We start from the raw sequence: 63,324 nt of genomic DNA, 5'->3' as shown, positions 1-63,324 counted from the left end.
ATGCACTCGATGCTGGCAGTACACGCATTGTAGTGGTTCTTATGTTTTTATTGAGCCATTCAATAGTACACAAATGTTTATAAGCTCCTTTTTGTATGCAACTTGCATGTCTTTCTTAATTAATTGTTTGTTTATATCATGTTTTTCAGGAAAAAGAAGAAGTTAAAGTCAAGTGGAAGCCTTGCTCAACATGGTATGTAGTAACAACTTTGTTGGACAGGAACAGACATTCATATTGTTGATAAATAGTTATCACCTCAATTTGAATTCATGTATTTGGACTAAAGTAAATTGAGAGCTTTTAGCTATCGAGCTCCTCTTCTGTGAGGAGCTTGATAGCTGTCCACCTCCAAAGTCCATTATGAGATTTGGAGGTGGACATGGTCAACACTTTTAAGAGTAGGCATAAGACTTTACTTCTTTATAGAGCTTATAGTTAGGGCTGGTTCAGCTCAGCCCTTAGTTATGCTGTAATGGGACCAGACTGCTGGGGGTTAGTGTCGTCCCCCCCCCCCCCCCCCCCCCTCTCTGTCTGTCTCTTTCAGGGTTATGCAGGCTCAGTATTGGTTGAAGATGCAGTCGCGTCTCGTTTTACTGAAAACTCTCCCCCTCTCCCTCACCATCTGTAAACATACATGTCTCAGTAATGCAGTTCATGCATGTTACTAACTAAACTTCTTCCCTGGAGTTTCTGTGCTCTCTCATCCAGCAGGTTCCGATGGATCGTGGCTGCTGCTGTGGTCCTGCTTGACATCTACTACATATATTATTACTGTCTGACTTGATTTGATTCATTTATATTACAATGAAGGTGTATAAAGCATGACATGAATATAGAAGATATTTCATCCTAAAAAATTGTCATATGTCACAACCTAAATTGTCCTATTTTGTGTGTGGTTGTTCTTTGTTATGTTTTTCTCCTGACAGTGGCAAAGTGTGGGATGACACATGGGAACCTGCACAGTTTTACACACAGTAAACCAGGCACCACAGGTCGCAGAGATCGCACAGTTCACAGCTTGTAGTTCAGCATAAAAGTTCAAAATAAAATATTTACTATACATTTCAACCAGTGTCAGTCTCTGTTTCACTCTCTAATTGTGGCTTAAGTACCTAACACATTCATGAATCTGATCCATCAATAATATCTTCCCTGCACTCGACATCTCATAGTTTTACATATCAGCCAACATTATTGTCTACATCCTCATAAATATAGAAGTGACTTGCTTATTATAACATATTACAAGGTAAAGTAATACTGCACTGCACGTAAGGTAAGTAACACCTACTGTGTATGGGAGCCTAAAGCAAAGTTAACTGCACCAGTACCAGCTTCAGAACATATTGTATATTATATGTTTCTACCTTTTTGTAATATGTCATGTTTAGATGCAGTGACAATTGCACATTTGGAGTTGTGGTCATATGTGGTTTTTATATACAGGGTATTAGAAAAAAATTGACATTTTTTGCTATTTTTCTTGTTTGTTTGCACATTATTATTGTGTACATATTACATATGTAACATTATTGTTAATATTATTATTAGATATCAAAGATACAATTTGATTAAGGGTTTTCCTGTCATAATTTCAATAAAAATGCAATTACACACGTAAACAATAGGATCAAAATAAACTTTTAAAAAGTCTGTTGATCAAATGCTGATTTTCAAAACATTCTAGAGGAAAACAGAGATAAAATAATCTGAACAGTAACAGTGATCGTGGATGATGATGGAGGCTTCAATGGATTATTCTGTTTCAATCAATAGGTTCGTATCTATGACAATAATTTGATAAGTTTAACAGGTTGGTTTAGGCCTGGCAATACAGCAAATATTCACAAACTTTTGTTTTTGAAGAATGTTTATCTTTTTTGGGATGAAGCTATCTGGCAAAATGATACAACCCCTTTAACCTCATCTTTATGTCTATGATACTGGATTTTGGTTTGATGCATATGCAGGTTACAGCTGGGGAATGGCAGTATGTTGTGGATTGATTTGGCATGTTCAACCACTGTTACACCAAACTCTCTCACTTATAACATGATAAAGGCCTCTTACTCAGTGTCATGGATTTTCTATACTTTTGGGGACACAGGGCCAAAGTCTGAGGCAATAAGTCAGATCAAAGAAGGCAATGATTGTAAAATGGGACTTTACTTATGTCATCATATATATCCAGGAATATGTGCCTGAGGATAGTTGTCATGAAATCAATATTAAATCAAAGTATTCCTTAATTACCACAGCTGACACGAGTTCTCCATAGCTGCCTGCTGTCTCAGGATCTGTCTCCAAAAAGGACCAGGGAGCGCTAACATGTTATGTTCAAAACTGATGAAGAAAATGCACATTAAACATAGTATAAACTTACTGAGTGAAGTAATGTCAAGAGGATTCCTTTAGCTCCTATTGGGTTGGTTCCTTGATCAATGCAATACAGAATCATTAATTTGGTTTTATGTGTTTTATGTAATGTTCTTAAAACATGTCAAAATGAGGCTCACTAGTCTGTGTGGCCTCGACATGCCTGTATGACCTCCCTACAACACCTGGACATGCTCCTGATGAAGTGGCAGATGCTCTCCTGATGGATCTCCTCCCAGACTCCAGGACTAAAGCATCTGCCCACTCCTGGACATTTTGTGGTGCAGTTGGTGGATGGAGCGAGACATGATGTCCCAGATGTCCTCAATTGGATTCAGGTCTGGGGAATGGGCGGGCCAGTCCACAGCATCATTGCCTTCATCTTGCAGGAACTGCTGACACACTCCAGCCACATGAGGTCTAGGATTGTCTTGCATTAGGAGGAACCCGGGGCCAACCGCACCAGCATATGGTCTCACAAGGGGTCTGAGGATCTCATCTCAGTACCTAATGGCAGTCAGGCTACCTCTGCCGAACACATGGAGGGCTGTGCAGCTCCCCAAAGAAATGCCACCCCACACCAAAACTGACCCACTGCCAAACTCATGCTGGAGGATGTTGCAGGCAGCAGAAGGTTCTCCACGGCGTCCCCAGACTCTGTCACAAGTGCTCAGTGTGAACCTGCTTTCATCTGTGAGGAGCACAGGGCGCCAGTGGCAAAGTTGCCAATCTTTGTGTTGTCTGGCAAATGCCAAACATCCGGCACGGTGTTGGGCTGTAAGCACAACCCCACCTGTGGACGTCGGGCCCTCATACCACCCTCATGGAGTCGGTTTCTGACCGTTTGAGCAGACGTGCACATTTGTAGCCTGCTGGAGGTCATTTTGCACAGCTCTGGCCTTTCTTTCCTACCCCACAGTACCTTCCCTTACCATTTGTTTCCTACTCTTTTACTTCTTCTTTGATGACGGTTGTCTTTCTAGATAAGCAATTTCATTTGCTCTGGGGCGAGTCACTGGCTCGGGTGCATTCTGGGACTGTCACTTCACCGGTGTGCTGGCATGCTTCTTAACAAACACACCACTACAGCAAACATCTCAATTGTACTTGTTGATTTCTTCGACAAAACACTGAACAAAAAATGTACTTGTGAGTGTGCTGCCTGGTGCTTTTAAATTTTGTGATCATTTGAGCAGCCCAGAAAGCATCCCATAAATTAAATTATGTTATCGTATCTGAACATGTACACTAGTCATTAAATTAGATGGGAAATAATGATTCAGGGTAAACAACTGCACCAAGGAAATTCCATTTTTCTTCTCAAAATGTAAAATGTCTGTTGAAAAATCACATTAAACAGAGATGTGATTAACTTTTTATTTTACCAAACATAACATCAATGATGACACAATCAGTCTTCAGCAGAAGTGCTCAAATCACTCTCAGTGGCATCGTCTGGAATGTCCTCCTCCGAGTCCATTTCCAGGAGTGGTTGGTGGCTGAGGATTCTCTTGTACACGTCCTTTACTTTGAGCATTTCAGCTTTCAGTTCACTTTGTTTTCTAAAACCAGGCTACAGAGTCCCTTCTGTGCATCCTCCGACATGCCAACAAAGGAGGCTGTAAAAAGAACAAAACAAATAAATATGAGAAAAGTTAAAAAACAAACAAACAAACAAAAAAAAAACCTCACCTCATAAACACAAGGAATTAGGATGCTGTAATTAAACATTTTTTTAAAAGGGAGAAGGCAGTGTTAGCTAGCAATCTAGATATAGGTAAAAGATCCAGTAAGACTTTAGCATCTGCTCTTATTTTCAATCGATTCATCAAAAAATTAATAAATAAATAAAGTGCTTACAGTCTGAGGAGATTGTTCCCAACACCACAGATGGCATTCGCAACACTGTCCAGTGATGCCGCATCTCCCTGCAAAGGATCATCTCCTCCTCTCTCAGGCGCCTCACAGCCATCACCTTCTCAAAGACTTTTCTCTTTGTCCGGAGGTCAGCAGCAGCTACAGTTTAACAACATCAGATGGGAAAACATAGTAGCATATTATGATTCAAGAACAAAACATTCAACTACTGCTCAGATACTGGGAGTTTGTTTAAAAAGGATATTTATATATCAAGAGCTTACGTTCACTTGTGCTCTGCCAGGGCCAAATATCGGTCTGCATGAGGGCATCACTGGATACGTGTATGTGTATATGGTTATGGCATTAACGTCATTTTAACAAGATTAACGCTAACAGCACTAATATATATATATATATGTGTATCTTACATGATTTGTGTGTCTCTGGATGTATTTCACAAACTCAGCAACTTCCTCATCTTTTTCAATGAAGACACCTTCAAAGTCCCCCTGCTCTGAAGTGCTGAACGAACACAGTGACAGTTGTTTGAAAAGAAACATTAAAATACATTTTTCTACAAATCCATATTTGACTTATGTACACAATGCATAACGTACCTTGCATTTGACTGAAAGCGATAAAGCTTGCGGTTTCCATCAACTGAGACGGCAAGCATGTCTGGAGTGCAGGCAGGGCAGCTAAAGCATGGCTCCTTGCACATCCTGTCCACCTCAAACTTTACAGCACTCCACTCCACTCCAATAAATATACAATAACAGCACCCACTCATACTCATACAAAGCAAGAAATGCATAAGACTTAAAAACCGTACCTATTGGCTTGTGAAACTCTGATGAAGGCTGCAAAAACCCTCCTGTTACTGCCTCTCTGTTGTGCAGGACAAAGCGTGTGTGAACTGCAATATCACAGTCAGCACAAAGGAATGGAAGAGGCAGGCAGTCCAGACACCTCACAACTACTTGTTTGCCACACTGACACACACGGTGTGACTGTGGATCCAGAGTAGCTAACATATTGTCTATAAGACAAGGCCTGGCCTCTTTCCACTTTTGCAAGGACACCATATTTCTGATCGCCCAGTGAGTAGCAGCTGACTCAGACGACGTCTCACAAGTCATGGCTGCATCCTCTTCTCCATCCTCCAACAACTGAAGGAGCTCCTGATGAAGCACCATACACTAACAGAAAAAAAAGAAAGAAAGGAAGAAACTCTTCCACAAAGTGAAAAACACTCTAGGCAGTATGTTTCTTAGGACTGCACAAAAGCCCTGCATAACTCAACTATAACAACAAATATAAAAGTAAACAGAAATCACAATAAATACAAGAAGGTAAAGTACCTTTTGTTGGGTTGACACTGGCAACATAACTAGGTTCTTCACGTGGACATTGATGCTGCTCTCTGGACACTGGAGGGGGAAAAAAATTGAAGAATATTTACTTACTGAAATTCTTTGGTGAAAACAAGTTGTGAGATAAAATCAATGGTTGTGTGAACACTGAGCACGTGGCATGCAACTAGTACTTCGAGTGGTTGATGATCTTTGAGGAATAAAAGCTCCCTGTCTGTCACGTTTTTTCCAGCGCACTGGTCTTGGCTGAGGTTCACTCTGCATCATTCTACGCAATTAACAAGGAAAAAAGGGAACGCCTAAAATACAGTCTATGATTAAAGCAAAGATTATCAAACAGCTTAAGTTAACCAACTTAATGTGACATAAACTTTAAAAAAAAATTTAAAATAATATAACGTTTACTCCGTACAAAATATTAGACAAGCGTGTTCCCTCTTTAACAACTGATTCCACTAAAAATGTTACCTGCATATCTTGAAGGAGTTCGTCAGCAGCCTGAAGCTCAAACTAACAGGAGTGGTGAATGAATCTATAAATGTTTTACGTGTGAAATGAAAATAATAAACCTAACAAAGGATTATGTACGTTAGATCTGCACACTTTCAGATCGTGAATCAGTTTGGAAAACACTGTGTGGTGGCCAAAACATGAAGCGATTTTAATTCAATTCAATTCAATTTGATTTATATAGCGCCAAATCACAACAAAAGTCGCCTCAAGGCGCTTCATAGATACAGAGAAAAACCCAACAATCATATGACCCCCTATGAGCAAGCGACAGTGGGAAGGAAAAACTCCCTTTTAACAGGAAGAAACCTCCGGCAGAACCAGGCTCAGGGAGGGGCGGCCATCTGCTGCGACCGGTTGGGGTGAGAGAAGGAAGACAGGATAAAGACATGCTGTGGAAGAGAGACAGAGGTTAATAACAGATATGATTCAATGCAGAGAGGTCTGTTAATACATAGTGAGTGAGAAAGGTGACTGGAAAGGAAAAACTCAATGCATCATGGGAATCCCCCGGCAGCCTACGTCTATTGCAGCATAACTAAGGGAGGATTCAGGGTCACCTGGTCCAGCCCTAACTATATGCTTTAGCAAAAAGGAAAGTTTTAAGCCTAATCTTAAAAGTAGAGATAGTGTCTGTCTCCCGAATCCAAACTGGAAGCTGGTTCCACAGAAGTGGGGCCTGAAAACTGAAGGCTCTCCCTCCCATTCTACTTTTAAATACTCCAGGAACAACAAGTAGGCCTGCAGAGCGAGAGCAAAGTGCTCTAATAGGGTGATATGGTACTACAAGGTCATTAAGATAAGATGGGGCCTGATTATTTAAGACCTTGTATGTGAGGAGCAGGATTTTGAATTCAATTCTGGACTTAACAGGAAGCCAATGAAGGGAAGCCAAAACAGGAGAAATCTGCTCTCTCTTTCTAGTCCCTGTCAGGACTCTTGCTGCAGCATTTTGGATTAGCTGGAGGCTTTTCAGTGAGTTTTTTGGACATCCTGATAATAATGAATTGCAGTAGTCCAGCCTGGAAGTAATAAATGCATGAACTAGTTTTTCAGCATCACTCTGAGACAGGATATTTCTAATTTTAGAGATGTTGCGCAAATGGAAGAAAGCAGTCTTACATATTTGTTTAATATGTGCGTTGAAGGACATGTCCTGGTCAAAAATGACTCCAAGCTTTTACTGTTGAATTATCAGTGATACTTTCATGTGTTTTTGTTGAGAAATGTTAACGATGTCATTAAAAGAAAGCATTAAATTAGGAAGAAAAACCCGTTCGCGGAGAGGGTCCCCGGTTCTCCAGTTAGATTGTGCTTCACGGTGTCATGTTTCGCCGTGACGGGGTTATTATTATTATTTTTTTTTTTTTGCCTGTCCCATTTGGTTCTTTAGCCATCAGAATTGTTGTCTGAAGACCAACAAGGATACCCAATGGATTTACTTTGCCAAATGGATCATCGTGGCATTGCCGTATTGGTCCATTTGGTCGATCTTTGTTTTTATTATTTATTATATTTTATTTTCAGATGTTACAGACGGGACAGACATGAGTGAGGGATAGGAAAGGGAGAAAGAAAGAGGAAGGAAAGGAAAAACAGAAGGGGAGAGGGACAGTGAGAAAGGGGGGGAGAAAAAAAAATAAAAATCTCCTGGATCACCTGTTGAGAGAAAAATAGAAAACAAGCAAAAAAAACCAAAGCAACATACTAAACACAACACCATCGCATTAATCTAGCTAAGTGTAAACAGCAGTAAATACTAAATATTCAATGTTGTTGTGCAGCACGCAGGACAGATGTGCTTCGAAGTAGCGGCCAAGAAAGGTGTAATTTGGGTCTACGAGCAGTGAACACCCGTGTGCATACCTGTGTGGATCAGCGCGCTTGTATTCCAAAGGTTTCTCCATGTAACGATCTGCTAGGGAGTGTGGGGGGGCCACAGCCCCGTCCTCCAGGGTGTGAAGCGGGTATGGAGGAGATCAAAACTCCAGACATCCAGAGGCCCCCAGAACACAAGAGACCATGGAAGACCAACAGAGGGGCAGCCGCGCCAAATGACTCCAAGCTTTTATTGTTGAATTATCAGTGATACTTTCATGTGTTTTTGTTGAGAAATGTTAACGATGTCATTAAAAGAAAGCATTAAATTAGGGAGAAAAACCCGTTCGCGGAGAGGGTCCCCGGTTCTCCAGTTAGATTGTGCTTCACGGTGTCATGTTTCGCCGTGACGGGGTTATTATTGGAGTAAAAGGATGGCTGGAGCCTCTGCTCGAAGCGTCTCCGATCGCCGCGAGCGGGTTCATATTGGAATGAATTGACAACCCACAGCGTCACATAAAAATGTGGAAGGGTACCTTAGGTGTCAGCATGAGAAGTTAAGGGACGTGACAAATCGTCATTATTTTACGCGTCCGGAGTGAGAACGAGCTGTCTCAGCATAAGCTGCTGTAAAGAAGAGAGACGCTTTACACACGTGTGTGGAAAGTGTCCATGTGGATAAATTAAGAATGTGAATGAAGAGAAGCTGTGTAGTTGAATAAAACTCACACATCAGCCTGCTGAGTTCATCCTGCGGCAGTGCATTGAAGGCATCGTCGTTGGGAGCGAAGAAGGTAAACACCTTCTCCTGGTTCAAAAGCTCAGTCATACCTGCTGTCTGGATGGCACTGACCAGCATGCAGAAACAGCATTAAATGATGTCAGCTTCAATAGAAACTACACAACAACACACTAACACCTCTGTTTGCTTTCAGTCCATATGCTACACCTGTGGGAAGCAGAAAGCTTGATGTGGTCTGCAGAGTTCATTACTAAGCAGACAACCACCCACAAACCAGACCTGGGACATGCTTCCTTTAGTTAGTTTGCCAAGTTCACACAACACAATACACAGCAAACTACCACTGACAATAAAAAAAACCCAACTATTTAAAATATTTTAAATGAACTAACTGAAGCAAAATTGACTCCAAAACAACTATAAAACTATAAAAACAGACGATTCTGTCCACGGGTGCAAGAAGAACAACCTCAGGCCTTGAAATTAAAACAGGAGTACCAGAATTAAAAGCCAAACATCTAAAATCTTCAACGTAAAAACCAAAAAAAACAACAGGAAGTATAACTGAAGAAATCGACTTTCTCCCTGGAAGGGCAGGAAAAGTCTCCTGTATCGGTTACCTGTGTCCTCTGGGCTTTGCTGCATGTATTTAGTGATTTCATGCGAACACGAGGATCAATTATTGTCCTGTGAAGGTCTCTGTAGCTTACAAAGAAAAATGAATTAAAGAGACACACACACACACACAGAGGCAGCTAGACGAGGTAAAAACACTCCTGACTTCCTCTGTGATTTGTGGACAGCTGCAGTGAAGAGCAGCGCTGTGTCTGATCAGACCACCTCAGTCGAGTTCAACACAAGTCCAGATCTGGAGTCGAGTATGAAGACCGAATGTATGAATCTCTACATGGCACCTCTCAGCGGTGCCTTGTAGAGATTTCTCAGTGGGGCTATTTTCCTGCTTTTTGATTGGACTGAACATGCTGAATGTTCACAAACTGTTTGTTTAGTCTGCTGCACAAATATCAGTAGCAGCTTCCACCCTAATAAAGACATGCAGAGACTCTGCTCTGATTCCAGTCATCTACAAACATGGGGCAAAGCAAGTTGTGGCTTATAGCAGAGCTTAGCATGAAGAAGGAAATGTGATCAGACCTGTTTGTGTTTCTGTGTCCAGGTGACCCTCAGCAGCTGTCAGGTATGCTCAAGTATCACCTGGGTGAGAGCATGCTGTTGAGCGGTGGCGTCTCTTCTCACACCAGATTCCAAACTCTGCAGGGGGAGAAGCAAGATGATCAGCCGGAGGCAGTAATGCTGCCAAGTGGGGGGACGAGAAGAAGAAAAGCAGAGGTTCTCTAGAGAGGGTCAAAGGTCATGTGTTAAATCCTCTGCTGCATTGCCATGAGAGGATCTGAAAGTGATTTTCTGGTGTCATTCATGTCTGGAGAAAAAGAAATGTGTGTGAAAACTTTTTAAATTGTTCCTTTTTTTGTTTAATCAAACCAATGTTGGTGTGTGTGTGTGTGTGTGTGTGTGTGAACAGGTCACATGACAGCACAGCATTTTCTACCCACAGTTTGAACTGAGTAAGAAATAACAAATGTATTTATTCAACTTATAGACAATAAAAAAACAGAAATCAGTGTAAAATTTAATAACTTTTATTGATGTTAACTTTTTTAAAAGTTATTAAAAAGAAAACCCCAACAGAAAAACCCCTCTGAGCAAGCACTTGGCGACAGTGGGGAAGAAAAACTCCCTTTTAAGAGGAAGAAACTTCCGGCAGAACCAGGCTCAGTGAGGGGACAGCCATCTGCCGCGACCGTTCCAAGGGGTTATCACAATTTTTTCTACAGTGCATCAGGGGCGATCGTGGCTCAAGACACTTCACCCTACGCCTACTGGTGGTGGTCAGAGGGCCCGGCGGCGCCAGTGTCCGGCAGCCTCGCCTCTGTCAGTGCGCCCCAGGGCGGCTGTGGCTACAACGTAGCTTGCCATCACCAGTGTGTGAATGTGTGTGTGAATGGGTGGATGACTGGACGCGTGAAGCGCTTTGGGGTTCTTAGGGACTAGGAAAGCGCTACACAAATACAGGCCATTTACCATTTTACAGTGCATCAACCTTGTTTTGTCTCCTGGTGAAACAAAACAGTCGGCCTATAGATGAGAAAAACCGACGTATGCAACTTGGCTTCTTCGAGAGTTTGGCTGCCTCTTCTGTGAAAATTTTAACAATCGTATTGTCGACTGTTGGTTCATTTAATTCCATGTTTCGCAGAACTACTTCTGCCTCTTGCCACTGTTTACACAGGGCTTTGAAAATCACCTTCTCAAAGTTTTTGAACTTCCTTAAGGGGATTTGATCAATTTCATCCCCGATCTTAGCCCAGATCTTTTTGCTAAGCCTCTTGTAGATGGCTAAAACTCTTTCTGGACTTGTGACTTTACCTGATTTTTTTATAACCCGCTTAACTAGTTCTTCCATACATATTTCCACAAAAAATCTGTATTTTTCTTTGTTTTGAGGCAATTCATCCTTTGCTGCCAAAGGGTGTTTTTTGAATTGATTTTGCATGCTGGCTTCATGTTGAGCAGAGGAATTCTTTGGGGTTACATTATTTTCCAAAGAGGTTCCTGCTTTATCTACAGCCTGCGTGGTGTCACGGTTTTTCTTGTCTATTAGAGTTCTGGGCTCGTCAGTTGTATCAATGATATTTGTGGCAACATTTTCTGCTGTGTTGTTCATGTTGTCTGTTGTTTTCTGTTGTTCAGGAGCTGTCTGTGTCTCCTTTGAGGCCACTGTTGTTGTGCTATTTTCCCTGATGTTGAACAAATCCCTTGTTTTCTGTAGAATCACAGCCTGAATTTGATCTGCCAGCGATGCATTATCCTCTGAGTTTTCAGGTCTTTCCGTGGTATTTTGGACATTAGTGATAAGTGTGGCACCAGCGGAATTTTCTGCTGTGCTGTTCACGTTGACTGTTGCTTTCTGTACAATAACAACTGGCACACAGATTAGATTTTCCATGATGCGGTCAACTGTGTTAGAGGTCTGTGCACGTTCAGGAGCTGTTTCTGTCTCCTTTGAGGCCACTGTTGTTGTGCTATTTTCTGGGATGTTTAACAAATCCATTTCTTTCTGTAGAATCACAGCCTGAATTTGATCTGCCAGCGATGCATAATCCTCTGAGTTGTCAGGTGTTTCCGTGGTATTATGGATATTAGTGATATATGTCATATACAAACACGCCACACACTTCGAGCGCATTCTTTTTTTTTCTCGAAATGGGCGGGGCTTAGAGCAAAGGCTTCAGTGACGTCATACACTTCAAAGGATTTAAGTCTATAAATAGCCCTCTGCAGGAACACCCCGGCCTAGGCAACCGGAGTGCAACACGAAAAAAGTAAAAATAAAGGAAAAAAAAAACACACACAAAAAACCCCCACTAAAGCTCACCACCAAAATCCCGAAACGAAAGTATCGACAAATCTATTTACAACAAACTATTTATTTACAACAAAACACCAAACTATTTACAACACGGGGGAGATCGCGACCATGACACACTGAAACACAGGGTTTAAATACCTAGAGGGAGCAATCAGGAAAATGGACAACAAGAGGGAAACACAGCTGGGGCAACTCAGAACTGACGAGACAGGGAAACGTAAACAAAAAAGACTAAGATAACACAGACTTTCAAAGTAACACAGGAAACACATAACAGTCACGCCAAAAACAACACACTGACAACACCGAAACGTAACAGTTCCCCCCACCCAAAAATCAAACATTTAACACCAAGTGAAAAGTTTGATCCAGACAGACGAAGCCGACGAAGGCTGGAGCGGTACCACGGACCCTCCAGCGAAGGCGGATGAAGGCTGGAGCGGTCCCACGGACCCTCCAGCGACGACAAAGGCTGGGGCGGTCCCACGGACCCTCCCCTCAGCGAAGGCAGACGAAGCTGATGAAGGCTGGAGCGGTCCCACTGACCCTCCAGCAGACGACGAAGGCTGGAGCGGTCCCTCGGACCCTCCAGCGAAGGCGGATGAAGGCTGGAGCGGTCCCACGGACCCTCCAGCGAAGGCGGATGAAGGCTGGAGCGGTCCCACGGACCCTCCAGCGACGACAAAGGCTGGGGCGGTCCCACGGACCCTCCCCTCAGCGAAGGCAGACGAAGCTGATGAAGGCTGGAGCGGTCCCACTGACCCTCCAGCAGACGACGAAGGCTGGAGCGGTCCCTCGGACCCTCCAGCGACGACAAAGGCTGGGGCGGTCCCCAGACCCCCCAGCGAAGGCAATCCCGGACGAGCCCCCATATGTTACACCCCGGCCATGACACACTGAAACACAGGGTTTAAATACCTAGAGGGAGCAATCAGGAAAATGGACAACAAGAGGGAAACACAGCTGGGGCAACTCAGAACTGACGAGACAGGGAAACGTAAACTAAAAAGACTAAGATAACACAGACTTTCAAAGTAACACAGGAAACACATAACAGTCACGCCAAAAACAACACACTGACAACACCGAAACGTAACACGCTAGTTTTAACAAACGGAGAAAACAAATTATCTGCAAATAGATATTAAAACGCAATGGCCAATAAACCATCAACTGTCACCAGCCCAACACAGGAGACACCACCTGAACTGGAATCTAGATTCAATAATCAAAAATGCAAAGTTGATGGCCAGTTGATGGCCAATAAAGCATCAACTGTCACCCACACACCGTCACCAACACAGGACCCAGCTCCTGAACCTGAATCTAGGCCAAACAATCAAAATTGCAAAAACCTGTTTGCATGCTTGTGTGTGTGCTGTATGGGGAGCCCAGATGACTCAGACACAGAAGATTCAAACCAGGGGCAACCTGCTATTTCACAGCAAAGTACGGTTGTGAACATAGTAAACAATTCCTTTGGTGGCACTAATACCATTAATGTCAGGAATGAAAATACTGCCCGGAATATTCAAGTTGATATCTTTAACAATCTGCAGCTAGGGCTCCCTCCGGGTTTAATGTAGTTTGCTTGAATCCTAGAAAACTAACTGGATTTTAAATTGGTTATTTTTACAATTAGAATGGCTCTTTTTAAATTGATCGAGTCACTTATGAGAACCCATTGACCAGTCGAGGCAGATGGCTGTCCCCTCACAGAGCCCGGTTCTGTCGGAGGTTTCTCCCTGTTAAAATGGAGTTTTTCCTTCCCACTGTCGCCTATTGCTTGCTCAGAGGGGTTTGTCTGTTTGGGTTTTCTTTTTTTTTTCCTTTCTTTTTATTTATTTTTACGATTTTTTTTTTACTTTTTTTTTTACTTTATATGGGTTTTCTTTTTTTAAATAACTTTTAAATTAACATCAATAAAAGTTTTCAAATTTTACTCTGTGATTTCTGTTTGTTTTCAGTTTGTGTAGGTTGTGTTATTTGTTATTTAGTTCAAACTGTGGGTAGAAAATGCAGAGAAAATGCTGTGCTGTCATGTGACCTGTTCTGTTGCGCTCTCCTCTCTGATGAGGTCTAGCAGCTCATCATTTCGGTCTCTTTTCCTCTTTCTCCCTGTTGTGGGCGGCTGACTTTCTGGAAACTCTTGGTTACCCATTGCTGCGCTTGGACCTGGAGTGTCCTCAGGGAGAGAGGAAATTAGGACAGGAGACAAATTATACAACACAACAACTCTTTGGAGAATACTGTCTGTACCAACCCGTTCTCATGCTAGCCGGCTAGCGACCCTTCGCTAAAAAACACCCTTTCAGTGAGGCTCCTTTCACCCCCGATCGCTCGCAAACAGTGTTTGTCTTAGCTGGACTTATTTTTCGTTTATATGGGCCGATGATGCTGGTCGATGTGGAAAAAATAACTGAGCTTTTTGGTGGTGGCTAACGCGGAGCTACAACACAGGGCAGCTAGCCACCGGCGAGGCGGCCGCCGATCGACCGGTGGTGGCTAACGCAGAGCTCAATCCCGGATCAGGGAAACCGAAGGCAGGAGAAGCAGGCGGCTGCCGGTCGGAGCGTGAGGTGAACTGAATTTCAGGTAAGAAGTTATGAACTGCACTCTATTTGGGTCAGATATAAACCGAGTTTAGGTGTAGTTTATTTTCGTTGTGCTGACAGTTACAATGACTCATACTGCGTGCTAGCTAGCACGACAGAGTTTCAACGCTACCCGATCCTTACCGGAAACCCGATCGGTACCCCGCATGCGCAAATCTTACGTCACTTCCTCTCTTTGCCAACATTTTTTTTCCAAAATATTAAACTTTATTAACCCTTTACAGCCGATCGGAGCGGGCACGCTCTGTTTTGCGTAACTATTTTTAAATCCCGGTAGCTCTGCAACCAAGTAAGCTAGCGCAATAATTTTTTTTGCATATGAAACTGGAGGAGTTGTACTTACATCTTATGCCATCAGCTTGTCCTAGGTCACAGTTTCCTTCCACATATAGCTTTGCAAAAACTGCATAAAAATCACTTGCAGCAACAAAAACATGATATTCCAGAAACACGCTTCGCCGATCCATCAGCTGTTTGTAACACTTCCTACGTCCATCAGCGCGAACTATCACATGACCGCATGACCTGCCCGAAACCGGAAGTGACGTAATTTTGCGGAAATGTAGTTTTTTACGATCGGGGCCTTATGACCTTGTGTTTTACTTGTTATGTGTTTTAAAAAGTTATGTTTGACTTTATGACTTTCTGTGTCGTTTCTGGGATGCTTAAGACTCATATTGCACTGCTGGAAATAGTTTATTTTGATGCATATGCTGTTATTTTGCAAATTTGCACTATAATATTTATTTTCGTTTTTCCTGCAGTATATAAAAATTGGTGTATTTCAAAAATAAAACTATGAAGACACTCAAAATAAATTTCCTGTGGTGGGAAACTAGTTTGTGTAACTTTTTTGTATTTACAGTTTTGAGGGATAAGCCTCTTAAATTTCTCTAACTAGAAATATATGTTAAAAAAACAAAAACGATTTTCAATTTTTTTGTAGTTTATTGCACTTTTTTGCAATTTATGTAATTACTATGCACCTAATGCAGACATATTATTAAAGTTTGGGCTACTTATTATGTGTTTATGTGTACTGTACATTTTTTCAACCCATTTTAATGAATGTTTAATATTTAAAATTTTTCAGAATTACAAGCTTCACCTCCTGCTAAAAGGTCTACACCAGCAGCTGGACCATCCTCTGCTGACAGTGTCGATGCTGGACCAGTCCCAGACCCAGAGGCTCTAAACGAGGAATTTATTCTTCATTTAGAGCCTGTACCAACATCTTCCCTCTGTCAGCCTCCTGCATCCTCCTCTTCATCTCTGCTTCCTCCTGCATCCTCCTCTCCATCTTTGCTTCCTCCTCTTCGTCTGTGCTTCCTCCTGCATCTTTCTCTCTGTCTGTGCTTCCTCCTCTTCGTCTGTGCTTCCTCTTTCATCCTCCTCTCCGTCTGTGCTTCCTCTTGCATCTTCCTCTCTGTCTCTGCTTCCTCCTGCATCCTCCTCTTCATCTCTGCTTCCTCCTGCATCTTTCTCTCTGTCTCTGCTTCCTCCTGCATCCTCCTCTTCGTCTCTGCTTCCTCTTGCATCCTCCTCTTCATCTCTGCTTCCTCCTGCATCCTCCTCTCCATCTCTGCTTCCTCCTCTTCGTCTGTGCTTCCTCTGCATCTTCCTCTCTGTCTCTGCTTCCTCCTGCATCCTCCTCTTCATCTCTGCTTCCTCTTGCATCCTCCTCTTCATCTCTGCTTCCTCCTGCATCCTCCTCTCCGTCTCTGCTTCCTCCTGCATCCTTCTCTCCGTCTCTGCTTCCTCTTGCATCCTCCTCTTCATCTCTGCTTCCTCCTGCATCCTCCTCTTCATCTCTGCTTCCTCCTGCATATTCCTCTCTGTCTCTGCTTCCTCCTGCATCCTCCTCTTCATCTCTGCTTCCTCCTGCATCCTCCTCTTCATCTCCACATCCTGCATCTCCCTCAATTTCTACTGTGTACACCTCGGATGTCCCAAACAAAAAAAGGACAAGGAAAGGTTAGACGTTATGGTATTGTAAATGTACGAAACACATGACATGTTCGTTAAGTTTGTTAAGATCTCTTTTTCTTAATTTTTGCATTTTTTTTCCAGTTTTACAGAACTCATGTAAATATTTCATTTGTTATTTTTCAGAATGCCGAAAACACCGTACACAGAAGATTTTCAAATATGAAGAGATAGTAGACAGGAGAGTTGTAAATGTAAGTAATTTAGCCTGCTGTTGTGCAGATTTGTTTGCGTCTTTGGACTTCCTGGATTTGAACTGTGCCTGACTGAATATCCATAAGCTTTTGTATTTGATGAATCTACACTAATTCAGCCACTGAGTCAGGATTTCACTCCAAATAGGACATTAAATAAGAACAGACCACCTGATACGACCTAGTCGTGCTGCCTTCCTGATGTTTACGTTCTTTAAAGTCCTCCTGACATCATGCTCAGAAGGAGTGATTGATGTGGAGGTGCTCCTTCCCATTCAGTAACATCTGCTTCAGTTAGTTTTGCTTGTGAGCCACAATGTAAGCAGTGTTGCTTTGCTAACATGCACTCGATGCTGGCAGTACACGCATTGTAGTGGTTCTTATGTTTTTATTGAGCCATTCAATAGTACACAAATGTTTATAAGCTCCTTTTTGTATGCAACTTGCATGTCTTTCTTAATTAATTGTTTGTTTATATCATGTTTTTCAGGAAAAAGAAGAAGTTAAAGTCAAGTGGAAGCCTTGCTCAACATGGTATGTAGTAACAACTTTGTTGGACAGGAACAGACATTCATATTGTTGATAAATAGTTATCACCTCAATTTGAATTCATGTATTTGGACTAAAGTAAATTGAGAGCTTTTAGCTATCGAGCTCCTCTTCTGTGAGGAGCTTGATAGCTGTCCACCTCCAAAGTCCATTATGAGATTTGGAGGTGGACATGGTCAACACTTTTAAGAGTAGGCATAAGACTTTACTTCTTTATAGAGCTTATAGTTAGGGCTGGTTCAGCTCAGCCCTTAGTTATGCTGTAATGGGACCAGACTGCTGGGGGTTAGTGTCCCCCCCCCCTCTCTCTGTCTGTCTCTTTCAGGGTTATGCAGGCTCAGTATTGGTTGAAGATGCAGTCGCGTCTCGTTTTACTGAAAACTCTCCCCCTCTCCCTCACCATCTGTAAACATACATGTCCCAGTAATGCAGTTCATGCATGTTACTAACTAAACTTCTTCCCTGGAGTTTCTGTGCTCTCTCATCCAGCAGGTTCTGATGGATCGTGGCTGCTGCTGTGGTCCTGCTTGACATCTACTACACATATTATTACTGTCTGACTTGATTTGATTCATTTATATTACAATGAAGGTGTATAAAGCATGACATGAATATAGAAGATATTTCATCCTAAAAAATTGTCATATGTCACAACCTAAATTGTCCTATTTTGTGTGTGGTTGTTCTTTGTTATGTTTTTCTCCTGACAGTGGCAAAGTGTGGGATGACACATGGGAACCTGCGCAGTTTTACACACAGTAAACCAGGCACCACAGGTCGCAGAGATCGCACAGTTCACAGCTTGTAGTTCAGCATAAAAGTTCAAAATAAAATATTTACTATACATTTCAACCAGTGTCAGTCTCTGTTTCACTCTCTAATTGTGGCTTAAGTACCTAACACATTCATGAATCTGATCCATCAATAATATCTTCCCTGCACTCGACATCTCATAGTTTTACATATCAGCCAACATTATTGTCTACATCCTCATAAATATAGAAGTGACTTGCTTATTATAACATATTACAAGGTAAAGTAATACTGCACTGCACGTAAGGTAAGTAACACCTACTGTGTATGGGAGCCTAAAGCAAAGTTAACTGCACCAGTACCAGCTTCAGAACATATTGTATATTATATGTTTCTACCTTTTTGTAATATGTCATGTTTAGATGCAGTGACAATTGCACATTTGGAGTTGTGGTCATATGTGGTTTTTATATACAGGGTATTAGAAAAAAATTGACATTTTTTGCTATTTTTCTTGTTTGTTTGCACATTATTATTGTGTACATATTACATATGTAACATTATTGTTAATATTATTATTAGATATCAAAGATACAATTTGATTAAGGGTTTTCCTGTCATAATTTCAATAAAAATGCAATTACACACGTAAACAATAGGATCAAAATAAACTTTTAAAAAGTCTGTTGATCAAATGCTGATTTTCAAAACATTCTAGAGGAAAACAGAGATGAAATAATCTGAACAGTAACAGTGATCGTGGATGATGATGGAGGCTTCAATGGATTATTCTGTTTCAATCAATAGGTTCGTATCTATGACAATAATTTGATAAGTTTAACAGGTTGGTTTAGGCCTGGCAATACAGCAAATATTCACAAACTTTTGTTTTTGAAGAATGTTTATCTTTTTTGGGATGAAGCTATCTGGCAAAATGATACAACCCCTTTAACCTCATCTTTATGTCTATGATACTGGATTTTGGTTTGATGCATATGCAGGTTACAGCTGGGGAATGGCAGTATGTTGTGGATTGATTTGGCATGTTCAACCACTGTTACACCAAACTCTCTCACTTATAACATGATAAAGGCCTCTTACTCAGTGTCATGGATTTTCTATACTTTTGGGGACACAGGGCCAAAGTCTGAGGCAATAAGTCAGATCAAAGAAGGCAATGATTGTAAAATGGGACTTTACTTATGTCATCATATATATCCAGGAATATGTGCCTGAGGATAGTTGTCATGAAATCAATATTAAATCAAAGTATTCCTTAATTACCACAGCTGACACGAGTTCTCCATAGCTGCCTGCTGTCTCAGGATCTGTCTCCAAAAAGGACCAGGGAGCGCTAACATGTTATGTTCAAAACTGATGAAGAAAATGCACATTAAACATAGTATAAACTTACTGAGTGAAGTAATGTCAAGAGGATTCCTTTAGCTCCTATTGGGTTGGTTCCTTGATCAATGCAATACAGAATCATTAATTTGGTTTTATGTAATGTTCTTAAAACATGTCAAAATGAGGCTCACTAGTCTGTGTGGCCTCCACATGCCTGTATGACCTCCCTACAACACCTGGACATGCTCCTGATGAAGTGGCAGATGCTCTCCTGATGGATCTCCTCCCAGACTCCAGGACTAAAGCATCTGCCCACTCCTGGACATTTTGTGGTGCAGTTGGTGGATGGAGCGAGACATGATGTCCCAGATGTCCTCAATTGGATTCAGGTCTGGGGAATGGGCGGGCCAGTCCACAGCATCATTGCCTTCATCTTGCAGGAACTGCTGACACACTCCAGCCACATGAGGTCTAGGATTGTCTTGCATTAGGAGGAACCCGGGGCCAACCGCACCAGCATATGGTCTCACAAGGGGTCTGAGGATCTCATCTCAGTACCTAATGGCAGTCAGGCTACCTCTGCCGAACACATGGAGGGCTGTGCAGCTCCCCAAAGAAATGCCACCCCACACCAAAACTGACCCACTGCCAAACTCATGCTGGAGGATGTTGCAGGCAGCAGAAGGTTCTCCACGGCGTCCCCAGACTCTGTCACAAGTGCTCAGTGTGAACCTGCTTTCATCTGTGAGGAGCACAGGGCGCCAGTGGCAAAGTTGCCAATCTTTGTGTTGTCTGGCAAATGCCAAACATCCGGCACGGTGTTGGGCTGTAAGCACAACCCCACCTGTGGACGTCGGGCCCTCATACCACCCTCATGGAGTCGGTTTCTGACCGTTTGAGCAGACGTGCACATTTGTAGCCTGCTGGAGGTCATTTTGCACAGCTCTGGCCTTTCTTTCCTACCCCACAGTACCTTCCCTTACCATTTGTTTCCTACTCTTTTACTTCTTCTTTGATGACGGTTGTCTTTCTAGATAAGCAATTTCATTTGCTCTGGGGCGAGTCACTGGCTCGGGTGCATTCTGGGACTGTCACTTCACCGGTGTGCTGGCATGCTTCTTAACAAACACACCACTACAGCAAACATCTCAATTGTACTTGTTGATTTCTTCGACAAAACACTGAACAAAAAATGTACTTGTGAGTGTGCTGCCTGGTGCTTTTAAATTTTGTGATCATTTGAGCAGCCCAGAAAGCATCCCATAAATTAAATTATGTTATCGTATCTGAACATGTACACTAGTCATTAAATTAGATGGGAAATAATGATTCAGGGTAAACAACTGCACCAAGGAAATTCCATTTTTCTTCTCAAAATGTAAAATGTCTGTTGAAAAATCACATTAAACAGAGATGTGATTAACTTTTTATTTTACCAAACATAACATCAATGATGACACAATCAGTCTTCAGCAGAAGTGCTCAAATCACTCTCAGTGGCATCGTCTGGAATGTCCTCCTCCGAGTCCATTTCCAGGAGTGGTTGGTGGCTGAGGATTCTCTTGTACACGTCCTTTACTTTGAGCATTTCAGCTTTCAGTTCACTTTGTTTTCTAAAACCAGGCTACAGAGTCCCTTCTGTGCATCCTCCGACATGCCAACAAAGGAGGCTGTAAAAAGAACAAAACAAATAAATATGAGAAAAGTTAAAAAACAAACAAACAAACAAAAAAAAAACCTCACCTCATAAACACAAGGAATTAGGATGCTGTAATTAAACATTTTTTTAAAAGGGAGAAGGCAGTGTTAGCTAGCAATCTAGATATAGGTAAAAGATCCAGTAAGACTTTAGCATCTGCTCTTATTTTCAATCGATTCATCAAAAAATTAATAAATAAATAAAGTGCTTACAGTCTGAGGAGATTGTTCCCAACACCACAGATGGCATTCGCAACACTGTCCAGTGATGCCGCATCTCCCTGCAAAGGATCATCTCCTCCTCTCTCAGGCGCCTCACAGCCATCACCTTCTCAAAGACTTTTCTCTTTGTCCGGAGGTCAGCAGCAGCTACAGTTTAACAACATCAGATGGGAAAACATAGTAGCATATTATGATTCAAGAACAAAACATTCAACTACTGCTCAGATACTGGGAGTTTGTTTAAAAAGGATATTTATATATCAAGAGCTTACGTTCACTTGTGCTCTGCCAGGGCCAAATATCGGTCTGCATGAGGGCATCACTGGATACGTGTATGTGTATATGGTTATGGCATTAACGTCATTTTAACAAGATTAACGCTAACAGCACTAATATATATATATATATGTGTATCTTACATGATTTGTGTGTCTCTGGATGTATTTCACAAACTCAGCAACTTCCTCATCTTTTTCAATGAAGACACCTTCAAAGTCCCCCTGCTCTGAAGTGCTGAACGAACACAGTGACAGTTGTTTGAAAAGAAACATTAAAATACATTTTTCTACAAATCCATATTTGACTTATGTACACAATGCATAACGTACCTTGCATTTGACTGAAAGCGATAAAGCTTGCGGTTTCCATCAACTGAGACGGCAAGCATGTCTGGAGTGCAGGCAGGGCAGCTAAAGCATGGCTCCTTGCACATCCTGTCCACCTCAAACTTTACAGCACTCCACTCCACTCCAATAAATATACAATAACAGCACCCACTCATACTCATACAAAGCAAGAAATGCATAAGACTTAAAAACCGTACCTATTGGCTTGTGAAACTCTGATGAAGGCTGCAAAAACCCTCCTGTTACTGCCTCTCTGTTGTGCAGGACAAAGCGTGTGTGAACTGCAATATCACAGTCAGCACAAAGGAATGGAAGAGGCAGGCAGTCCAGACACCTCACAACTACTTGTTTGCCACACTGACACACACGGTGTGACTGTGGATCCAGAGTAGCTAACATATTGTCTATAAGACAAGGCCTGGCCTCTTTCCACTTTTGCAAGGACACCATATTTCTGATCGCCCAGTGAGTAGCAGCTGACTCAGACGACGTCTCACAAGTCATGGCTGCATCCTCTTCTCCATCCTCCAACAACTGAAGGAGCTCCTGATGAAGCACCATACACTAACAGAAAAAAAAGAAAGAAAGGAAGAAACTCTTCCACAAAGTGAAAAACACTCTAGGCAGTATGTTTCTTAGGACTGCACAAAAGCCCTGCATAACTCAACTATAACAACAAATATAAAAGTAAACAGAAATCACAATAAATACAAGAAGGTAAAGTACCTTTTGTTGGGTTGACACTGGCAACATAACTAGGTTCTTCACGTGGACATTGATGCTGCTCTCTGGACACTGGAGGGGGAAAAAAATTGAAGAATATTTACTTACTGAAATTCTTTGGTGAAAACAAGTTGTGAGATAAAATCAATGGTTGTGTGAACACTGAGCACGTGGCATGCAACTAGTACTTCGAGTGGTTGATGATCTTTGAGGAATAAAAGCTCCCTGTCTGTCACGTTTTTTCCAGCGCACTGGTCTTGGCTGAGGTTCACTCTGCATCATTCTACGCAATTAACAAGGAAAAAAGGGAACGCCTAAAATACAGTCTATGATTAAAGCAAAGATTATCAAACAGCTTAAGTTAACCAACTTAATGTGACATAAACTTTAAAAAAAAATTTAAAATAATATAACGTTTACTCCGTACAAAATATTAGACAAGCGTGTTCCCTCTTTAACAACTGATTCCACTAAAAATGTTACCTGCATATCTTGAAGGAGTTCGTCAGCAGCCTGAAGCTCAAACTAACAGGAGTGGTGAATGAATCTATAAATGTTTTACGTGTGAAATGAAAATAATAAACCTAACAAAGGATTATGTACGTTAGATCTGCACACTTTCAGATCGTGAATCAGTTTGGAAAACACTGTGTGGTGGCCAAAACATGAAGCGATTTTAATTCAATTCAATTCAATTTGATTTATATAGCGCCAAATCACAACAAAAGTCGCCTCAAGGCGCTTCATAGATACAGAGAAAAACCCAACAATCATATGACCCCCTATGAGCAAGCGACAGTGGGAAGGAAAAACTCCCTTTTAACAGGAAGAAACCTCCGGCAGAACCAGGCTCAGGGAGGGGCGGCCATCTGCTGCGACCGGTTGGGGTGAGAGAAGGAAGACAGGATAAAGACATGCTGTGGAAGAGAGACAGAGGTTAATAACAGATATGATTCAATGCAGAGAGGTCTGTTAATACATAGTGAGTGAGAAAGGTGACTGGAAAGGAAAAACTCAATGCATCATGGGAATCCCCCGGCAGCCTACGTCTATTGCAGCATAACTAAGGGAGGATTCAGGGTCACCTGGTCCAGCCCTAACTATATGCTTTAGCAAAAAGGAAAGTTTTAAGCCTAATCTTAAAAGTAGAGATAGTGTCTGTCTCCCGAATCCAAACTGGAAGCTGGTTCCACAGAAGTGGGGCCTGAAAACTGAAGGCTCTCCCTCCCATTCTACTTTTAAATACTCCAGGAACAACAAGTAGGCCTGCAGAGCGAGAGCAAAGTGCTCTAATAGGGTGATATGGTACTACAAGGTCATTAAGATAAGATGGGGCCTGATTATTTAAGACCTTGTATGTGAGGAGCAGGATTTTGAATTCAATTCTGGACTTAACAGGAAGCCAATGAAGGGAAGCCAAAACAGGAGAAATCTGCTCTCTCTTTCTAGTCCCTGTCAGGACTCTTGCTGCAGCATTTTGGATTAGCTGGAGGCTTTTCAGTGAGTTTTTTGGACATCCTGATAATAATGAATTGCAGTAGTCCAGCCTGGAAGTAATAAATGCATGAACTAGTTTTTCAGCATCACTCTGAGACAGGATATTTCTAATTTTAGAGATGTTGCGCAAATGGAAGAAAGCAGTCTTACATATTTGTTTAATATGTGCGTTGAAGGACATGTCCTGGTCAAAAATGACTCCAAGCTTTTACTGTTGAATTATCAGTGATACTTTCATGTGTTTTTGTTGAGAAATGTTAACGATGTCATTAAAAGAAAGCATTAAATTAGGAAGAAAAACCCGTTCGCGGAGAGGGTCCCCGGTTCTCCAGTTAGATTGTGCTTCACGGTGTCATGTTTCGCCGTGACGGGGTTATTATTATTATTTTTTTTTTTTTGCCTGTCCCATTTGGTTCTTTAGCCATCAGAATTGTTGTCTGAAGACCAACAAGGATACCCAATGGATTTACTTTGCCAAATGGATCATCGTGGCATTGCCGTATTGGTCCATTTGGTCGATCTTTGTTTTTATTATTTATTATATTTTATTTTCAGATGTTACAGACGGGACAGACATGAGTGAGGGATAGGAAAGGGAGAAAGAAAGAGGAAGGAAAGGAAAAACAGAAGGGGAGAGGGACAGTGAGAAAGGGGGGGAGAAAAAAAAAAAAAAATCTCCTGGATCACCTGTTGAGAGAAAAATAGAAAACAAGCAAAAAAAACCAAAGCAACATACTAAACACAACACCATCGCATTAATCTAGCTAAGTGTAAACAGCAGTAAATACTAAATATTCAATGTTGTTGTGCAGCACGCAGGACAGATGTGCTTCGAAGTAGCGGCCAAGAAAGGTGTAATTTGGGTCTACGAGCAGTGAACACCCGTGTGCATACCTGTGTGGATCAGCGCGCTTGTATTCCAAAGGTTTCTCCATGTAACGATCTGCTAGGGAGTGTGGGGGGGCCACAGCCCCGTCCTCCAGGGTGTGAAGCGGGTATGGAGGAGATCAAAACTCCAGACATCCAGAGGCCCCCAGAACACAAGAGACCATGGAAGACCAACAGAGGGGCAGCCGCGCCAAATGACTCCAAGCTTTTATTGTTGAATTATCAGTGATACTTTCATGTGTTTTTGTTGAGAAATGTTAACGATGTCATTAAAAGAAAGCATTAAATTAGGGAGAAAAACCCGTTCGCGGAGAGGGTCCCCGGTTCTCCAGTTAGATTGTGCTTCACGGTGTCATGTTTCGCCGTGACGGGGTTATTATTGGAGTAAAAGGATGGCTGGAGCCTCTGCTCGAAGCGTCTCCGATCGCCGCGAGCGGGTTCATATTGGAATGAATTGACAACCCACAGCGTCACATAAAAATGTGGAAGGGTACCTTAGGTGTCAGCATGAGAAGTTAAGGGACGTGACAAATCGTCATTATTTTACGCGTCCGGAGTGAGAACGAGCTGTCTCAGCATAAGCTGCTGTAAAGAAGAGAGACGCTTTACACACGTGTGTGGAAAGTGTCCATGTGGATAAATTAAGAATGTGAATGAAGAGAAGCTGTGTAGTTGAATAAAACTCACACATCAGCCTGCTGAGTTCATCCTGCGGCAGTGCATTGAAGGCATCGTCGTTGGGAGCGAAGAAGGTAAACACCTTCTCCTGGTTCAAAAGCTCAGTCATACCTGCTGTCTGGATGGCACTGACCAGCATGCAGAAACAGCATTAAATGATGTCAGCTTCAATAGAAACTACACAACAACACACTAACACCTCTGTTTGCTTTCAGTCCATATGCTACACCTGTGGGAAGCAGAAAGCTTGATGTGGTCTGCAGAGTTCATTACTAAGCAGACAACCACCCACAAACCAGACCTGGGACATGCTTCCTTTAGTTAGTTTGCCAAGTTCACACAACACAATACACAGCAAACTACCACTGACAATAAAAAAAACCCAACTATTTAAAATATTTTAAATGAACTAACTGAAGCAAAATTGACTCCAAAACAACTATAAAACTATAAAAACAGACGATTCTGTCCACGGGTGCAAGAAGAACAACCTCAGGCCTTGAAATTAAAACAGGAGTACCAGAATTAAAAGCCAAACATCTAAAATCTTCAACGTAAAAACCAAAAAAAACAACAGGAAGTATAACTGAAGAAATCGACTTTCTCCCTGGAAGGGCAGGAAAAGTCTCCTGTATCGGTTACCTGTGTCCTCTGGGCTTTGCTGCATGTATTTAGTGATTTCATGCGAACACGAGGATCAATTATTGTCCTGTGAAGGTCTCTGTAGCTTACAAAGAAAAATGAATTAAAGAGACACACACACACACACACACAGAGGCAGCTAGACGAGGTAAAAACACTCCTGACTTCCTCTGTGATTTGTGGACAGCTGCAGTGAAGAGCAGCGCTGTGTCTGATCAGACCACCTCAGTCGAGTTCAACACAAGTCCAGATCTGGAGTCGAGTATGAAGACCGAATGTATGAATCTCTACATGGCACCTCTCAGCGGTGCCTTGTAGAGATTTCTCAGTGGGGCTATTTTCCTGCTTTTTGATTGGACTGAACATGCTGAATGTTCACAAACTGTTTGTTTAGTCTGCTGCACAAATATCAGTAGCAGCTTCCACCCTAATAAAGACATGCAGAGACTCTGCTCTGATTCCAGTCATCTACAAACATGGGGCAAAGCAAGTTGTGGCTTATAGCAGAGCTTAGCATGAAGAAGGAAATGTGATCAGACCTGTTTGTGTTTCTGTGTCCAGGTGACCCTCAGCAGCTGTCAGGTATGCTCAAGTATCACCTGGGTGAGAGCATGCTGTTGAGCGGTGGCGTCTCTTCTCACACCAGATTCCAAACTCTGCAGGGGGAGAAGCAAGATGATCAGCCGGAGGCAGTAATGCTGCCAAGTGGGGGGACGAGAAGAAGAAAAGCAGAGGTTCTCTAGAGAGGGTCAAAGGTCATGTGTTAAATCCTCTGCTGCATTGCCATGAGAGGATCTGAAAGTGATTTTCTGGTGTCATTCATGTCTGGAGAAAAAGAAATGTGTGTGAAAACTTTTTAAATTGTTCCTTTTTTTGTTTAATCAAACCAATGTTGGTGTGTGTGTGTGTGTGTGTGTGTGTGTGAACAGGTCACATGACAGCACAGCATTTTCTACCCACAGTTTGAACTGAGTAAGAAATAACAAATGTATTTATTCAACTTATAGACAATAAAAAAACAGAAATCAGTGTAAAATTTAATAACTTTTATTGATGTTAACTTTTTTAAAAGTTATTAAAAAGAAAACCCCAACAGAAAAACCCCTCTGAGCAAGCACTTGGCGACAGTGGGGAAGAAAAACTCCCTTTTAAGAGGAAGAAACTTCCGGCAGAACCAGGCTCAGTGAGGGGACAGCCATCTGCCGCGACCGTTCCAAGGGGTTATCACAATTTTTTCTACAGTGCATCAGGGGCGATCGTGGCTCAAGACACTTCACCCTACGCCTACTGGTGGTGGTCAGAGGGCCCGGCGGCGCCAGTGTCCGGCAGCCTCGCCTCTGTCAGTGCGCCCCAGGGCGGCTGTGGCTACAACGTAGCTTGCCATCACCAGTGTGTGAATGTGTGTGTGAATGGGTGGATGACTGGACGCGTGAAGCGCTTTGGGGTCCTTAGGGACTAGGAAAGCGCTACACAAATACAGGCCATTTACCATTTTACAGTGCATCAACCTTGTTTTGTCTCCTGGTGAAACAAAACAGTCGGCCTATAGATGAGAAAAACCGACGTATGCAACTTGGCTTCTTCGAGAGTTTGGCTGCCTCTTCTGTGAAAATTTTAACAATCGTATTGTCGACTGTTGGTTCATTTAATTCCATGTTTCGCAGAACTACTTCTGCCTCTTGCCACTGTTTACACAGGGCTTTGAAAATCACCTTCTCAAAGTTTTTGAACTTCCTTAAGGGGATTTGATCAATTTCATCCCCGATCTTAGCCCAGATCTTTTTGCTAAGCCTCTTGTAGATGGCTAAAACTCTTTCTGGACTTGTGACTTTACCTGATTTTTTTATAACCCGCTTAACTAGTTCTTCCATACATATTTCCACAAAAAATCTGTATTTTTCTTTGTTTTGAGGCAATTCATCCTTTGCTGCCAAAGGGTGTTTTTTGAATTGATTTTGCATGCTGGCTTCATGTTGAGCAGAGGAATTCTTTGGGGTTACATTATTTTCCAAAGAGGTTCCTGCTTTATCTACAGCCTGCGTGGTGTCACGGTTTTTCTTGTCTATTAGAGTTCTGGGCTCGTCAGTTGTATCAATGATATTTGTGGCAACATTTTCTGCTGTGTTGTTCATGTTGTCTGTTGTTTTCTGTTGTTCAGGAGCTGTCTGTGTCTCCTTTGAGGCCACTGTTGTTGTGCTATTTTCCCTGATGTTGAACAAATCCCTTGTTTTCTGTAGAATCACAGCCTGAATTTGATCTGCCAGCGATGCATTATCCTCTGAGTTTTCAGGTCTTTCCGTGGTATTTTGGACATTAGTGATAAGTGTGGCACCAGCGGAATTTTCTGCTGTGCTGTTCACGTTGACTGTTGCTTTCTGTACAATAACAACTGGCACACAGATTAGATTTTCCATGATGCGGTCAACTGTGTTAGAGGTCTGTGCACGTTCAGGAGCTGTTTCTGTCTCCTTTGAGGCCACTGTTGTTGTGCTATTTTCTGGGATGTTTAACAAATCCATTTCTTTCTGTAGAATCACAGCCTGAATTTGATCTGCCAGCGATGCATAATCCTCTGAGTTGTCAGGTGTTTCCGTGGTATTATGGATATTAGTGATATATGTCATATACAAACACGCCACACACTTCGAGCGCATTCTTTTTTTTTCTCGAAATGGGCGGGGCTTAGAGCAAAGGCTTCAGTGACGTCATACACTTCAAAGGATTTAAGTCTATAAATAGCCCTCTGCAGGAACACCCCGGCCTAGGCAACCGGAGTGCAACACGAAAAAAGTAAAAATAAAGGAAAAAAAAAACACACACAAAAAACCCCCACTAAAGCTCACCACCAAAATCCCGAAACGAAAGTATCGACAAATCTATTTACAACAAACTATTTATTTACAACAAAACACCAAACTATTTACAACACGGGGGAGATCGCGACCATGACACACTGAAACACAGGGTTTAAATACCTAGAGGGAGCAATCAGGAAAATGGACAACAAGAGGGAAACACAGCTGGGGCAACTCAGAACTGACGAGACAGGGAAACGTAAACAAAAAAGACTAAGATAACACAGACTTTCAAAGTAACACAGGAAACACATAACAGTCACGCCAAAAACAACACACTGACAACACCGAAACGTAACAGTTCCCCCCACCCAAAAATCAAACATTTAACACCAAGTGAAAAGTTTGATCCAGACAGACGAAGCCGACGAAGGCTGGAGCGGTACCACGGACCCTCCAGCGAAGGCGGATGAAGGCTGGAGCGGTCCCACGGACCCTCCAGCGACGACAAAGGCTGGGGCGGTCCCACGGACCCTCCCCTCAGCGAAGGCAGACGAAGCTGATGAAGGCTGGAGCGGTCCCACTGACCCTCCAGCAGACGACGAAGGCTGGAGCGGTCCCTCGGACCCTCCAGCGAAGGCGGATGAAGGCTGGAGCGGTCCCACGGACCCTCCAGCGAAGGCGGATGAAGGCTGGAGCGGTCCCACGGACCCTCCAGCGACGACAAAGGCTGGGGCGGTCCCACGGACCCTCCCCTCAGCGAAGGCAGACGAAGCTGATGAAGGCTGGAGCGGTCCCACTGACCCTCCAGCAGACGACGAAGGCTGGAGCGGTCCCTCGGACCCTCCAGCGACGACAAAGGCTGGGGCGGTCCCCAGACCCCCCAGCGAAGGCAATCCCGGACGAGCCCCCATATGTTACACCCCGGCCATGACACACTGAAACACAGGGTTTAAATACCTAGAGGGAGCAATCAGGAAAATGGACAACAAGAGGGAAACACAGCTGGGGCAACTCAGAACTGACGAGACAGGGAAACGTAAACTAAAAAGACTAAGATAACACAGACTTTCAAAGTAACACAGGAAACACATAACAGTCACGCCAAAAACAACACACTGACAACACCGAAACGTAACACGCTAGTTTTAACAAACGGAGAAAACAAATTATCTGCAAATAGATATTAAAACGCAATGGCCAATAAACCATCAACTGTCACCAGCCCAACACAGGAGACACCACCTGAACTGGAATCTAGATTCAATAATCAAAAATGCAAAGTTGATGGCCAGTTGATGGCCAATAAAGCATCAACTGTCACCCACACACCGTCACCAACACAGGACCCAGCTCCTGAACCTGAATCTAGGCCAAACAATCAAAATTGCAAAAACCTGTTTGCATGCTTGTGTGTGTGCTGTATGGGGAGCCCAGATGACTCAGACACAGAAGATTCAAACCAGGGGCAACCTGCTATTTCACAGCAAAGTACGGTTGTGAACATAGTAAACAATTCCTTTGGTGGCACTAATACCATTAATGTCAGGAATGAAAATACTGCCCGGAATATTCAAGTTGATATCTTTAACAATCTGCAGCTAGGGCTCCCTCCGGGTTTAATGTAGTTTGCTTGAATCCTAGAAAACTAACTGGATTTTAAATTGGTTATTTTTACAATTAGAATGGCTCTTTTTAAATTGATCGAGTCACTTATGAGAACCCATTGACCAGTCGAGGCAGATGGCTGTCCCCTCACAGAGCCCGGTTCTGTCGGAGGTTTCTCCCTGTTAAAATGGAGTTTTTCCTTCCCACTGTCGCCTATTGCTTGCTCAGAGGGGTTTGTCTGTTTGGGTTTTCTTTTTTTTTTCCTTTCTTTTTATTTATTTTTACGATTTTTTTTTTACTTTTTTTTTAACTTTATATGGGTTTTCTTTTTTTAAATAACTTTTAAATTAACATCAATAAAAGTTTTCAAATTTTACTCTGTGATTTCTGTTTGTTTTCAGTTTGTGTAGGTTGTGTTATTTGTTATTTAGTTCAAACTGTGGGTAGAAAATGCAGAGAAAATGCTGTGCTGTCATGTGACCTGTTCTGTTGCGCTCTCCTCTCTGATGAGGTCTAGCAGCTCATCATTTCGGTCTCTTTTCCTCTTTCTCCCTGTTGTGGGCGGCTGACTTTCTGGAAACTCTTGGTTACCCATTGCTGCGCTTGGACCTGGAGTGTCCTCAGGGAGAGAGGAAATTAGGACAGGAGACAAATTATACAACACAACAACTCTTTGGAGAATACTGTCTGTACCAACCCGTTCTCATGCTAGCCGGCTAGCGACCCTTCGCTAAAAAACACCCTTTCAGTGAGGCTCCTTTCACCCCCGATCGCTCGCAAACAGTGTTTGTCTTAGCTGGACTTATTTTTCGTTTATATGGGCCGATGATGCTGGTCGATGTGGAAAAAATAACTGAGCTTTTTGGTGGTGGCTAACGCGGAGCTACAACACAGGGCAGCTAGCCACCGGCGAGGCGGCCGCCGATCGACCGGTGGTGGCTAACGCAGAGCTCAATCCCGGATCAGGGAAACCGAAGGCAGGAGAAGCAGGCGGCTGCCGGTCGGAGCGTGAGGTGAACTGAATTTCAGGTAAGAAGTTATGAACTGCACTCTATTTGGGTCAGATATAAACCGAGTTTAGGTGTAGTTTATTTTCGTTGTGCTGACAGTTACAATGACTCATACTGCGTGCTAGCTAGCACGACAGAGTTTCAACGCTACCCGATCCTTACCGGAAACCCGATCGGTACCCCGCATGCGCAAATCTTACGTCACTTCCTCTCTTTGCCAACATTTTTTTTCCAAAATATTAAACTTTATTAACCCTTTACAGCCGATCGGAGCGGGCACGCTCTGTTTTGCGTAACTATTTTTAAATCCCGGTAGCTCTGCAACCAAGTAAGCTAGCGCAATAATTTTTTTTGCATATGAAACTGGAGGAGTTGTACTTACATCTTATGCCATCAGCTTGTCCTAGGTCACAGTTTCCTTCCACATATAGCTTTGCAAAAACTGCATAAAAATCACTTGCAGCAACAAAAACATGATATTCCAGAAACACGCTTCGCCGATCCATCAGCTGTTTGTAACACTTCCTACGTCCATCAGCGCGAACTATCACATGACCGCATGACCTGCCCGAAACCGGAAGTGACGTAATTTTGCGGAAATGTAGTTTTTTACGATCGGGGCCTTATGACCTTGTGTTTTACTTGTTATGTGTTTTAAAAAGTTATGTTTGACTTTATGACTTTCTGTGTCGTTTCTGGGATGCTTAAGACTCATATTGCACTGCTGGAAATAGTTTATTTTGATGCATATGCTGTTATTTTGCAAATTTGCACTATAATATTTATTTTCGTTTTTCCTGCAGTATATAAAAATTGGTGTATTTCAAAAATAAAACTATGAAGACACTCAAAATAAATTTCCTGTGGTGGGAAACTAGTTTGTGTAACTTTTTTGTATTTACAGTTTTGAGGGATAAGCCTCTTAAATTTCTCTAACTAGAAATATATGTTAAAAAAACAAAAACGATTTTCAATTTTTTTGTAGTTTATTGCACTTTTTTGCAATTTATGTAATTACTATGCACCTAATGCAGACATATTATTAAAGTTTGGGCTACTTATTATGTGTTTATGTGTACTGTACATTTTTTCAACCCATTTTAATGAATGTTTAATATTTAAAATTTTTCAGAATTACAAGCTTCACCTCCTGCTAAAAGGTCTACACCAGCAGCTGGACCATCCTCTGCTGACAGTGTCGATGCTGGACCAGTCCCAGACCCAGAGGCTCTAAACGAGGAATTTATTCTTCATTTAGAGCCTGTACCAACATCTTCCCTCTGTCAGCCTCCTGCATCCTCCTCTTCATCTCTGCTTCCTCCTGCATCCTCCTCTCCATCTTTGCTTCCTCCTCTTCGTCTGTGCTTCCTCCTGCATCTTTCTCTCTGTCTGTGCTTCCTCCTCTTCGTCTGTGCTTCCTCTTTCATCCTCCTCTCCGTCTGTGCTTCCTCTTGCATCTTCCTCTCTGTCTCTGCTTCCTCCTGCATCCTCCTCTTCATCTCTGCTTCCTCCTGCATCTTTCTCTCTGTCTCTGCTTCCTCCTGCATCCTCCTCTTCGTCTCTGCTTCCTCTTGCATCCTCCTCTTCATCTCTGCTTCCTCCTGCATCCTCCTCTCCATCTCTGCTTCCTCCTCTTCGTCTGTGCTTCCTCTGCATCTTCCTCTCTGTCTCTGCTTCCTCCTGCATCCTCCTCTTCATCTCTGCTTCCTCTTGCATCCTCCTCTTCATCTCTGCTTCCTCCTGCATCCTCCTCTCCGTCTCTGCTTCCTCCTGCATCCTTCTCTCCGTCTCTGCTTCCTCTTGCATCCTCCTCTTCATCTCTGCTTCCTCCTGCATCCTCCTCTTCATCTCTGCTTCCTCCTGCATATTCCTCTCTGTCTCTGCTTCCTCCTGCATCCTCCTCTTCATCTCTGCTTCCTCCTGCATCCTCCTCTTCATCTCCACATCCTGCATCTCCCTCAATTTCTACTGTGTACACCTCGGATGTCCCAAACAAAAAAAGGACAAGGAAAGGTTAGACGTTATGGTATTGTAAATGTACGAAACACATGACATGTTCGTTAAGTTTGTTAAGATCTCTTTTTCTTAATTTTTGCATTTTTTTTCCAGTTTTACAGAACTCATGTAAATATTTCATTTGTTATTTTTCAGAATGCCGAAAACACCGTACACAGAAGATTTTCAAATATGAAGAGATAGTAGACAGGAGAGTTGTAAATGTAAGTAATTTAGCCTGCTGTTGTGCAGATTTGTTTGTGTCTTTGGACTTCCTGGATTTGAACTGTGCCTGACTGAATATCCATAAGCTTTTGTATTTGATGAATCTACACTAATTCAGCCACTGAGTCAGGATTTCACTCCAAATAGGACATTAAATAAGAACAGACCACCTGATACGACCTAGTCGTGCTGCCTTCCTGATGTTTACGTTCTTTAAAGTCCTCCTGACATCATGCTCAGAAGGAGTGATTGATGTGGAGGTGCTCCTTCCCATTCAGTAACATCTGCTTCAGTTAGTTTTGCTTGTGAGCCACAATGTAAGCAGTGTTGCTTTGCTAACATGCACTCGATGCTGGCAGTACACGCATTGTAGTGGTTCTTATGTTTTTATTGAGCCATTCAATAGTACACAAATGTTTATAAGCTCCTTTTTGTATGCAACTTGCATGTCTTTCTTAATTAATTGTTTGTTTATATCATGTTTTTCAGGAAAAAGAAGAAGTTAAAGTCAAGTGGAAGCCTTGCTCAACATGGTATGTAGTAACAACTTTGTTGGACAGGAACAGACATTCATATTGTTGATAAATAGTTATCACCTCAATTTGAATTCATGTATTTGGACTAAAGTAAATTGAGAGCTTTTAGCTATCGAGCTCCTCTTCTGTGAGGAGCTTGATAGCTGTCCACCTCCAAAGTCCATTATGAGATTTGGAGGTGGACATGGTCAACACTTTTAAGAGTAGGCATAAGACTTTACTTCTTTATAGAGCTTATAGTTAGGGCTGGTTCAGCTCAGCCCTTAGTTATGCTGTAATGGGACCAGACTGCTGGGGGTTAGTGTCCCCCCCCCCTCTCTCTGTCTGTCTCTTTCAGGGTTATGCAGGCTCAGTATTGGTTGAAGATGCAGTCGCGTCTCGTTTTACTGAAAACTCTCCCCCTCTCCCTCACCATCTGTAAACATACATGTCTCAGTAATGCAGTTCATGCATGTTACTAACTAAACTTCTTCCCTGGAGTTTCTGTGCTCTCTCATCCAGCAGGTTCCGATGGATCGTGGCTGCTGCTGTGGTCCTGCTTGACATCTACTACATATATTATTACTGTCTGACTTGATTTGATTAATTTATATTACAATGAAGGTGTATAAAGCATGACATGAATATAGAAGATATTTCATCCTAAAAAATTGTCATATGTCACAACCTAAATTGTCCTATTTTGTGTGTGGTTGTTCTTTGTTATGTTTTTCTCCTGACAGTGGCAAAGTGTGGGATGACACATGGGAACCTGCACAGTTTTACACACAGTAAACCAGGCACCACAGGTCGCAGAGATCGCACAGTTCACAGCTTGTAGTTCAGCATAAAAGTTCAAAATAAAATATTTACTATACATTTCAACCAGTGTCAGTCTCTGTTTCACTCTCTAATTGTGGCTTAAGTACCTAACACATTCATGAATCTGATCCATCAATAATATCTTCCCTGCACTCGACATCTCATAGTTTTACATATCAGCCAACATTATTGTCTACATCCTCATAAATATAGAAGTGACTTGCTTATTATAACATATTACAAGGTAAAGTAATACTGCACTGCACGTAAGGTAAGTAACACCTACTGTGTATGGGAGCCTAAAGCAAAGTTAACTGCACCAGTACCAGCTTCAGAACATATTGTATATTATATGTTTCTACCTTTTTGTAATATGTCATGTTTAGATGCAGTGACAATTGCACATTTGGAGTTGTGGTCATATGTGGTTTTTATATACAGGGTATTAGAAAAAAATTGACATTTTTTGCTATTTTTCTTGTTTGTTTGCACATTATTATTGTGTACATATTACATATGTAACATTATTGTTAATATTATTATTAGATATCAAAGATACAATTTGATTAAGGGTTTTCCTGTCATAATTTCAATAAAAATGCAATTACACACGTAAACAATAGGATCAAAATAAACTTTTAAAAAGTCTGTTGATCAAATGCTGATTTTCAAAACATTCTAGAGGAAAACAGAGATGAAATAATCTGAACAGTAACAGTGATCGTGGATGATGATGGAGGCTTCAATGGATTATTCTGTTTCAATCAATAGGTTCGTATCTATGACAATAATTTGATAAGTTTAACAGGTTGGTTTAGGCCTGGCAATACAGCAAATATTCACAAACTTTTGTTTTTGAAGAATGTTTATCTTTTTTGGGATGAAGCTATCTGGCAAAATGATACAACCCCTTTAACCTCATCTTTATGTCTATGATACTGGATTTTGGTTTGATGCATATGCAGGTTACAGCTGGGGAATGGCAGTATGTTGTGGATTGATTTGGCATGTTCAACCACTGTTACACCAAACTCTCTCACTTATAACATGATAAAGGCCTCTTACTCAGTGTCATGGATTTTCTATACTTTTGGGGACACAGGGCCAAAGTCTGAGGCAATAAGTCAGATCAAAGAAGGCAATGATTGTAAAATGGGACTTTACTTATGTCATCATATATATCCAGGAATATGTGCCTGAGGATAGTTGTCATGAAATCAATATTAAATCAAAGTATTCCTTAATTACCACAGCTGACACGAGTTCTCCATAGCTGCCTGCTGTCTCAGGATCTGTCTCCAAAAAGGACCAGGGAGCGCTAACATGTTATGTTCAAAACTGATGAAGAAAATGCACATTAAACATAGTATAAACTTACTGAGTGAAGTAATGTCAAGAGGATTCCTTTAGCTCCTATTGGGTTGGTTCCTTGATCAATGCAATACAGAATCATTAATTTGGTTTTATGTAATGTTCTTAAAACATGTCAAAATGAGGCTCACTAGTCTGTGTGGCCTCCACATGCCTGTATGACCTCCCTACAACACCTGGACATGCTCCTGATGAAGTGGCAGATGCTCTCCTGATGGATCTCCTCCCAGACTCCAGGACTAAAGCATCTGCCCACTCCTGGACATTTTGTGGTGCAGTTGGTGGATGGAGCGAGACATGATGTCCCAGATGTCCTCAATTGGATTCAGGTCTGGGGAATGGGCGGGCCAGTCCACAGCATCATTGCCTTCATCTTGCAGGAACTGCTGACACACTCCAGCCACATGAGGTCTAGGATTGTCTTGCATTAGGAGGAACCCGGGGCCAACCGCACCAGCATATGGTCTCACAAGGGGTCTGAGGATCTCATCTCAGTACCTAATGGCAGTCAGGCTACCTCTGCCGAACACATGGAGGGCTGTGCAGCTCCCCAAAGAAATGCCACCCCACACCAAAACTGACCCACTGCCAAACTCATGCTGGAGGATGTTGCAGGCAGCAGAAGGTTCTCCACGGCGTCCCCAGACTCTGTCACAAGTGCTCAGTGTGAACCTGCTTTCATCTGTGAGGAGCACAGGGCGCCAGTGGCAAAGTTGCCAATCTTTGTGTTGTCTGGCAAATGCCAAACATCCGGCACGGTGTTGGGCTGTAAGCACAACCCCACCTGTGGACGTCGGGCCCTCATACCACCCTCATGGAGTCGGTTTCTGACCGTTTGAGCAGACGTGCACATTTGTAGCCTGCTGGAGGTCATTTTGCACAGCTCTGGCCTTTCTTTCCTACCCCACAGTACCTTCCCTTACCATTTGTTTCCTACTCTTTTACTTCTTCTTTGATGACGGTTGTCTTTCTAGATAAGCAATTTCATTTGCTCTGGGGCGAGTCACTGGCTCGGGTGCATTCTGGGACTGTCACTTCACCAGTGTGCTGGCATGCTTCTTAACAAACACACCACTACAGCAAACATCTCAATTGTACTTGTTGATTTCTTCGACAAAACACTGAACAAAAAATGTACTTGTGAGTGTGCTGCCTGGTGCTTTTAAATTTTGTGATCATTTGAGCAGCCCAGAAAGCATCCCATAAATTAAATTATGTTATCGTATCTGAACATGTACACTAGTCATTAAATTAGATGGGAAATAATGATTCAGGGTAAACAACTGCACCAAGGAAATTCCATTTTTCTTCTCAAAATGTAAAATGTCTGTTGAAAAATCACATTAAACAGAGATGTGATTAACTTTTTATTTTACCAAACATAACATCAATGATGACACAATCAGTCTTCAGCAGAAGTGCTCAAATCACTCTCAGTGGCATCGTCTGGAATGTCCTCCTCCGAGTCCATTTCCAGGAGTGGTTGGTGGCTGAGGATTCTCTTGTACACGTCCTTTACTTTGAGCATTTCAGCTTTCAGTTCACTTTGTTTTCTAAAACCAGGCTACAGAGTCCCTTCTGTGCATCCTCTGACATGCCAACAAAGGAGGCTGTAAAAAGAACAAAACAAATAAATATGAGAAAAGTTAAAAAACAAACAAACAAACAAAAAAAAAACCTCACCTCATAAACACAAGGAATTAGGATGCTGTAATTAAACATTTTTTTAAAAGGGAGAAGGCAGTGTTAGCTAGCAATCTAGATATAGGTAAAAGATCCAGTAAGACTTTAGCATCTGCTCTTATTTTCAATCGATTCATCAAAAAATTAATAAATAAATAAAGTGCTTACAGTCTGAGGAGATTGTTCCCAACACCACAGATGGCATTCGCAACACTGTCCAGTGATGCCGCATCTCCCTGCAAAGGATCATCTCCTCCTCTCTCAGGCGCCTCACAGCCATCACCTTCTCAAAGACTTTTCTCTTTGTCCGGAGGTCAGCAGCAGCTACAGTTTAACAACATCAGATGGGAAAACATAGTAGCATATTATGATTCAAGAACAAAACATTCAACTACTGCTCAGATACTGGGAGTTTGTTTAAAAAGGATATTTATATATCAAGAGCTTACGTTCACTTGTGCTCTGCCAGGGCCAAATATCGGTCTGCATGAGGGCATCACTGGATACGTGTATGTGTATATGGTTATGGCATTAACGTCATTTTAACAAGATTAACGCTAACAGCACTAATATATATATATATATGTGTATCTTACATGATTTGTGTGTCTCTGGATGTATTTCACAAACTCAGCAACTTCCTCATCTTTTTCAATGAAGACACCTTCAAAGTCCCCCTGCTCTGAAGTGCTGAACGAACACAGTGACAGTTGTTTGAAAAGAAACATTAAAATACATTTTTCTACAAATCCATATTTGACTTATGTACACAATGCATAACGTACCTTGCATTTGACTGAAAGCGATAAAGCTTGCGGTTTCCATCAACTGAGACGGCAAGCATGTCTGGAGTGCAGGCAGGGCAGCTAAAGCATGGCTCCTTGCACATCCTGTCCACCTCAAACTTTACAGCACTCCACTCCACTCCAATAAATATACAATAACAGCACCCACTCATACTCATACAAAGCAAGAAATGCATAAGACTTAAAAACCGTACCTATTGGCTTGTGAAACTCTGATGAAGGCTGCAAAAACCCTCCTGTTACTGCCTCTCTGTTGTGCAGGACAAAGCGTGTGTGAACTGCAATATCACAGTCAGCACAAAGGAATGGAAGAGGCAGGCAGTCCAGACACCTCACGACTACTTGTTTGCCACACTGACACACACGGTGTGACTGTGGATCCAGAGTAGCTAACATATTGTCTATAAGACAAGGCCTGGCCTCTTTCCACTTTTGCAAGGACACCATATTTCTGATCGCCCAGTGAGTAGCAGCTGACTCAGACGACGTCTCACAAGTCATGGCTGCATCCTCTTCTCCATCCTCCAACAACTGAAGGAGCTCCTGATGAAGCACCATACACTAACAGAAAAAAAAGAAAGAAAGGAAGAAACTCTTCCACAAAGTGAAAAACACTCTAGGCAGTATGTTTCTTAGGACTGCACAAAAGCCCTGCATAACTCAACTATAACAACAAATATAAAAGTAAACAGAAATCACAATAAATACAAGAAGGTAAAGTACCTTTTGTTGGGTTGACACTGGCAACATAACTAGGTTCTTCACGTGGACATTGATGCTGCTCTCTGGACACTGGAGGGGGAAAAAAATTGAAGAATATTTACTTACTGAAATTCTTTGGTGAAAACAAGTTGTGAGATAAAATCAATGGTTGTGTGAACACTGAGCACGTGGCATGCAACTAGTACTTCGAGTGGTTGATGATCTTTGAGGAATAAAAGCTCCCTGTCTGTCACGTTTTTTCCAGCGCACTGGTCTTGGCTGAGGTTCACTCTGTGCATCATTCTACGCAATTAACAAGGAAAAAAGGGAACGCCTAAAATACAGTCTATGATTAAAGCAAAGATTATCAAACAGCTTAAGTTAACCAACTTAATGTGACATAAACTTTAAAAAAAAATTTAAAATAATATAACGTTTACTCCGTACAAAATATTAGACAAGCGTGTTCCCTCTTTAACAACTGATTCCACTAAAAATGTTACCTGCATATCTTGAAGGAGTTCGTCAGCAGCCTGAAGCTCAAACTAACAGGAGTGGTGAATGAATCTATAAATGTTTTACGTGTGAAATGAAAATAATAAACCTAACAAAGGATTATGTACGTTAGATCTGCACACTTTCAGATCGTGAATCAGTTCGGAAAACACTGTGTGGTGGCCAAAACATGAAGCGATTTTAATTCAATTCAATTCAATTTGATTTATATAGCGCCAAATCACAACAAAAGTCGCCTCAAGGCGCTTCATAGATACAGAGAAAAACCCAACAATCATATGACCCCCTATGAGCAAGCGACAGTGGGAAGGAAAAACTCCCTTTTAACAGGAAGAAACCTCCGGCAGAACCAGGCTCAGGGAGGGGCGGCCATCTGCTGCGACCGGTTGGGGTGAGAGAAGGAAGACAGGATAAAGACATGCTGTGGAAGAGAGACAGAGATTAATAACAGATATGATTCAATGCAGAGAGGTCTGTTAATACATAGTGAGTGAGAAAGGTGACTGGAAAGGAAAAACTCAATGCATCATGGGAATCCCCCGGCAGCCTACGTCTATTGCAGCATAACTAAGGGAGGATTCAGGGTCACCTGGTCCAGCCCTAACTATATGCTTTAGCAAAAAGGAAAGTTTTAAGCCTAATCTTAAAAGTAGAGATAGTGTCTGTCTCCCGAATCCAAACTGGAAGCTGGTTCCACAGAAGTGGGGCCTGAAAACTGAAGGCTCTCCCTCCCATTCTACTTTTAAATACTCCAGGAACAACAAGTAGGCCTGCAGAGCGAGAGCAAAGTGCTCTAATAGGGTGATATGGTACTACAACGTCATTAAGATAAGATGGGGCCTGATTATTTAAGACCTTGTATGTGAGGAGCAGGATTTTGAATTCAATTCTGGACTTAACAGGAAGCCAATGAAGGGAAGCCAAAACAGGAGAAATCTGCTCTCTCTTTCTAGTCCCTGTCAGGACTCTTGCTGCAGCATTTTGGATTAGCTGGAGGCTTTTCAGTGAGTTTTTTGGACATCCTGATAATAATGAATTACAGTAGTCCAGCCTGGAAGTAATAAATGCATGAACTAGTTTTTCAGCATCACTCTGAGACAGGATATTTCTAATTTTAGAGATGTTGCGCAAATGGAAGAAAGCAGTCTTACATATTTGTTTAATATGTGCGTTGAAGGACATGTCCTGGTCAAAAATGACTCCAAGCTTTTACTGTTGAATTATCAGTGATATGTATGTATGTATGTAACATGTATCTGGCCCCACACATAACAAAGGCCATACACTGGACCTTGTTTTTTCTTTGGGTCTGAATATTGATTATATCTGTTCTAAGGACATTTTTATTTCTGACCATTATTGTGTCTTTTTTAATATGTCTTTTTATGAGCCTATGTCTCCTGTTCATCGGACAGTTATTTCCCGCACTTTAGACTCCTCCACAGCACAGAAGTTCTCTGATGTTTTTAATTTAACATTATCCCCACAAAACGATGTTGATTTTTCTATAGATCTATTCAATTATCATTGTCTTTCGATCTCAGATGAAATCTGTCCGATTAAAATGAGACCTGTGCCTGTTTCCAAGTCTGTACCCTGGTTAAATGACAACATTCGTCTTATAAAACGTAATTGTCGTAAAGCCGAGCGGTTATGGAGGAAAACTCACTTAAATGTTCATCTCCTCTATTTAAAGGATCTTTTAGCCTCCTTTAACAATGCTATTAGAGTTGCGAGGGCTGCTTACTTTTCTCAGTTGGTTGCAAGGAGCAGAGGTAATCCTAAAGTTTTATTTGATACTATTACTAATATTATTACTCCTGCTCCACCTGCTGCTATTATTTCTTCTGTTGAAGATTGTGAAACTTTTCTTGCTTTCTTTTTAGAAAAAATTAGCAACATAAGGAAAAACCTGTCTTTTTCAGCGTCTGCGCTGTCTGTTCCCACGCCAGCTCGGCCTGTTGTTTTAGAAGGTTTTTCACCTGTTTCACTACCAGAGCTGGGAAAAATAGTTAGTGCAACAAAATTATCCTCTTGCTCTCTTGATTTTTTACCTGCATCATTATTTAAAAATGTCTTTTACTCTACTGGTCCCTGTATTCTTACTATAATTAATACCTCCTTGGCCTCGGGCATAGTCCCTGCCTATTTTAAAACTGCTGTTATACATCCCTTGTTAAAAAAGCCTATGCTGGACCCATCTCTCACTAGCAATTATAGACCGATCTCAAAAATTCCGTTAATTGCTAAGATTCTAGAGAAGATCGTGGCTAAGCAGCTTACAGCAGTTTTAGATAAATATAGTATTTTCGACAAATTTCAATCTGGCTTTCGTAAAGTTCATTCCACTGAAACAGCCCTTCTTAGAGTTTCTAATGACATTTTGTTACAAAGCGATGCAGGTAAATGTTCTGTTCTCTTAATGTTGGATCTTACGTCGGCCTTTGATACTGTTGACCACTATATTTTACTTAACAGGCTGAAACACTGGGTTGGTGTCTCTGGGACTGCATTGAAATGGTTCTCCTCGTATCTCTCTGAACGATATTCTTCTGTGGCAGTTTCTAAGTATAGATCATCTTCTGCGTCCCTGTCTTTTGGTGTGCCACAAGGCTCTGTGCTAGGGCCATTACTGTTTTTAGTTTATTTACTCCCTCTTCAGCACATTTTGAGCCCTTTTGAGGATATTTGTTACCATTGTTATGCGGACGATATCCAACTCTATATATCTTTTAAACCGGAAGAGGCTTCTAAGCTGCGGCTTTTAAATGTGTGCTTGGAAACCATTAAAGGCTGGATGGCTGAAAACTTCCTCCAACTAAATGAAAGTAAAACCGAAGTCCTCTTATGTGCCCCAGATAGACATATACCCAGTATAATAAATGCTCTTGGTCCTCTTTCAACGTTTGTAAAACCATCTGTCAGGAACTTAGGGATTATCCTTGATCCTGCTCTTACGTTAGATAGTCATGTTAAATCTCTTGTTCGGTCTTGCTTTTATCATTTAAGAAATATTTCTAAATTGAGCTCTATTATATCCTATACCGAACTGGAGATTGTTATTCATGCTTTTATCTCTTCACGACTGGACTATTGCAATTCCCTGTTTACTTGTTTAAATAAAGGTCCTTTGGAGCGTCTGCAGATCGTTCAGAATGCTGCAGCAAGACTTTTGACGAAAGCTTCTAAATTTTCACATATAACACCGTTGCTCATGCAGTTACATTGGCTTCCTGTTGAATTTAGAGTCCAGTTTAAGATTTTGGTTTTAACTTTCAAGGCTCTTCAACAACAAGCACCACCATATATCATTGAACTTTTACAGCCCTATGCCCCTAGTAGGTCTCTGAGGTCGAGTAGTCAGGGCCTACTTGTCATTCAGTATACAAGACTGAAAACTAGGGGTGATAGAGCTTTTGCTACTGTGGCCGCCAGACTGTGGAATTCCCTTCCTCAGGACTTACGATCCGCTGATTCATTGATTACTTTTAAAAAACAGCTAAAAACACATCTTTTTAAAACTGCCTTTTGCTAACTTTGTTTGTATTTTGTCTTTTTAATCTGTTATATCTTGTAAAGCACTTTGTGATCTCTATCTAGAAATGTGCTATATAAATAAAATTTTACTTACTTACTTACTTACTTTCATGTGTTTTTGTTGAGAAATGTTAACGATGTCATTAAAAGAAAGCATTAAATTAGGAAGAAAAACCCGTTCGCGGAGAGGGTCCCCGGTTCTCCAGTTAGATTGTGCTTCACGGTGTCATGTTTCGCCGTGACGGGGTTATTATTATTATTTTTTTTTTTTGCCTGTCCCATTTGGTTCTTTAGCCATCAGAATTGTTGTCTGAAGACCAACAAGGATACCCAATGGATTTACTTTGCCAAATGGATCATCGTGGCATTGCCGTATTGGTCCATTTGGTCGATCTTTGTTTTTATTATTTATTATATTTTATTTTCAGATGTTACAGATGGGACAGACATGAGTGAGGGATAGGAAAGGGAGAAAGAAAGAGGAAGGAAAGGAAAAACAGAAGGGGAGAGGGACAGTGAGAAAGGGGGGGAGAAAAAAAAATAAAAATCTCCTGGATCACCTGTTGAGAGAAAAATAGAAAACAAGCAAAAAAAACCAAAGCAACATACTAAACACAACACCATCGCATTAATCTAGCTAAGTGTAAACAGCAGTAAATACTAAATATTCAATGTTGTTGTGCAGCACGCAGGACAGATGTGCTTCGAAGTAGCGGCCAAGAAAGGTGTAATTTGGGTCTACGAGCAGTGAACACCCGTGTGCATACCTGTGTGGATCAGCGCGCTTGTATTCCAAAGGTTTCTCCATGTAACGATCTGCTAGGGAGTGTGGGGGGGCCACAGCCCCGTCCTCCAGGGTGTGAAGCGGGTATGGAGGAGATCAAAACTCCAGACATCCAGAGGCCCCCAGAACACAAGAGACCATGGAAGACCAACAGAGGGGCAGCCGCGCCAAATGACTCCAAGCTTTTATTGTTGAATTATCAGTGATACTTTCATGTGTTTTTGTTGAGAAATGTTAACGATGTCATTAAAAGAAAGCATTAAATTAGGGAGAAAAACCTCTCTGTCTCTGCTTCCTCCTGCATCCTCCTCTTCATCTCTGCTTCCTCCTGCATCCTCCTCTTCATCTCTGCTTCCTCCTGCATATTCCTCTCTGTCTCTGCTTCCTCCTGCATCCTCCTCTTCATCTCTGCTTCCTCCTGCATCCTCCTCTTCATCTCCACATCCTGCATCTCCCTCAATTTCTACTGTGTACACCTCGGATGTCCCAAACAAAAAAAGGACAAGGAAAGGTTAGACGTTATGGTATTGTAAATGTACGAAACACATGACATGTTCGTTAAGATTTCTTTTTCTTAATTTTTGCATTTTTTTCCAGTTTTACAGAACTCATGTAAATATTTCATTTGTTATTTTTCAGAATGCCGAAAACACCGTACACAGAAGATTTTCAAATATGAAGAGATAGTAGACAGGAGAGTTGTAAATGTAAGTAATTTAGCCTGCTGTTGTGCAGATTTGTTTGCGTCTTTGGACTTCCTGGATTTGAACTGTGCCTGACTGAATATCCATAAGCTTTTGTATTTGATGAATCTACACTAATTCAGCCACTGAGTCAGGATTTCACTCCAAATAGGACATTAAATAAGAACAGACCACCTGATACGACCTAGTCGTGCTGCCTTCCTGATGTTTACGTTCTTTAAAGTCCTCCTGACATCATGCTCAGAAGGAGTGATTGATGTGGAGGTGCTCCTTCCCATTCAGTAACATCTGCTTCAGTTAGTTTTGCTTGTGAGCCACAATGTAAGCAGTGTTGCTTTGCTAACATGCACTCGATGCTGGCAGTACACGCATTGTAGTGGTTCTTATGTTTTTATTGAGCCATTCAATAGTACACAAATGTTTATAAGCTCCTTTTTGTATGCAACTTGCATGTCTTTCTTAATTAATTGTTTGTTTATATCATGTTTTTCAGGAAAAAGAAGAAGTTAAAGTCAAGTGGAAGCCTTGCTCAACATGGTATGTAGTAACAACTTTGTTGGACAGGAACAGACATTCATATTGTTGATAAATAGTTATCACCTCAATTTGAATTCATGTATTTGGACTAAAGTAAATTGAGAGCTTTTAGCTATCGAGCTCCTCTTCTGTGAGGAGCTTGATAGCTGTCCACCTCCAAAGTCCATTATGAGATTTGGAGGTGGACATGGTCAACACTTTTAAGAGTAGGCATAAGACTTTACTTCTTTATAGAGCTTATAGTTAGGGCTGGTTCAGCTCAGCCCTTAGTTATGCTGTAATGGGACCAGACTGCTGGGGGTTAGTGTCCCCCCCCCCTCTCTCTCTGTCTGTCTCTTTCAGGGTTATGCAGGCTCAGTATTGGTTGAAGATGCAGTCGCGTCTCGTTTTACTGAAAACTCTCCCCCTCTCCCTCACCATCTGTAAACATACATGTCTCAGTAATGCAGTTCATGCATGTTACTAACTAAACTTCTTCCCTGGAGTTTCTGTGCTCTCTCATCCAGCAGGTTCCGATGGATCGTGGCTGCTGCTGTGGTCCTGCTTGACATCTACTACATATATTATTACTGTCTGACTTGATTTGATTCATTTATATTACAATGAAGGTGTATAAAGCATGACATGAATATAGAAGATATTTCATCCTAAAAAATTGTCATATGTCACAACCTAAATTGTCCTATTTTGTGTGTGGTTGTTCTTTGTTATGTTTTTCTCCTGACAGTGGCAAAGTGTGGGATGACACATGGGAACCTGCACAGTTTTACACACAGTAAACCAGGCACCACAGGTCGCAGAGATCGCACAGTTCACAGCTTGTAGTTCAGCATAAAAGTTCAAAATAAAATATTTACTATACATTTCAACCAGTGTCAGTCTCTGTTTCACTCTCTAATTGTGGCTTAAGTACCTAACACATTCATGAATCTGATCCATCAATAATATCTTCCCTGCACTCGACATCTCATAGTTTTACATATCAGCCAACATTATTGTCTACATCCTCATAAATATAGAAGTGACTTGCTTATTATAACATATTACAAGGTAAAGTAATACTGCACTGCACGTAAGGTAAGTAACACCTACTGTGTATGGGAGCCTAAAGCAAAGTTAACTGCACCAGTACCAGCTTCAGAACATATTGTATATTATATGTTTCTACCTTTTTGTAATATGTCATGTTTAGATGCAGTGACAATTGCACATTTGGAGTTGTGGTCATATGTGGTTTTTATATACAGGGTATTAGAAAAAAATTGACATTTTTTGCTATTTTTCTTGTTTGTTTGCACATTATTATTGTGTACATATTACATATGTAACATTATTGTTAATATTATTATTAGATATCAAAGATACAATTTGATTAAGGGTTTTCCTGTCATAATTTCAATAAAAATGCAATTACACACGTAAACAATAGGATCAAAATAAACTTTTAAAAAGTCTGTTGATCAAATGCTGATTTTCAAAACATTCTAGAGGAAAACAGAGATGAAATAATCTGAACAGTAACAGTGATCGTGGATGATGATGGAGGCTTCAATGGATTATTCTGTTTCAATCAATAGGTTCGTATCTATGACAATAATTTGATAAGTTTAACAGGTTGGTTTAGGCCTGGCAATACAGCAAATATTCACAAACTTTTGTTTTTGAAGAATGTTTATCTTTTTTGGGATGAAGCTATCTGGCAAAATGATACAACCCCTTTAACCTCATCTTTATGTCTATGATACTGGATTTTGGTTTGATGCATATGCAGGTTACAGCTGGGGAATGGCAGTATGTTGTGGATTGATTTGGCATGTTCAACCACTGTTACACCAAACTCTCTCACTTATAACATGATAAAGGCCTCTTACTCAGTGTCATGGATTTTCTATACTTTTGGGGACACAGGGCCAAAGTCTGAGGCAATAAGTCAGATCAAAGAAGGCAATGATTGTAAAATGGGACTTTACTTATGTCATCATATATATCCAGGAATATGTGCCTGAGGATAGTTGTCATGAAATCAATATTAAATCAAAGTATTCCTTAATTACCACAGCTGACACGAGTTCTCCATAGCTGCCTGCTGTCTCAGGATCTGTCTCCAAAAAGGACCAGGGAGCGCTAACATGTTATGTTCAAAACTGATGAAGAAAATGCACATTAAACATAGTATAAACTTACTGAGTGAAGTAATGTCAAGAGGATTCCTTTAGCTCCTATTGGGTTGGTTCCTTGATCAATGCAATACAGAATCATTAATTTGGTTTTATGTAATGTTCTTAAAACATGTCAAAATGAGGCTCACTAGTCTGTGTGGCCTCCACATGCCTGTATGACCTCCCTACAACACCTGGACATGCTCCTGATGAAGTGGCAGATGCTCTCCTGATGGATCTCCTCCCAGACTCCAGGACTAAAGCATCTGCCCACTCCTGGACATTTTGTGGTGCAGTTGGTGGATGGAGCGAGACATGATGTCCCAGATGTCCTCAATTGGATTCAGGTCTGGGGAATGGGCGGGCCAGTCCACAGCATCATTGCCTTCATCTTGCAGGAACTGCTGACACACTCCAGCCACATGAGGTCTAGGATTGTCTTGCATTAGGAGGAACCCGGGGCCAACCGCACCAGCATATGGTCTCACAAGGGGTCTGAGGATCTCATCTCAGTACCTAATGGCAGTCAGGCTACCTCTGCCGAACACATGGAGGGCTGTGCAGCTCCCCAAAGAAATGCCACCCCACACCAAAACTGACCCACTGCCAAACTCATGCTGGAGGATGTTGCAGGCAGCAGAAGGTTCTCCACGGCGTCCCCAGACTCTGTCACAAGTGCTCAGTGTGAACCTGCTTTCATCTGTGAGGAGCACAGGGCGCCAGTGGCAAAGTTGCCAATCTTTGTGTTGTCTGGCAAATGCCAAACATCCGGCACGGTGTTGGGCTGTAAGCACAACCCCACCTGTGGACGTCGGGCCCTCATACCACCCTCATGGAGTCGGTTTCTGACCGTTTGAGCAGACGTGCACATTTGTAGCCTGCTGGAGGTCATTTTGCACAGCTCTGGCCTTTCTTTCCTACCCCACAGTACCTTCCCTTACCATTTGTTTCCTACTCTTTTACTTCTTCTTTGATGACGGTTGTCTTTCTAGATAAGCAATTTCATTTGCTCTGGGGCGAGTCACTGGCTCGGGTGCATTCTGGGACTGTCACTTCACCAGTGTGCTGGCATGCTTCTTAACAAACACACCACTACAGCAAACATCTCAATTGTACTTGTTGATTTCTTCGACAAAACACTGAACAAAAAATGTACTTGTGAGTGTGCTGCCTGGTGCTTTTAAATTTTGTGATCATTTGAGCAGCCCAGAAAGCATCCCATAAATTAAATTATGTTATCGTATCTGAACATGTACACTAGTCATTAAATTAGATGGGAAATAATGATTCAGGGTAAACAACTGCACCAAGGAAATTCCATTTTTCTTCTCAAAATGTAAAATGTCTGTTGAAAAATCACATTAAACAGAGATGTGATTAACTTTTTATTTTACCAAACATAACATCAATGATGACACAATCAGTCTTCAGCAGAAGTGCTCAAATCACTCTCAGTGGCATCGTCTGGAATGTCCTCCTCCGAGTCCATTTCCAGGAGTGGTTGGTGGCTGAGGATTCTCTTGTACACGTCCTTTACTTTGAGCATTTCAGCTTTCAGTTCACTTTGTTTTCTAAAACCAGGCTACAGAGTCCCTTCTGTGCATCCTCCGACATGCCAACAAAGGAGGCTGTAAAAAGAACAAAACAAATAAATATGAGAAAAGTTAAAAAACAAACAAACAAACAAAAAAAAAACCTCACCTCATAAACACAAGGAATTAGGATGCTGTAATTAAACATTTTTTTAAAAGGGAGAAGGCAGTGTTAGCTAGCAATCTAGATATAGGTAAAAGATCCAGTAAGACTTTAGCATCTGCTCTTATTTTCAATCGATTCATCAAAAAATTAATAAATAAATAAAGTGCTTACAGTCTGAGGAGATTGTTCCCAACACCACAGATGGCATTCGCAACACTGTCCAGTGATGCCGCATCTCCCTGCAAAGGATCATCTCCTCCTCTCTCAGGCGCCTCACAGCCATCACCTTCTCAAAGACTTTTCTCTTTGTCCGGAGGTCAGCAGCAGCTACAGTTTAACAACATCAGATGGGAAAACATAGTAGCATATTATGATTCAAGAACAAAACATTCAACTACTGCTCAGATACTGGGAGTTTGTTTAAAAAGGATATTTATATATCAAGAGCTTACGTTCACTTGTGCTCTGCCAGGGCCAAATATCGGTCTGCATGAGGGCATCACTGGATACGTGTATGTGTATATGGTTATGGCATTAACGTCATTTTAACAAGATTAACGCTAACAGCACTAATATATATATATATATGTGTATCTTACATGATTTGTGTGTCTCTGGATGTATTTCACAAACTCAGCAACTTCCTCATCTTTTTCAATGAAGACACCTTCAAAGTCCCCCTGCTCTGAAGTGCTGAACGAACACAGTGACAGTTGTTTGAAAAGAAACATTAAAATACATTTTTCTACAAATCCATATTTGACTTATGTACACAATGCATAACGTACCTTGCATTTGACTGAAAGCGATAAAGCTTGCGGTTTCCATCAACTGAGACGGCAAGCATGTCTGGAGTGCAGGCAGGGCAGCTAAAGCATGGCTCCTTGCACATCCTGTCCACCTCAAACTTTACAGCACTCCACTCCACTCCAATAAATATACAATAACAGCACCCACTCATACTCATACAAAGCAAGAAATGCATAAGACTTAAAAACCGTACCTATTGGCTTGTGAAACTCTGATGAAGGCTGCAAAAACCCTCCTGTTACTGCCTCTCTGTTGTGCAGGACAAAGCGTGTGTGAACTGCAATATCACAGTCAGCACAAAGGAATGGAAGAGGCAGGCAGTCCAGACACCTCACGACTACTTGTTTGCCACACTGACACACACGGTGTGACTGTGGATCCAGAGTAGCTAACATATTGTCTATAAGACAAGGCCTGGCCTCTTTCCACTTTTGCAAGGACACCATATTTCTGATCGCCCAGTGAGTAGCAGCTGACTCAGACGACGTCTCACAAGTCATGGCTGCATCCTCTTCTCCATCCTCCAACAACTGAAGGAGCTCCTGATGAAGCACCATACACTAACAGAAAAAAAAGAAAGAAAGGAAGAAACTCTTCCACAAAGTGAAAAACACTCTAGGCAGTATGTTTCTTAGGACTGCACAAAAGCCCTGCATAACTCAACTATAACAACAAATATAAAAGTAAACAGAAATCACAATAAATACAAGAAGGTAAAGTACCTTTTGTTGGGTTGACACTGGCAACATAACTAGGTTCTTCACGTGGACATTGATGCTGCTCTCTGGACACTGGAGGGGGAAAAAAATTGAAGAATATTTACTTACTGAAATTCTTTGGTGAAAACAAGTTGTGAGATAAAATCAATGGTTGTGTGAACACTGAGCACGTGGCATGCAACTAGTACTTCGAGTGGTTGATGATCTTTGAGGAATAAAAGCTCCCTGTCTGTCACGTTTTTTCCAGCGCACTGGTCTTGGCTGAGGTTCACTCTGTGCATCATTCTACGCAATTAACAAGGAAAAAAGGGAACGCCTAAAATACAGTCTATGATTAAAGCAAAGATTATCAAACAGCTTAAGTTAACCAACTTAATGTGACATAAACTTTAAAAAAAAATTTAAAATAATATAACGTTTACTCCGTACAAAATATTAGACAAGCGTGTTCCCTCTTTAACAACTGATTCCACTAAAAATGTTACCTGCATATCTTGAAGGAGTTCGTCAGCAGCCTGAAGCTCAAACTAACAGGAGTGGTGAATGAATCTATAAATGTTTTACGTGTGAAATGAAAATAATAAACCTAACAAAGGATTATGTACGTTAGATCTGCACACTTTCAGATCGTGAATCAGTTCGGAAAACACTGTGTGGTGGCCAAAACATGAAGCGATTTTAATTCAATTCAATTCAATTTGATTTATATAGCGCCAAATCACAACAAAAGTCGCCTCAAGGCGCTTCATAGATACAGAGAAAAACCCAACAATCATATGACCCCCTATGAGCAAGCGACAGTGGGAAGGAAAAACTCCCTTTTAACAGGAAGAAACCTCCGGCAGAACCAGGCTCAGGGAGGGGCGGCCATCTGCTGCGACCGGTTGGGGTGAGAGAAGGAAGACAGGATAAAGACATGCTGTGGAAGAGAGACAGAGATTAATAACAGATATGATTCAATGCAGAGAGGTCTGTTAATACATAGTGAGTGAGAAAGGTGACTGGAAAGGAAAAACTCAATGCATCATGGGAATCCCCCGGCAGCCTACGTCTATTGCAGCATAACTAAGGGAGGATTCAGGGTCACCTGGTCCAGCCCTAACTATATGCTTTAGCAAAAAGGAAAGTTTTAAGCCTAATCTTAAAAGTAGAGATAGTGTCTGTCTCCCGAATCCAAACTGGAAGCTGGTTCCACAGAAGTGGGGCCTGAAAACTGAAGGCTCTCCCTCCCATTCTACTTTTAAATACTCCAGGAACAACAAGTAGGCCTGCAGAGCGAGAGCAAAGTGCTCTAATAGGGTGATATGGTACTACAACGTCATTAAGATAAGATGGGGCCTGATTATTTAAGACCTTGTATGTGAGGAGCAGGATTTTGAATTCAATTCTGGACTTAACAGGAAGCCAATGAAGGGAAGCCAAAACAGGAGAAATCTGCTCTCTCTTTCTAGTCCCTGTCAGGACTCTTGCTGCAGCATTTTGGATTAGCTGGAGGCTTTTCAGTGAGTTTTTTGGACATCCTGATAATAATGAATTACAGTAGTCCAGCCTGGAAGTAATAAATGCATGAACTAGTTTTTCAGCATCACTCTGAGACAGGATATTTCTAATTTTAGAGATGTTGCGCAAATGGAAGAAAGCAGTCTTACATATTTGTTTAATATGTGCGTTGAAGGACATGTCCTGGTCAAAAATGACTCCAAGCTTTTACTGTTGAATTATCAGTGATATGTATGTATGTATGTAACATGTATCTGGCCCCACACATAACAAAGGCCATACACTGGACCTTGTTTTTTCTTTGGGTCTGAATATTGATTATATCTGTTCTAAGGACATTTTTATTTCTGACCATTATTGTGTCTTTTTTAATATGTCTTTTTATGAGCCTATGTCTCCTGTTCATCGGACAGTTATTTCCCGCACTTTAGACTCCTCCACAGCACAGAAGTTCTCTGATGTTTTTAATTTAACATTATCCCCACAAAACGATGTTGATTTTTCTATAGATCTATTCAATTATCATTGTCTTTCGATCTCAGATGAAATCTGTCCGATTAAAATGAGACCTGTGCCTGTTTCCAAGTCTGTACCCTGGTTAAATGACAACATTCGTCTTATAAAACGTAATTGTCGTAAAGCCGAGCGGTTATGGAGGAAAACTCACTTAAATGTTCATCTCCTCTATTTAAAGGATCTTTTAGCCTCCTTTAACAATGCTATTAGAGTTGCGAGGGCTGCTTACTTTTCTCAGTTGGTTGCAAGGAGCAGAGGTAATCCTAAAGTTTTATTTGATACTATTACTAATATTATTACTCCTGCTCCACCTGCTGCTATTATTTCTTCTGTTGAAGATTGTGAAACTTTTCTTGCTTTCTTTTTAGAAAAAATTAGCAACATAAGGAAAAACCTGTCTTTTTCAGCGTCTGCGCTGTCTGTTCCCACGCCAGCTCGGCCTGTTGTTTTAGAAGGTTTTTCACCTGTTTCACTACCAGAGCTGGGAAAAATAGTTAGTGCAACAAAATTATCCTCTTGCTCTCTTGATTTTTTACCTGCATCATTATTTAAAAATGTCTTTTACTCTACTGGTCCCTGTATTCTTACTATAATTAATACCTCCTTGGCCTCGGGCATAGTCCCTGCCTATTTTAAAACTGCTGTTATACATCCCTTGTTAAAAAAGCCTATGCTGGACCCATCTCTCACTAGCAATTATAGACCGATCTCAAAAATTCCGTTAATTGCTAAGATTCTAGAGAAGATCGTGGCTAAGCAGCTTACAGCAGTTTTAGATAAATATAGTATTTTCGACAAATTTCAATCTGGCTTTCGTAAAGTTCATTCCACTGAAACAGCCCTTCTTAGAGTTTCTAATGACATTTTGTTACAAAGCGATGCAGGTAAATGTTCTGTTCTCTTAATGTTGGATCTTACGTCGGCCTTTGATACTGTTGACCACTATATTTTACTTAACAGGCTGAAACACTGGGTTGGTGTCTCTGGGACTGCATTGAAATGGTTCTCCTCGTATCTCTCTGAACGATATTCTTCTGTGGCAGTTTCTAAGTATAGATCATCTTCTGCGTCCCTGTCTTTTGGTGTGCCACAAGGCTCTGTGCTAGGGCCATTACTGTTTTTAGTTTATTTACTCCCTCTTCAGCACATTTTGAGCCCTTTTGAGGATATTTGTTACCATTGTTATGCGGACGATATCCAACTCTATATATCTTTTAAACCGGAAGAGGCTTCTAAGCTGCGGCTTTTAAATGTGTGCTTGGAAACCATTAAAGGCTGGATGGCTGAAAACTTCCTCCAACTAAATGAAAGTAAAACCGAAGTCCTCTTATGTGCCCCAGATAGACATATACCCAGTATAATAAATGCTCTTGGTCCTCTTTCAACGTTTGTAAAACCATCTGTCAGGAACTTAGGGATTATCCTTGATCCTGCTCTTACGTTAGATAGTCATGTTAAATCTCTTGTTCGGTCTTGCTTTTATCATTTAAGAAATATTTCTAAATTGAGCTCTATTATATCCTATACCGAACTGGAGATTGTTATTCATGCTTTTATCTCTTCACGACTGGACTATTGCAATTCCCTGTTTACTTGTTTAAATAAAGGTCCTTTGGAGCGTCTGCAGATCGTTCAGAATGCTGCAGCAAGACTTTTGACGAAAGCTTCTAAATTTTCACATATAACACCGTTGCTCATGCAGTTACATTGGCTTCCTGTTGAATTTAGAGTCCAGTTTAAGATTTTGGTTTTAACTTTCAAGGCTCTTCAACAACAAGCACCACCATATATCATTGAACTTTTACAGCCCTATGCCCCTAGTAGGTCTCTGAGGTCGAGTAGTCAGGGCCTACTTGTCATTCAGTATACAAGACTGAAAACTAGGGGTGATAGAGCTTTTGCTACTGTGGCCGCCAGACTGTGGAATTCCCTTCCTCAGGACTTACGATCCGCTGATTCATTGATTACTTTTAAAAAACAGCTAAAAACACATCTTTTTAAAACTGCCTTTTGCTAACTTTGTTTGTATTTTGTCTTTTTAATCTGTTATATCTTGTAAAGCACTTTGTGATCTCTATCTAGAAATGTGCTATATAAATAAAATTTTACTTACTTACTTACTTACTTTCATGTGTTTTTGTTGAGAAATGTTAACGATGTCATTAAAAGAAAGCATTAAATTAGGAAGAAAAACCCGTTCGCGGAGAGGGTCCCCGGTTCTCCAGTTAGATTGTGCTTCACGGTGTCATGTTTCGCCGTGACGGGGTTATTATTATTATTTTTTTTTTTTGCCTGTCCCATTTGGTTCTTTAGCCATCAGAATTGTTGTCTGAAGACCAACAAGGATACCCAATGGATTTACTTTGCCAAATGGATCATCGTGGCATTGCCGTATTGGTCCATTTGGTCGATCTTTGTTTTTATTATTTATTATATTTTATTTTCAGATGTTACAGATGGGACAGACATGAGTGAGGGATAGGAAAGGGAGAAAGAAAGAGGAAGGAAAGGAAAAACAGAAGGGGAGAGGGACAGTGAGAAAGGGGGGGAGAAAAAAAAATAAAAATCTCCTGGATCACCTGTTGAGAGAAAAATAGAAAACAAGCAAAAAAAACCAAAGCAACATACTAAACACAACACCATCGCATTAATCTAGCTAAGTGTAAACAGCAGTAAATACTAAATATTCAATGTTGTTGTGCAGCACGCAGGACAGATGTGCTTCGAAGTAGCGGCCAAGAAAGGTGTAATTTGGGTCTACGAGCAGTGAACACCCGTGTGCATACCTGTGTGGATCAGCGCGCTTGTATTCCAAAGGTTTCTCCATGTAACGATCTGCTAGGGAGTGTGGGGGGGCCACAGCCCCGTCCTCCAGGGTGTGAAGCGGGTATGGAGGAGATCAAAACTCCAGACATCCAGAGGCCCCCAGAACACAAGAGACCATGGAAGACCAACAGAGGGGCAGCCGCGCCAAATGACTCCAAGCTTTTATTGTTGAATTATCAGTGATACTTTCATGTGTTTTTGTTGAGAAATGTTAACGATGTCATTAAAAGAAAGCATTAAATTAGGGAGAAAAACCTCTCTGTCTCTGCTTCCTCCTGCATCCTCCTCTTCATCTCTGCTTCCTCCTGCATCCTCCTCTTCATCTCTGCTTCCTCCTGCATATTCCTCTCTGTCTCTGCTTCCTCCTGCATCCTCCTCTTCATCTCTGCTTCCTCCTGCATCCTCCTCTTCATCTCCACATCCTGCATCTCCCTCAATTTCTACTGTGTACACCTCGGATGTCCCAAACAAAAAAAGGACAAGGAAAGGTTAGACGTTATGGTATTGTAAATGTACGAAACACATGACATGTTCGTTAAGATTTCTTTTTCTTAATTTTTGCATTTTTTTCCAGTTTTACAGAACTCATGTAAATATTTCATTTGTTATTTTTCAGAATGCCGAAAACACCGTACACAGAAGATTTTCAAATATGAAGAGATAGTAGACAGGAGAGTTGTAAATGTAAGTAATTTAGCCTGCTGTTGTGCAGATTTGTTTGCGTCTTTGGACTTCCTGGATTTGAACTGTGCCTGACTGAATATCCATAAGCTTTTGTATTTGATGAATCTACACTAATTCAGCCACTGAGTCAGGATTTCACTCCAAATAGGACATTAAATAAGAACAGACCACCTGATACGACCTAGTCGTGCTGCCTTCCTGATGTTTACGTTCTTTAAAGTCCTCCTGACATCATGCTCAGAAGGAGTGATTGATGTGGAGGTGCTCCTTCCCATTCAGTAACATCTGCTTCAGTTAGTTTTGCTTGTGAGCCACAATGTAAGCAGTGTTGCTTTGCTAACATGCACTCGATGCTGGCAGTACACGCATTGTAGTGGTTCTTATGTTTTTATTGAGCCATTCAATAGTACACAAATGTTTATAAGCTCCTTTTTGTATGCAACTTGCATGTCTTTCTTAATTAATTGTTTGTTTATATCATGTTTTTCAGGAAAAAGAAGAAGTTAAAGTCAAGTGGAAGCCTTGCTCATCATGGTATGTAGTAACAACTTTGTTGGACAGGAACAGACATTCATATTGTTGATAAATAGTTATCACCTCAATTTGAATTCATGTATTTGGACTAAAGTAAATTGAGAGCTTTTAGCTATCGAGCTCCTCTTCTGTGAGGAGCTTGATAGCTGTCCACCTCCAAAGTCCATTATGAGATTTGGAGGTGGACATGGTCAACACTTTTAAGAGTAGGCATAAGACTTTACTTCTTTATAGAGCTTATAGTTAGGGCTGGTTCAGCTCAGCCCTTAGTTATGCTGTAATGGGACCAGACTGCTGGGGGTTAGTGTCCCCCCCCCCTCTCTCTGTCTGTCTCTTTCAGGGTTATGCAGGCTCAGTATTGGTTGAAGATGCAGTCGCGTCTCGTTTTACTGAAAACTCTCCCCCTCTCCCTCACCATCTGTAAACATACATGTCTCAGTAATGCAGTTCATGTGTGTTACTAACTAAACTTCTTCCCTGGAGTTTCTGTGCTCTCTCATCCAGCAGGTTCCGATGGATCGTGGCTGCTGCTGTGGTCCTGCTTGACATCTACTACATATATTATTACTGTCTGACTTGATTTGATTAATTTATATTACAATGAAGGTGTATAAAGCATGACATGAATATAGAAGATATTTCATCCTAAAAAATTGTCATATGTCACAACCTAAATTGTCCTATTTTGTGTGTGGTTGTTCTTTGTTATGTTTTTCTCCTGACAGTGGCAAAGTGTGGGATGACACATGGGAACCTGCACAGTTTTACACACAGTAAACCAGGCACCACAGGTCGCAGAGATCGCACAGTTCACAGCTTGTAGTTCAGCATAAAAGTTCAAAATAAAATATTTACTATACATTTCAACCAGTGTCAGTCTCTGTTTCACTCTCTAATTGTGGCTTAAGTACCTAACACATTCATGAATCTGATCCATCAATAATATCTTCCCTGCACTCGACATCTCATAGTTTTACATATCAGCCAACATTATTGTCTACATCCTCATAAATATAGAAGTGACTTGCTTATTATAACATATTACAAGGTAAAGTAATACTGCACTGCACGTAAGGTAAGTAACACCTACTGTGTATGGGAGCCTAAAGCAAAGTTAACTGCACCAGTACCAGCTTCAGAACATATTGTATATTATATGTTTCTACCTTTTTGTAATATGTCATGTTTAGATGCAGTGACAATTGCACATTTGGAGTTGTGGTCATATGTGGTTTTTATATACAGGGTATTAGAAAAAAATTGACATTTTTTGCTATTTTTCTTGTTTGTTTGCACATTATTATTGTGTACATATTACATATGTAACATTATTGTTAATATTATTATTAGATATCAAAGATACAATTTGATTAAGGGTTTTCCTGTCATAATTTCAATAAAAATGCAATTACACACGTAAACAATAGGATCAAAATAAACTTTTAAAAAGTCTGTTGATCAAATGCTGATTTTCAAAACATTCTAGAGGAAAACAGAGATGAAATAATCTGAACAGTAACAGTGATCGTGGATGATGATGGAGGCTTCAATGGATTATTCTGTTTCAATCAATAGGTTCGTATCTATGACAATAATTTGATAAGTTTAACAGGTTGGTTTAGGCCTGGCAATACAGCAAATATTCACAAACTTTTGTTTTTGAAGAATGTTTATCTTTTTTGGGATGAAGCTATCTGGCAAAATGATACAACCCCTTTAACCTCATCTTTATGTCTATGATACTGGATTTTGGTTTGATGCATATGCAGGTTACAGCTGGGGAATGGCAGTATGTTGTGGATTGATTTGGCATGTTCAACCACTGTTACACCAAACTCTCTCACTTATAACATGATAAAGGCCTCTTACTCAGTGTCATGGATTTTCTATACTTTTGGGGACACAGGGCCAAAGTCTGAGGCAATAAGTCAGATCAAAGAAGGCAATGATTGTAAAATGGGACTTTACTTATGTCATCATATATATCCAGGAATATGTGCCTGAGGATAGTTGTCATGAAATCAATATTAAATCAAAGTATTCCTTAATTACCACAGCTGACACGAGTTCTCCATAGCTGCCTGCTGTCTCAGGATCTGTCTCCAAAAAGGACCAGGGAGCGCTAACATGTTATGTTCAAAACTGATGAAGAAAATGCACATTAAACATAGTATAAACTTACTGAGTGAAGTAATGTCAAGAGGATTCCTTTAGCTCCTATTGGGTTGGTTCCTTGATCAATGCAATACAGAATCATTAATTTGGTTTTATGTAATGTTCTTAAAACATGTCAAAATGAGGCTCACTAGTCTGTGTGGCCTCCACATGCCTGTATGACCTCCCTACAACACCTGGACATGCTCCTGATGAAGTGGCAGATGCTCTCCTGATGGATCTCCTCCCAGACTCCAGGACTAAAGCATCTGCCCACTCCTGGACATTTTGTGGTGCAGTTGGTGGATGGAGCGAGACATGATGTCCCAGATGTCCTCAATTGGATTCAGGTCTGGGGAATGGGCGGGCCAGTCCACAGCATCATTGCCTTCATCTTGCAGGAACTGCTGACACACTCCAGCCACATGAGGTCTAGGATTGTCTTGCATTAGGAGGAACCCGGGGCCAACCGCACCAGCATATGGTCTCACAAGGGGTCTGAGGATCTCATCTCAGTACCTAATGGCAGTCAGGCTACCTCTGCCGAACACATGGAGGGCTGTGCAGCTCCCCAAAGAAATGCCACCCCACACCAAAACTGACCCACTGCCAAACTCATGCTGGAGGATGTTGCAGGCAGCAGAAGGTTCTCCACGGCGTCCCCAGACTCTGTCACAAGTGCTCAGTGTGAACCTGCTTTCATCTGTGAGGAGCACAGGGCGCCAGTGGCAAAGTTGCCAATCTTTGTGTTGTCTGGCAAATGCCAAACATCCGGCACGGTGTTGGGCTGTAAGCACAACCCCACCTGTGGACGTCGGGCCCTCATACCACCCTCATGGAGTCGGTTTCTGACCGTTTGAGCAGACGTGCACATTTGTAGCCTGCTGGAGGTCATTTTGCACAGCTCTGGCCTTTCTTTCCTACCCCACAGTACCTTCCCTTACCATTTGTTTCCTACTCTTTTACTTCTTCTTTGATGACGGTTGTCTTTCTAGATAAGCAATTTCATTTGCTCTGGGGCGAGTCACTGGCTCGGGTGCATTCTGGGACTGTCACTTCACCGGTGTGCTGGCATGCTTCTTAACAAACACACCACTACAGCAAACATCTCAATTGTACTTGTTGATTTCTTCGACAAAACACTGAACAAAAAATGTACTTGTGAGTGTGCTGCCTGGTGCTTTTAAATTTTGTGATCATTTGAGCAGCCCAGAAAGCATCCCATAAATTAAATTATGTTATCGTATCTGAACATGTACACTAGTCATTAAATTAGATGGGAAATAATGATTCAGGGTAAACAACTGCACCAAGGAAATTCCATTTTTCTTCTCAAAATGTAAAATGTCTGTTGAAAAATCACATTAAACAGAGATGTGATTAACTTTTTATTTTACCAAACATAACATCAATGATGACACAATCAGTCTTCAGCAGAAGTGCTCAAATCACTCTCAGTGGCATCGTCTGGAATGTCCTCCTCCGAGTCCATTTCCAGGAGTGGTTGGTGGCTGAGGATTCTCTTGTACACGTCCTTTACTTTGAGCATTTCAGCTTTCAGTTCACTTTGTTTTCTAAAACCAGGCTACAGAGTCCCTTCTGTGCATCCTCCGACATGCCAACAAAGGAGGCTGTAAAAAGAACAAAACAAATAAATATGAGAAAAGTTAAAAAACAAACAAACAAAAAAAAAACCTCACCTCATAAACACAAGGAATTAGGATGCTGTAATTAAACATTTTTTTAAAAGGGAGAAGGCAGTGTTAGCTAGCAATCTAGATATAGGTAAAAGATCCAGTAAGACTTTAGCATCTGCTCTTATTTTCAATCGATTCATCAAAAAATTAATAAATAAATAAAGTGCTTACAGTCTGAGGAGATTGTTCCCAACACCACAGATGGCATTCGCAACACTGTCCAGTGATGCCGCATCTCCCTGCAAAGGATCATCTCCTCCTCTCTCAGGCGCCTCACAGCCATCACCTTCTCAAAGACTTTTCTCTTTGTCCGGAGGTCAGCAGCAGCTACAGTTTAACAACATCAGATGGGAAAACATAGTAGCATATTATGATTCAAGAACAAAACATTCAACTACTGCTCAGATACTGGGAGTTTGTTTAAAAAGGATATTTATATATCAAGAGCTTACGTTCACTTGTGCTCTGCCAGGGCCAAATATCGGTCTGCATGAGGGCATCACTGGATACGTGTATGTGTATATGGTTATGGCATTAACGTCATTTTAACAAGATTAACGCTAACAGCACTAATATATATATATATATATGTGTATCTTACATGATTTGTGTGTCTCTGGATGTATTTCACAAACTCAGCAACTTCCTCATCTTTTTCAATGAAGACACCTTCAAAGTCCCCCTGCTCTGAAGTGCTGAACGAACACAGTGACAGTTGTTTGAAAAGAAACATTAAAATACATTTTTCTACAAATCCATATTTGACTTATGTACACAATGCATAACGTACCTTGCATTTGACTGAAAGCGATAAAGCTTGCGGTTTCCATCAACTGAGACGGCAAGCATGTCTGGAGTGCAGGCAGGGCAGCTAAAGCATGGCTCCTTGCACATCCTGTCCACCTCAAACTTTACAGCACTCCACTCCACTCCAATAAATATACAATAACAGCACCCACTCATACTCATACAAAGCAAGAAATGCATAAGACTTAAAAACCGTACCTATTGGCTTGTGAAACTCTGATGAAGGCTGCAAAAACCCTCCTGTTACTGCCTCTCTGTTGTGCAGGACAAAGCGTGTGTGAACTGCAATATCACAGTCAGCACAAAGGAATGGAAGAGGCAGGCAGTCCAGACACCTCACAACTACTTGTTTGCCACACTGACACACACGGTGTGACTGTGGATCCAGAGTAGCTAACATATTGTCTATAAGACAAGGCCTGGCCTCTTTCCACTTTTGCAAGGACACCATATTTCTGATCGCCCAGTGAGTAGCAGCTGACTCAGACGACGTCTCACAAGTCATGGCTGCATCCTCTTCTCCATCCTCCAACAACTGAAGGAGCTCCTGATGAAGCACCATACACTAACAGAAAAAAAAGAAAGAAAGGAAGAAACTCTTCCACAAAGTGAAAAACACTCTAGGCAGTATGTTTCTTAGGACTGCACAAAAGCCCTGCATAACTCAACTATAACAACAAATATAAAAGTAAACAGAAATCACAATAAATACAAGAAGGTAAAGTACCTTTTGTTGGGTTGACACTGGCAACATAACTAGGTTCTTCACGTGGACATTGATGCTGCTCTCTGGACACTGGAGGGGGAAAAAAATTGAAGAATATTTACTTACTGAAATTCTTTGGTGAAAACAAGTTGTGAGATAAAATCAATGGTTGTGTGAACACTGAGCACGTGGCATGCAACTAGTACTTCGAGTGGTTGATGATCTTTGAGGAATAAAAGCTCCCTGTCTGTCACGTTTTTTCCAGCGCACTGGTCTTGGCTGAGGTTCACTCTGTGCATCATTCTACGCAATTAACAAGGAAAAAAGGGAACGCCTAAAATACAGTCTATGA

The 63,324-nt window shown here is 41.4% G+C and overlaps 2 protein-coding genes and 4 long non-coding RNA genes across 13 annotated transcripts; 2 read left to right on the top strand and 4 right to left on the bottom strand.

Annotated features, from left to right (window-relative positions):
- Positions 1-5,278: 5,278 nt before the first annotated feature.
- On the bottom strand, positions 5,279-15,464 carry LOC146573500 (uncharacterized). 4 transcript variants are annotated; one of them, XR_014892860.1, is made up of 5 exons: positions 14,398-15,082; positions 14,182-14,309; positions 8,671-9,955; positions 5,602-5,881; positions 5,279-5,439 (listed from the first exon to the last, which is right to left on the bottom strand). XR_014892860.1 is itself a non-coding variant. In XM_085278399.1 (2 exons), the coding sequence occupies exon 2, from the start codon at positions 11,949-11,951 to the stop codon at positions 10,791-10,793; it is 1,161 nt and encodes a 386-aa protein (XP_085134525.1). In that variant the 5' UTR covers positions 11,952-14,309; positions 15,093-15,464; the 3' UTR covers positions 9,968-10,790. The 4 variants fall into 4 exon arrangements, 2 of the variants coding, with proteins under 2 accessions (XP_085134525.1, XP_085134523.1); XR_014892861.1 differs by having other exon boundaries at positions 5,425-5,439; positions 5,602-5,670; positions 14,398-15,081; XM_085278399.1 differs by lacking the exons at positions 5,279-5,439; positions 5,602-5,881; positions 8,671-9,955; positions 14,398-15,082 and adding an exon at positions 15,093-15,464 and having other exon boundaries at positions 9,968-14,309.
- A 7,061-nt stretch (positions 15,465-22,525) lies between these two features.
- LOC146573499 (uncharacterized) lies at positions 22,526-32,714 on the bottom strand. 4 transcript variants are annotated; one of them, XR_014892858.1, is made up of 5 exons: positions 31,653-32,338; positions 31,437-31,564; positions 25,920-27,208; positions 22,851-23,130; positions 22,526-22,688 (listed from the first exon to the last, which is right to left on the bottom strand). XR_014892858.1 is itself a non-coding variant. In XM_085278396.1 (2 exons), exon 2 carries the CDS (start codon positions 29,204-29,206, stop codon positions 28,046-28,048), a length of 1,161 nt encoding a protein of 386 aa, XP_085134522.1. In that variant the 5' UTR covers positions 29,207-31,564; positions 32,348-32,714; the 3' UTR covers positions 27,231-28,045. The 4 variants fall into 4 exon arrangements, 2 of the variants coding, with proteins under 2 accessions (XP_085134522.1, XP_085134521.1); XR_014892859.1 differs by having other exon boundaries at positions 22,530-22,688; positions 22,851-22,919; positions 31,653-32,337; XM_085278396.1 differs by lacking the exons at positions 22,526-22,688; positions 22,851-23,130; positions 25,920-27,208; positions 31,653-32,338 and adding an exon at positions 32,348-32,714 and having other exon boundaries at positions 27,231-31,564.
- Positions 32,715-38,177: 5,463 nt separating this feature from the next.
- Positions 38,178-41,010, bottom strand: LOC146573498 (uncharacterized). 2 transcript variants are annotated; one of them, XR_014892947.1, is made up of 6 exons: positions 40,106-41,010; positions 39,362-39,943; positions 39,173-39,266; positions 39,026-39,075; positions 38,745-38,900; positions 38,178-38,503 (listed from the first exon to the last, which is right to left on the bottom strand). It is a non-coding gene; the product is annotated as an uncharacterized LOC146573498 (long non-coding RNA). The 2 variants fall into 2 exon arrangements; XR_014892948.1 differs by lacking the exon at positions 39,026-39,075.
- Positions 41,011-45,204: 4,194 nt separating this feature from the next.
- Positions 45,205-46,897, top strand: LOC146573497 (uncharacterized). Its single transcript, XR_014892857.1, has 3 exons — positions 45,205-45,432; positions 45,561-45,628; positions 46,119-46,897. It is a non-coding gene; the product is annotated as an uncharacterized LOC146573497 (long non-coding RNA).
- Positions 46,898-49,763: 2,866 nt separating this feature from the next.
- On the bottom strand, positions 49,764-52,456 carry LOC146573496 (uncharacterized). The gene is made up of 4 exons (XR_014892946.1): positions 51,552-52,456; positions 50,808-51,389; positions 50,191-50,712; positions 49,764-49,949 (listed from the first exon to the last, which is right to left on the bottom strand). It is a non-coding gene; the product is annotated as an uncharacterized LOC146573496 (long non-coding RNA).
- Positions 52,457-56,650: 4,194 nt separating this feature from the next.
- LOC146573495 (uncharacterized) lies at positions 56,651-58,475 on the top strand. The gene is made up of 3 exons (XR_014892856.1): positions 56,651-56,878; positions 57,007-57,074; positions 57,565-58,475. It is a non-coding gene; the product is annotated as an uncharacterized LOC146573495 (long non-coding RNA).
- The last annotated feature ends 4,849 nt before the right edge of the window (positions 58,476-63,324 follow it).

Source organism: Mchenga conophoros, linkage group LG6 (assembly GCF_057382185.1).
Source record: "Mchenga conophoros isolate Kocher_MC1m ecotype Shallow Benthic linkage group LG6, M_conophoros_male_GT1.1, whole genome shotgun sequence".
Taxonomy (NCBI): Eukaryota; Metazoa; Chordata; class Actinopteri; order Cichliformes; family Cichlidae; genus Mchenga; species Mchenga conophoros.
This window is presented reverse-complemented; position numbering and strand designations above follow the sequence as displayed.

Coding starts and splice junctions, on each gene's coding strand:
- LOC146573499 (XM_085278396.1), bottom strand. CDS start 29,206: ATGCGCTCGAAGTGTGTGGCGTGTTTGTATATGACATATATCACTAAT.
- LOC146573500 (XM_085278399.1), bottom strand. CDS start 11,951: ATGCGCTCGAAGTGTGTGGCGTGTTTGTATATGACATATATCACTAAT.